The sequence below is a fragment of the Bos javanicus genome, chromosome 11 (assembly GCF_032452875.1).
Source record: "Bos javanicus breed banteng chromosome 11, ARS-OSU_banteng_1.0, whole genome shotgun sequence".
In the NCBI taxonomy this organism is placed as follows: Eukaryota; Metazoa; Chordata; class Mammalia; order Artiodactyla; family Bovidae; genus Bos; species Bos javanicus.
The window spans coordinates 105427264-105496407 of record NC_083878.1 but is presented as its reverse complement, the minus strand read 5'-3'; the positions used below and the strand labels follow the sequence as shown (position 1 = coordinate 105496407).

Genomic DNA, 69144 nt, shown 5'->3' with positions numbered 1-69144 from the left:
GGGGCCAGCAACCCAGGGGCCTCGCTCCCCCCAACCTGACCTCCCTGCCCCACGCCCTCTGAGTGTCCCACGGGCAGGCACCTCCTCCCAGCACCCCCACGGCAGAGAGGCGTCCAGGAGGCACAGCAGCCCCAGATCGGGTCTGTCCGCCTCTCCCTAGCTTGTCCCGCTCCAGCCAAGCCCAGTGTCTGCACCTCAAATCATCCTTTTCTTACTGGCTTCTAGACCCTGTCTGACGTTAGCATCACCTGGTTTACCGGCACGGTCCTGACTAGGAGAGGTGGGTCTGCCCGAGGTGTGAGTGGGGGCAGGGCCAGGGCATGGACGCAGGACCACTCTGCCACTTCCTACCCCCAACTCCGGACCCTCAGCTCCTGTCCCAGCTACAGCAGCAGCGGTGCTGACCCTGAGGGGCTCTCGCCAGGCCTCAGGCCACAGAGTAAAGCCATCAGCAGGATGATGCTGGCAAGGCAGGCGGCACACGGGCCGTCAACCCGGGCTCTGGTGCCAGGGACACGGCCGAGTCCCGCAGCCTCTCCTGATGGAGCCTGCAGCACAGGCTGCCTGGGTGTCTGTCCCTCCCCGGATCAGCTTTCGAGGAGCCTGTCGGTGTCTACCGGGTCTCTCTGCGCCATCTTGATGGCTTCTGGGCTGGAGAGAGACCACCCTTCATCACCAGGATGTGAGGATGAGCTCCTTGCAGACATCTGGACGCCCAAAGGACATCTGGAGGAAGTCACCATGGGCCTGGACCCTTCCGCAGTCCTCGCCGTCTCTTTTTAATGTGCTGGGTCTTAGTTGCAGCATGTGGGACCTAGTTCCCTGACCAGGGATTGAACCCAGGCCCCCTGCATTGTGAGAGCGGAGTCTTGGCCACTGGACCATCACGGAAGTCCCTCCCGAGTCCCCTTGCAGGCCCAAGGCCCAGAGCTCTCGGAGGAGCTCTGTCTGAGGATGGGACACAACCAGCATCCTGGGCTGAATGAACAGCAGGAACTGGTGTTCCCAGAGCTCGAGAGGCTCCACCCCTCCTCACACCTGCTTCCTACACAGCTCTGTGCACACGCGGCCTGGGGAGGGACGACACGGCTGTGTGCACACGGGCCTGGGGCCGGAGGGCACAGCTCTGTGCATACGTGGCCTGGGGCTGGAGGGCACGGCTGTGTGCACATGCGGCCTGGTGCCGAGGGGCCGCTTAGCCTCCAGTTTCCTCACTTCCGTCCCCTGCTTCCATACAGGCAGGTCTCAGACCTCCAGCGCATCGCCCGTCTCAGGGACAGCCTCCTCCTGGAGGGGGACCATTTCCCCATTCCACAGGTCAGCCTGGGTTTCAGAGTCAGAAGCGATGGCCACACCCCTCCCCCGCAGGCTTGGCAGGTGGCTCTCAGATGGCCTCGGCAGCCAGCAAAGAAGCTGTCTCATGCTGTGGCCCCAGGCGACCTCTTTCGCCCCACCAGCCTGCCCTGCGCGTCAAGCTGTGCTCCAGATGCACCAGAACACTGTTGGGAGAATCACATTTCTAGTTAAGTTGTGAGGTGTGTGTGTGTGTGTGTGTGTGTGTGTATGAAAGAGCCTGGTTGGTTTGGGGTTTGTTTTTTTTTTTTTTTTTGGCATTTTCCGATTACCACCTTGGAAAACAAAGCAGAAACTGCTATGAGCCTATTATAGCAAGACAGGTATGATTTCAGACTGTACCGGCTGAGTTCTGTGTTTGCCTCCTGGCCCTGCTGCCCATCGACTCTGCAGCCTGGAGCTGGGGCTTATGCTTCCTGAGCCTCAGCCTTCTGGTCTGTGAAATGGGGATGTGATAACAGTGACTTCAGGGCAGTTGTGACAACCACACGGGATGAAGCACAGAGGCGTTCAGCACGGCCCTTGCCTGGGTTTGTGCTTCTGAAGCAGCTGTTACTTGTGTTATTTTCATGAGGCATCTTGTTAGACAAGAGAGAAAGAGGGAAGGGAGGGAAGGAGGGTGGTGGGAGGGAAGGGGGGCTGGTGGGAGGGAGCTAACATATCTCTAACTTGGTGGCGCAGTGGTAAAGAACCCACCTGCCAATGCAGGAGATGCAGGAGACTCAGGTTCCATCCCTGGGTCGGGGAAGTCCCCTGCAGGAGGAAATGGCTATCCGCTCCAATATTCTTGCCTGCAGAATCCCACGGACAGAGGAGCCTGGTGGGCTACAGTCCAAGGGGTCTCAAAGAGTCAGACATGACTGAGCATGCATGGGAGGAAGAGCCAAACCCCCACTCTCTGTCTCAAATCCTAGAATGGGCTTTAAGCAGGATCCGAGCTCTAATCCTCTCAAAGAGTCATGTCTTGAAGGTTGCATCCCTGAAGGTAGGAGCTGAGATGGGACGCCACAGGAGCTTCTAGCACTTGCTCCGAGAGGCCTCAGGTGACTCTTTGTGCCGCTGCTGCCCCAGGAGGCAAATTCCGGGCTGTGTCCAGGGTCTGGGGGCTGTGGGAGCCACCCCAGTGACGGCCAGGCTGCCAGAGGGAGTCGGGGAGGCAGGCGGGGCGGGGAAGATGCTGGATCCTCCAACGCGCCCCAGAACCTGAGGTGGACACACCCCACTGTTCTTAGGGCTCTTGCCCGACTTTTTAAAAGCCAGCTCCCCCTCCTCCCAGGCGGCTGCTGGCACTTGGTAATTTTCAAGGAATGAAGAGACTGATACTTTCCCAGACAGGCAGGGAAAGCCCCATCCGGGGAGGGGGTGGGAGGCGCATGGGGTCTTGTGGGGACTCGGCCAACAGGTAAAGAAGCACGGGCTGTGATGTGGGCAGGATGATGCAGCCACAGCCCTCCAGGGCTGCTGGCAGGCTCTGCACCCGGAGACCTGCATGCAGGACCCCGCCCCTGAGGGCCTGTCCGGAGACCACTAGGACCTCCCACCACAGCCAACAAGGGAAGGAGCTGCCCAGAGTCGGGGTTCCTTAACAACTCAACAGTGCATGCTCCGTGCCCCGAACCACTTCGCCAGGGTTAGGCGCCTCCCCGCCAGCCCTCCTGGCTCGTGTCCAGTTCTGTCTTGTGAGGATGGAGCCAGCCTGCAGCTTGCCTCCTCAGCACCCTCCTTCCCTCCCTCCTTAGAAACCGTTTGTTTGGCACAACGGCATGCTTAGCTGTAGATATTCCCAGCCACACATCCCAGAGGCCAGGGTGGCCCTTGAGACCTGCTACATATGTAAACTCAAGTATGGCAGGTGGGGCACCTGGAAAACTCACTGTTTTCTTGATCGTAGGAGGCTGGTTCAGACACATCTCTTTTGCCCTTCACCTGTCTCCTTCCCTCCAGCCTGAAATGTGAATGAGGTCGGGGCTGCGGCAGTCATTTTGTGAGCAAGAGGCTGAGTGGGTCCCTGACGTCACTGTGGGGTACAGACAGCAGACCTCAGGTGGTGCTAGTGGGAAAGAACCTTCCTGCAATGCAGGAGACACAGGAGATGGGGGTTTGATCCCTGGGTCGGGAAGATTCCCTGGAGGAGGAAACGGCACCCACTCCAACACCACTCCAGCATTCTTGCCTGGAAAATCCCATGCACATAAGAGCCTGGCGGGTTGCAGTCTATGGGGCTGCAAAAACTCGGACACGACTGAGCGACTGAACACACACACGTGTGGGAGAGACAAAGAATCTGAATTTGGATAAGTTGCTGCAGTCAGGCTTCTGCGATGTCGCTCAATGTCAACTCCGCCTGGTCCCCACCTCACTAAACCTTTAATGAAGGAATCTATTGAAGCAAACTTTCTTGGTCTGTGTGTGATGAAGCCTTGGGAAATGAGTTAAGACTGAACTGTTCCTCCTGCCAGTTACTTGGGCCGGTTCTTCTTGTAGATGGAAGGATGGGACCGTCACTTTAGCTCTGGGCCATGGAGTTCAGTATAGCCTGCAATGGAACCCAGACCCCTTCATGGAAACAGCAGATTCGATGTTTGGCCTGGAAACTGAAGAGAAATCTCCGTATGTTCAGCTGGGAGCTGCCTGCATCAGGATCGCCTGGGGAGGCTGTTGGGGTCCTGGGCCCCCCAGACTCTCCTAGTAGGGACCCCTGGGGGCTGCAGGAGGGGGAGGAGGCACCGCTTTTAGAACGAGCCCCTCCCCTGCCCAGCTGAGCCCTCGCCCCTCCGCAGAGTTAGAGTCCTTGAGCTGGTCCCACCTCTTCACTCATTTGGGAAACACTGCTCTGGGGTCCCTCTGAGCCTCCCCTCTGTGGGCAGGACCCCTCCCAACCCAAGGCATCTCCTGTCTCGAGATTTCTCCAACCATCAAGGAAAGTGCAAGCTCAGCCTGGAAAAAGCTGTCATTAATGACACTGAAGTGTGGCCACTGCAGTCCCGCAACTCGCAGCCATCCACCTTCCATCCCCCGGCCAGCTGCCGGTCCACACAGCTGTCCACCGCCGCCGGGCCCCGGACCTCACTCGAAGCCCTGCTCCCCGTACCCTCCGCTCTGTGCGTGCACGTCTGTGTGAGCCAGCACGCTGGCCCCTCCCCGGGCCCTCCTCATGGGCATGTGCACACATGTGTGTGTGTGTGTGAACACACATACGTATACGAGACCCCCCCCAGCGCAGCCCTCCCCGGGCCCTCCTCATGGGCATGTGCACACGTGTGTGTGTGTGTGTGTGCACACGTATACGAGACCCCCCCAGCCCAGCCTTCCCCGGGCCCTCCTCATGGGCATGTGCACGTGTGATACCACTAGATACCATTAGATACCACTCTAATGCACACACACACACACGTGTACGAGAGTCCCCCACCCCGGCCTTCCCCGGCCCCCACACCTAAGCGGCGTGCTAGATGTGAAGTCGATTCAGGACACAATTCCTGGGCAGTTAGCAGAGTCGCCCCGGGAACAATCACTGCTTCTCTTCCAGGTGTTTACCCGGGAGCCGAAAACGTCACATCCCTCATGTCTCAGGAGCCGCTCAACAGCGCTGGGAGTCAGGGCCTCGCTGTCCCGCCTTCAGAGGCTGAGAAGAGGCTCGGGCTGGGCGGGGGGCGGGCCTGCCTGCCTCCCAGCTGGTGGGCGGAGGGGCTGGGATTGAGTCGGGGGTCTCCTGACATCCCCCCCACACCCCGGGGGCACTCTCATCGGCCCCTTGCTCAGCTGAGCTGCCCAGGGCTCACGGCCGGGCGCTGAGGAGCCCGGGGGGGCCTGGGTTTCTCGGGCTGCATTTTACACAGATGCTGCCCCCACCCCAGACAGATACCCGGCGCACCCCAGCCTGAGCCTGGATTCGCACTCGGGCTGTGCCTGGGCTGCCGTGTTACCCTGCCCCCAAGGCCATTTCTCGAGGCCACCGAGAGGAGCGGGGGACCGGGGACAGGAGAGCGTGAGCAGCAGGGCTGGAGATACCTCCCCACGGCCGCCCAGCCCTGTCCTGGAGGAAGGAGAGGAACTGGGGACACCAGGAAGGCGTGGAGGCTGGTGGGGGCCCACCCCCTACTCCCCCAGGGACGGGTGGGAATCATCCAGAAGTGGGACCTGCCCCGAGGGGAACCGCAGCCCGAGCGTGGAGGTGCTGGCGGCTGTGTTGTCCGAGGGGGTGTGACCACACCTCAGGGGCTGCCCCCACACAACGGGCGGAGCTTCCCTGGGGCTGGGCCTTGCAGAGGGATTAGCTAAGTGAACAAACACTGAGCCCCCGGCCTGGTGCTCAGAGGGGAGGGGTCCCTGCCCTCGGGGTCCCGGCTCTGGGGCTGCAGGCCTGGGGAGGCACAGGCGGTCGTGGGGTCGTTTCTGCTGGCCACCATGGTGTCATCACCGCGGGTCCCACGTGTCTCCACTCCTCTGGCTCCTCGGTTGGCACTTCCTGGGTCTCTGTGGGTGGTGGGGCCACGGGACAGCTTCTGACCAGTGAGCTCAGAGCAGGACGGGGTGTGGCACTTCCAGGCTGAGCATTCAGTTTCTGGAGCAGGACGCTCTGGGGCCAGCCTGTTCCCATGGGGCGGCTTGGCCAGCCTGCCTGTGTGTGGCCAGAGCCTGGGGCTGACCTCATGGCCACGCAAGCACGCGGGCCCTGCACCTTCCTTTATTCAGCGACAGAGACTCTGTCCAGCTCTCCTGGCTAATCCAGGTGCCAGAGGCCCGACCCGTGGTCCCTCATGACGCTGTGGGTTGCAGAAGTTTTGTAGGATGGGTTTGGGAACCCCAAACCTGCCACCTGAGGGAGAGGGTGTTGAAGGCGGGGGTCTGGGGGTTCCCCACCTTCTTTGCCCACCCATGGGCATGTGCTGATGCCGGGTGACTTCTGAGATGTGGGTTCTCTGCGACCCCACCCCCTTCTGTGTGCCCCTCCCAGACCTGCCCCGGATGCCGGCCCCCCTGCCCCTGCTGGCAGAGCTGCTCAGCGCCCGGTCAGGGGCCAGGTGGCCGGCGCACACGGGAGACGCGAGGCTGGCCCAGCCAGTCCAGGCGGCTGTCACGTGGCCAGAGGACCCGCTGGCATGGGGCCCGGGAAGCGGGGGGAGTTCACAGCGCTGATTCATGACCCCGTCCGTCCCAGGCCCTGGCAGGTCTCAGGCCTGGAGGCACAGCTGGCCTGGAGGGCGGTGTGGACGGGCTCCTCTCACCCGCAGAGCCAGCTTCTCCTTCTCCCCGACGGAGGTGGAGGTGAAGGTGTCTGCTCCCCATGAATCTTCGTGAGAGAGCGCCCTGGGCTGATGTAATTAAGCCCGTGCATCTGGTTGCCATAGCGCTTCTGCCAGCGCTGTGCCCATCAGCCGCAGAAGTGGGTCACACGTTCACCTCCTCCTCATTTGTGAACTTCTGTAAAATAAAGATAAATCTGATCCAAGCGTGCGCCCCGCTCACAGCTGTGAACTCGCCCCCCGGCTGCTTCCCCCGGTCCCTGCCTGCCCGTGTCTCCTCTGGGTGCCGGGTCGTCTCTGCTCTGAGGCCTGTGGGCAATCTCCACAGCGGAGGCCCAGGCAGCAGCTGCAGGCTGTCCTGGAGGGTCCAGGGAGATAGCGCCCGGCCGCCCAAGTGGTCTGCGGGGCTGCCTTGAGATGAGTGGGCGCTGCAGTGGGGAGGCGCGTCCCGCCTGTAAACATCTACGCTGGATTTTCGCCAGCCTGGGGCGGGGGGCCCAGAAGGGTCCCCTGCTCTGTCGTCACACCCCGCCTGGGGTGGCCCGGAGCACAGAGCCACTGTTTACAGAATTCCTGCCTGAGCCAGACCCAGAGGACGCAGAACGACCGGGCAGGGCGCGGGGCCTGGCGGAGGCGCTAAAAATGGGGAGGGAAAGCACACTGTGGTGGGGTCTGCAGCCCCGAAGCTGTGCCCTCCCCGCCCGGGTCCCTGCATGTGCCTTACTCGTAGGGTCTGCAGCTGTCATGGAGTGAAGGGCCTCCAGCTGAGGTCCTGCCATCAGATGGGAACAAACTCCGTGACAGACACCCTGGGAAGAGGAGGCCCGGGGACAGGAGGCCGTGTGAGGAGGGAGCTTCCAGCCAGGGGACCCGGGGCGCTCGCAGCTGGAAGGATCCTTCTGGGGAGCCCCCAGGGAAGCGCAGCCCTGCCACACCTTGGTCCTGGACTCGTGGGGCCCGGGCCGGAGAGAACACAGCGCTGTGGTCTTCAACCACCCACTGTGGGGACGGGTCGGGGCAGCCCAGGATAGTCACCCGCCCCCGACACACATCGGGTGTGCCTCCCAAAGGCTGGCCTGATGGCTGGGGCATCTCAGTGGGTCAGGAAGGGGCTGCACAGAGCTGGGGGCCAGGGTCTGGGAGGCACGCCGTTAAACTTCTCTCTTTTTGTGCGTTTCTAGCATCTCTGACCCCTGTGGGAGGACAGTGCCAGCCTGGGAGTCACGAGACAGACGCAGAGTGTGAATCCAGGGAGCAGGCGATGGCACGGCCTGCCTGCCGGGGGCCCTGGGGTGTGCGGAATCTGCAGCAGGAGGCCCCAGGGGAAGCCCAGGCTCGGCCCTCTCCCAGGGGTCCCGGGCGACACTCAGTGATGACACGGGGTGGCTGGGGGCCTGGCGGGGAGGCAGTGAGCGAGACCCCACCCCATGCTCCTCTGTAAAGCTTCCCATCCGATGCGTGGGGTTGGGGGTGAATAAACAGATGAAGAATCGGGAAAGAACACGGTAGGAGCCGCTGGTAGAGAAGCAGATGGTCAGAGTGTATTGGGGGGCGGGTGGGAGGCATGCGGCCTCCAAGGAGGGGACGTCAGGCTGGGATCTGATGACAGGAGACGGCCCCTCTGAATCCGGGGATGGAGATCCACCAGGGGAAGGGGGGTCGTTCCAGGAGGAGTCCCCCTCCAGCGCCCCCAGGAGGGCGCTCTGATGGACAAAGTTGGCGGGCAGGAGGGTGCCAGGCAGGGCCGAGGGGCACTGGGGTGTGCAAGGCAGGTGGGGGCGGGTGCAGCCTGGTGTCCTGGGTGGAGGGCAGGGAGCAGAGGGAGGCAGTGGGGGACCCCCATCCGCGTCGGCTCAGGTCCAGGAGTGAAGGTGGAATGGGGGGACCCGCATGGGTTTGGAGACCGCTTGAGGGCCGAGTGGACACCACGTCACGTTGGCTGGAATCAACGACGGGGAGGGGTCTCCACCCAGCACATCCCGGGACGGTGGTCCGAGCAGTGGGGCGAGTGCGGTGGCCGGGCGTCTTTGGGGATGGAGACCCTGCGAAGCGCAGACATCAGCGGGCAGCTGAGGTGAGGGCCTGCAGTGAGGGGAAAGCTGGGCTGGACGCGGTGAGTGGGCCCCGGCCGGCTCATGGTGGGCGCCCAGCAGACCCCAGCCAGTCTGCCTCCAGACTCTCCCCAGCTGGAGGGGATGTGGCAGGAGGGGAGGTAGGCAGGGGGTAATGCTCAGCTTGGAACCGGGGAGGTTCCAGAGAAGGCAGAGGCCTCTGGACCAGCCTGTGGCTCAGGGACATGCTGGCTGGTCACGGGGGGCCAGCGGGAGGCAGAGGCCCCCACCTGGCATCTCTGGGACTGCCCTCTGGGCCCCGTTTGGAGCCTGGGGACCTGACGTGGATGAGCCACACTGCCAGCCCTCCGGGGCCTTGGCAACTGCCCTTCCCCCGGGACAGGAAGTTGCATCAGCCTGGGGTCCAGCTCACATCTGCCCTTGCTCCCTGAGGCCCCAGCACGCTGCCTCCTAAAGGCATGTTTTTGCCACTGGCTGCCTCCCAGCTCAGTAGCAGGAAGGTCAGATTCCCCGTGAGTGACCTTGGGGAGCCACGGGGCTGATGTGGCAATGTGGGCTGGAGAGCCTTCTGGAAACACGAGTGAGTTTGTTTCTAGGGGGACACCCAGCACACGTCATCTCGGGGCTCTCTGTGTGGGCACGGCTGGGGGCTCCTGAGAGGCCCAGTCAAGGGTGTGCTGTCCGCTGTCAGCACGCCTCCAGGCCGGCTCGCTGGGCCTACCTGGCAGTGGGAGACAGAGGCAACCAACCCCCACCTCGAGCTGTGGGCCTCCCTGAATTCCTTGATCACCAGACAGGGTCTTCCCCTTGGCTGGACTAAAGAGGCTTTTGTAGGAGCTCAGGCTGGATCTGGTGGAGTGAAAAACGCCCCTGCACATGTCAGTCCATTCATGAGCTTCATCTGATGCCCTCTGGGTGCCCAAGGCTGTGCCAGACCAGGGGTGGGTGCTGAGGGGCGAGATGGACCCTGAGCACCTTCGTGGGAGGCCAGGGAGTGTCCACAGGGTAGCTGGAGGGTGGTTTGGGATGGACGGAGCAGGAGGCATGAGTGTGATGTGGGAGCCAGGACAGGAGGCAGCTTGGCCGGGGTTGGGTCAAGTCCCCCAACTCCCTATGTGGCGTCCTCACCGGGGACCAGAACGTGACCTCATCTGGAAACGGTCTTTGCAGCTGTAACCGCCTGTGGCATCCCCTTCGTCCCCTTCCGGATTCCGGGCTCTGGGTGTGGGGCCTTGGCCGAGGCCGGGTGCCAGTCCCAGCGGAGCTCAGCTTAACAGGCTCAGAGAGGGCATCTGCAGGATAGCACAGTCCTCAGAGCTCCTGGTGATGAGACGCTGTGCTCCAGACCTGGGACCTAAACTCGACATCGCCAAGGACCAGCGGAGGGACAGCAAGCAAAACCCTGGCTCTCTGGTCCTCCGTTTCCTCTTAAAACTCAGCTACAAAATGAGGTGTGTGTGTGTGTGTGTGTGTGTGTGTGTGTGTGTGCGTGTATTCAATTGTGTCCAACTCTTTACAACCCATGGACTGTAGCCCGCCAGGTTCCTCTGTCCATGGGATTCTCCAAGCAAGAATAATGGAAAGGGTGGCCAGACCCTCCTCCAGGGGATCTTCCCAACCCAGGGATCAAACCCGCATCTCTTGTGTCTCCTGCATTGGAAGGCAGATTCTTTACCAACTGTGCCACCTGGGGAGCTCAAAATGAGATGCTACACTTACATACAAAATTCATGGTATGGCCATTGTTAAGAGAATCTAGGAAGACACACACACACACACACACGCACGCACACACACGTGCACGTGCACACACGCGTACACACATGCAGCACACATACACACAGGCGTGTGCACACACGCACACACATGCACACACACGCACATACATGCATGCACACACATGCGCGCACACACATACTCGCACACACATACACACACACACACGAGCATGCACGCACGCACGAGCATGCACACGCGCGCACACAGGCACACACGCACACACTGCATTTCGTCCTTGCTGCCCCACCATTCAGTCCCCTCATTGCCTCAGAGCCAGAGGGGCCCTTGCCAGTGGCCCAGGCTGCACTCGTCAGACTGGGGCCTGGTCCCACGCTGCTGGGCTGTGTGAGCCGGTGAGCACTGTTTATCATCCCACAAAGTCCATTTCACTCGGGGATCTGCAGGGAAGGGGTGGGAACATTGCTTTACTAACACAACAGACACAGATCTATTACGGAACAGAATTTACAGTACCCTGTCATCTTGAGATAATGAGACTTCAAAGCGCTACTGGACAGGGTCTGGCCACTTCAGGCCACGTCCCTACAGGCTGCATCCTCCTCTGCCTGCAGGAGCCTTGACGGCAAAGCCTGGCAGACCAAGCACCCCAGTCTTCAGTGGAGAAAACACTTCCCGGCTCCCTCACGTGACAGATAGTCCTGTGACTAAGTAACCAGCCCTGGGACAAACGAACGTGTCCTATGTCACCTCTAGAAACAGCTCCCAAGGGGCAGTTTGCTAAGTACCCTGTGACTCCTTTCTTTGTGACGCCTTTGTCCCATCCTCCATCCTGTTGACTGGAATAGAGATGTGATGGCTTGAGCTCAGGCTGTCATCTTGGGCCATGAAGACAAAGGCCACACCCTAGGGAAGGCAGACTGCACGCTGGAAAGGTCTGGGTCCTTGTAGCCAAGCTGCCAAACCATCCCTGGGTTGCCCAAGCATAGTCCTAATGGAGAGACTTTCCCTGTAGTTGCCAGAACAAAGACCCAGCAGTCAGAGCATGACATCAGGGGTGAGAATGGCTGGAGCGTGGGGAGGAGAGTGTGAGGGGCTGAGGCTGGGAGGTGGTCAGGGGCAGGCAGCAGGGGCTGGGGGTCCCTCCTGCCTCCTTTCTGCAAATGCACCAGTCCTCAGGAGGGGATTCCATGCTGGTCATCTGCACCTGTCTGTGAAGTCAGCAGAAGTCCTGTGATGATCCCCCCAAGCCAAAGGAGAGGGTCTTTGAGCTGGGGGTGTCTTTCTGCCTGAGCCCCATCGCTGGCAGGACCAGGGGAGCCCCAAGCGCAAGGTCTGGGCAGAATCCTGGGGTCCAGGCTCCAGTGTACCCCTCAGGGATCATATGAAGTGCACCCCTCCTGATATCCGTCCCTGCTAGCCGGGCTGTGCGGGTACCACTTTCCAGGCACAGAGGGGTTCTCAGGTCCCCTGATGCTGGGGCTTGTCAGGCCCTCCCCCTGGGAGGTAGTAGAGGGCATCTCCTCTCATCCTGAGGAGGCCTGGTAGACAGGACCCGAGGGATCTGGGCTGGAGGCGGGGCTCTGGATGGATCGAGGGAGCAGAGACCCAGCGTCACTGTCTCATCCCATCTGCCGCGCGTCTGCTCCAGGTACCCCACAGGACGGGGCTCTGGGAGGAGGGGCCCCACCCGGCGTCACCGTCTCACCCCGTCTGCCACATGTCTGTTCCAGGCAGAGGGGCTCGGCTCCTTCTGGGCTCAGGTCCCTAGCAGTCTGTCCCAGACGAGTGCCTGCAAGAATTTGCTGAGGGAGCCACTCAAAGTCGCCCCCGTCTCCTTTGCTCAGATCTGGGCTCTAACCATCCCTGCCTCCTCCTGCCACCTGGCCTACCCGTGAATTCCCTTCCTGCGCTGAACACCAGTGTCTGCCAACGCACCACCATGGTGTGGCTCAGCTGGCTGCCCCCTGCCCGCCAGACCATGTCTAGGCCAGACTGAAAGCTCTGAGGGTCAGACTTGTCCAAGCGTGCCCCCTGAAGGGAGCAGATTCCTGGCTCAGACACGCTCCCTACATTGGCTGTAGACGAAGGAGGGCGGGGAGGCTGCAGGAGGAGGGACGGTGCTGGAAATCCTAGTTCTGTCCCCCCCTGGGTCCCCCAGGACTCGCCAGGCCCTCTGAGTTTTCTCCTCCTTCTTCCTCTTCCCCTGGGGGGGGGGGTCGGGCTCTTCCCTGCCCGGGGGCTTCACAGTCTGTATTTCGAGGGGCTGCCCTGTGATCCCAGCCCCCTTCAGAGAGCTCGGCCAGGCCTGGGGTGGGGTGGGGCGGGCCGTGGGGGTCACACTGCCCGGGCTGATTCATGGTCCTCAGGGAGCCGCTCGATGCCGGTTATGGCGGGTTTTTTCCACTCCTCTGCAGGGCCTCTTCCTCCCTGGCAGTAACTTAATTAGCTCTCTCTGTTTTCCAAACAGGCAAGCGTGACTCAGCACTTTCGCACGCGGTCTAAATTTGTCGCTAACCCCCAGGTGTCTTTTAGCCCAGTCCTGCGGGAAATTAGACCACAGGGTCAGAACAGGGATTAGTGGGTGATTTCCAGGGTTTCTGGCTTCCTGGTCCCGCACGGGTGGGTCCGACCTGTCTGCTGGCCGGCTCTGAGCTGGGGTGGGGCCCGCAGATGCCCAAGGCTCCTTCCCCCTCAGGAGCTCAAGCCCCAGCAGTTGCTGGAGTTCAAGAACAAGGCCGTCAGCTCTGCCGATCTGTCCTCGAAGTCTCAGGACTGAAAGGCCGTTGGAGCTTTCCTGGGGCTCCTTGGGGGCCGGTGGGGCGTCAAGGGCCAGCTTCTATGCAGCCGCGTGGGCTGGGGGGCCAGCGCGCTGTCCCTCCCCCAACCTCTTTCGCTTTCCGTTGTCTCTTCTTCCCTCAACCCTGCCCCCATCTCCACCCCCACAAACACCCGTTTCTCTGTCTGTGCCAGGCCTGTCCTGGGGTCGGGGGACACCGCCGTGGAGGGGTGGCCATGGCTCCAGCCCTTGCGGACGTTAGCAGGGGGGCATGGAGGAAACCAGCTGCCCGCTGGGGTGCTGGGACCCAGTGGGGAGGGGCTCTGGGGCCCGTGGGGAGGGGTCCTCGCATGGCGCTCCTCAGTTTGGCGTCCCGGGGCGACGCAGCACAGGGTCTTCTAGGAGGACAGGGGCCCCCAGCACCCAGACCCCCAGGGGCCCCTCCTTGCCTGCCTCCCTCGCCCTCCCCAGGGCTCACCCTTTCTCTCTGGAAGCGCCTGCTCCCCACCAGGTGTGGGAGCAGCTGCGGCTCTGGCAGGCACAGCCTGGGCGTCCCTTCCTGGGGAGCAGTCAGAGGCAGTGTCCGAGCCGGGGGTTTCTGTGTCTCTGGACAGAGCCCCCCTTCCCTCCTCCACCCCTCACAATCCATCTCTCTCTGCAACAGCCCCTGGACCTGCGTGGGCAGCGAGAACGGGCCGAAGGGGGCTGCACGAGCTTGCCGGAGTTGCCATAACAATCCGTGCAAACTCAGCGCTTCAGTCACAGGACGCATGAGCCCTAAATCCAGGAGGCTCTCAGGGACAGTCCACTGCTCAAGCCCCCAGCTCTGGAGGTGCCTGCGGTCCTCGGCTCCGGCCCTTTCTCCATCTCTGGGCTGGTAGCATGTTCCTTCCTCGATCTTGGCCTCTGACCTCACGCCTTCTCTCCACCCTGACCTCCTCCCCACTTCAGCAGGAACCCTGACGATGGCACTGGGCCCACGAGCGTCATCCAGTATCACCTCCGTCATCTCAAAACCCTCCCCTCGGCCCTGTCTGCAGAGTCTTTTTCATATGTGGATTCCCTAGTCACAGGCCCTGGGTGTCAGCACATGGGTCTCTGTGGGGAGAGGGCTGTCATTCTGTCCCCCAGAGAGTCACCACCTGATCCCCGTCACCCCAGCTCCAGCTCGGCCTGGGAAAGCGCCCCTGGGCCTGAACAACCCCCTGGCAGAGGCTCGGTGGGGCCTGATCCTCATTAGGGCCTAATGAGGCCGACCACCAGCACCGATAAGCTGGAGGCGCGGGGCTCCTTCATTACCGGCTGCAGAACCTAATTATGGATGTGGAATAAATTACGTGTTAACATGGAGATGAGTCCCCGCTTCTCCTGCCATCGTTAAGCAGCCAGATAATAAGGCCAGCTGCTTGGAGATGGGGGACAGGCTGCCGACGGCGGCGTCAGCACCGCCAGGCGGAGGTGAGCGAGGCAGGGGGTGCTTTTCCCCCTGGAGCGGGACCTGGGCCCATCGCCCCACCAGGCCTCTCCGCTTGGCTTTCGGCTCTTCCTGGGGGCTGCGGCCTCCCAGCAGGGCCCGGCTTCCTGCTCCTTCCAGGCCTGGGCTCTGGGCCCTCTCCAGCTGCTTCCTCCTTTCCCTGGTCTGGGTTCCTGGAGAAACAGCTGGAGTCCGCTGGCCTGTGGTCCTGCTACGGGGCCCTGGGGAGAGACCCTCCCCAGCTTGTCCTCCAGGCAGGTGGGGGCACCCCCAGTCGTGGCTCCCGCTGGACCTCCTTTTGTTGGGATTTCAGGAGCCTCTGACCTTCCATTCTCTGCGGTGGAAACCAGGGCGGTGGTCTGAGGCTGCCTGCTTCACAGCCTCGCCCCGTGGGCCCTGGACCCGCCTTCTTGAGGACCCAGTGTGGCCCAGTCCCTGCCCGCTGGAGGTCCAGCCCTTGGTGGGGGACACCCTCGGATGGGATCCTGGAGTGTGTCAGTGCGCTCGCCTGCACCCGGAGGGGCATGGAGGCACCTGGCTCGGGGTGGAGGGTGCTGGCCGAGGGAGGCCCACAGCCAGGGTCCGAGGACGTTGCACTCTGCCTGCCGATGCTCTGCCCCAGGCCAGCTGCCTGGTGTCCTTAAGAAAGCCCGAGTCCTCTCTGGAGGGGTCACCTTTGACCGCTTACCCTGCGTGTGAGTGCTGTGTTGGAGCCAGTCACTCTCGGCCCTTCCTTTAGGGATGAAGGGTGGAGGTGGGTGGTCTGCTAAAGCCATCCGTGGGGGTTTGTCATGTGCATGAGATGGACTTCCCTAGCACACACACACGCATGCACACGGTGGCCGAGCTTGGCTCTGGCCTGGGTTGGGGTCTGACCCTCACGGCCCTGCCAGCCCGGGTGGGCCTCTCCACCGTGGTGGTGCAGACAGAGGCTCAGAGGCTTTCTGAAGCCAGAGCAGTATCTCCCAAGTGTGGTCCCAGATCCAATTTTATTTCAGCAGCTGTGGCCAGGACTGGTCCCCATCACCCCTGTTTCCTGCTTCTCCCAGCATCCCCCGCACCGGGGCTGGGGCCTCGGACTGAGCAAGGGTAGGGTCAGCCACAGGGCGTGGGCGCGCCTTCCCCTCCTGAGAAGACCCTGAGGCTCGGGAAGGGAGGGACGGTGATCCTGGCTCCCTGTGGCGAGGAAGGGAGAGAAGGCGGGGAAACCTGGGCCCGTAGGCCACTGCCCTTCCTCGAAAGTGTCAGAAAGATCAATACAGTCCATAGAAGGGGAAGATGCTCTGGAGGAGGAAAGGGAATCCCATGGACAGAGGAGCCGGGTGGGCTACAGTCCACGGGGTCGCGCAGAGTCAGACCCTGAGCACAAACACACATTGGTCTGTCCTCGGATCGGAGGCTCAGCTGCTTCACACGAGGGGTCCCTTTCCTGGAAATAATCGTCCAGGAGGTGGGTGGCTTCCTCGAAGCTTGAAACGCCAGTGTTTACCGGTCCCTGGGGCTCAGCCACAGGGTGCTGTCTCCTCTGTCTTTTAAAGATCCCACGTAGGCAGGTGCCCTTTGGAAAACCCACCTCCCCTCCCCAGGCTCTGCCCTCTGGCAGCCTCAGGGAAGTCTGGCCGGATTTCCCTCCCCATTTAGAGCTCAACCATTTACATCCCGAAAGGAGACCAGGCCCCAGGGCAGCTCATCTCCCTGATTTATAAAGTCAGTGGTTCGCGGAGCTCGCAGTGGCCAGCGTTTTATGTCACCCTTTATACTCGCAATCCATTTTATGACTGAAGGAGAGACAGCAAAGTGCGTACTTCTTCCCGCGTCCAAAATCGACAAGCCCAGCACCTCAGTCGATAGGATCCGATTCCGCTGACTTTGAGACCAGGCTGAAAGGTCATCTCGGGGGTGTGCGCTCTGGCCGCCGGAAGCCGGCGGGGGTGGGGGGGGCCTCGGGGAGCCGTGCTGCTGATGTTGTGGAAAAACGGTCTGGCCCTGTACACAGCAGATGGTCCCAGGGTGCGGCCGTGCCTCTCGGAGGAGGCCCAGTGCCGAGGAGCCAGCGCCACCCAGACGGGCACCGCAGCCTGCAGGTTTCCCCTTAACAAACCGAGCGGTGAGGCTGCCGGAGACTCAGATTAACACCCTCGGGGGCTGGGAGGGAGGCCGAGGTCACTGCCTTTACCCGCGTCTCCCTGACACCCCACCTCTGCTTGCCGCCAGTGCCGGGAAGCCCAGCCCTGGGAAAGCTCCTCTGACACCAGCTGACACCCACACCCTGAATCCCTCGCTGAGCCGCACCCCCCCGCCCCGCCCCCCGCCCCCGTGGCTCCACCTCTGAAGGCTGAAGCCTTAAGAGTCCTTCTACACTCAGAAGGGAGGAGGGTCCTGAGACCGGAGGCAGCCAGCCCGGCCCCTGCCTGAGTCCCCGGACCTGTCAGAGCCGTGTTTCTCAGCTGCGTCCTTCAGGTCCACACCCCTCTCTCCTCTCCCCGTCCTAGTTCTGGGCCTCGGTTCCCTTCCGCACACCTGATGCGACCCTTTCCCCCACTGGAACCCTCCCTGGTCTCCACGATCCTGCAGTGAAGGCTTGAACCAGGGCCGGCTGGCCACAGCCCTGGGTGCACAAAGCCGGTGCCCACGGATGGAGCCCCGGATGTCAGATCGGAAGGGCCTGCCATCTTGGAGCTCAGAAAGGGAGTGAGGCTGAGAGAGCCATGGCCTGGACTGGGCCCAGCAAGCCTGCCCGGGCTGGGGTGACCCGACCCTCCGCTCTGGGTCCCAGGCATAGCTGTGCCTCCACCTGCCCGGGGCTTCAATGCCTGCCCCACAGCTCTGCTGTCGGTTCCCACAGGCGGTGCCCGTCTCGGGGCAAACAGGAACCATAGCAGCTGAGCTGGAACGAGTGGTGGGTCGGGGTGGCTGTGCAGTGACGGGGATCACGTGTTCCAAGGCCTCTGTCCCGCTGCCGGGGTGATTTGTCCAGAGGCAGGCGGGTGAGGTCAGGACTGGGCCGCATGGGTGTGTGGGGGAGGGGTCGGAGACACAGTCTGGGGTCAGGGTGGGTACGTGTGTGGGGGGCTCAGGAGAGCAAACCAGAAATCCAACTGGATCCATTCCAAGCTGATCTGGGCACCTGTGACATGCTGGCCCTGAAGCGAGGCTCGGAGATCGGGTGGTGTGAGTGTCCGAAGGGCCTTTGTCCTCCTGGAGTGTGTGGCCAAACGGGGGCCTGAGAGGTGGGCGCCAGCCCGCAGAGCAGGGTGGGCTGGACCTGAGGAAACAGCTTAGGAGACTTGTTTTCCAGACAACCGGTTGCTTCTAATCAGATAGTGCTCCCCTAGCTCACCGCTAGGGCTTCCCTGGTGGCTCAGCAGTAGAGAATCTGCTGCCAATGCAGGAGACGTGGGTTTGACCCCTGGGTCGGGAAGATCCCCTGGAGAAGGAAATGGCGACCCACTCCAGTATTCTTGCCTGGAGAATCCCATGGACAGAGGAGCCTGGCCGACTACAAACCATGGGGTCAAAAGAGAGTTGGACACGACTGAGCGACTAAACGACAAGTTACCGTTAACTTGGTCTCAGGATCAACCTTCAGAATCCTTCCAAATCAGGGTCTATTTTCTGCTTCTCTATCTGTACATGTCGCCTCGGTTGGTTCTTTGTTTCATTCCGTGGCTCCGAATAATTCACACCCTCCAAACTGCTTCTGGCCCTGACTGCGGGACGGCTGCAGCGGGTGGAGGGTGAGGGGAGGTGGAGGGTGGGATGGAGCCCCCGCCTCCTCTCGAGGTCCCTGGGGCTCTGAGCGTTTATTGACTGAGCAGGACTGGAGGGGACGTGACACGCCTCCGCAGCCCCTGGAGGAACTCAGGGCGTCCTGGGTCCATCTCTTCCTTCTCGTGGGGGCGTCCTGGGTCCGTCTATATCTCTCCGTGTTGGAGCCCAGCTTGGAGATCTGAGAAGCAGAAAGTGGATGTGCAGAGACCCCTGTCTGAGAGTCTTGAAGAATCATCACCGGATGGACATCCCCTGGTCCGCGATCCCCTGCTCAACCGGATGGGCATGACCCGAGAGGGGTGCACCCTTCTCCTTCCCAGGAGTTCAGCACTCAGGGCACACCCCCTGGAGGTCTGGAAGGACTGGCTCTGTTGGAGTGGAGGAACGACTCCGCCCAGATCTTGACTTGGTTTGGGAAGCCTGTTGCTGAGGTGAGCAACACTGTCCTCTCCCAGACACTCACATGTACTCAGAGCACACAGATCAATCACTCAGCATCTACTGTGTGCAGCCCCAGAGCTCGGCCCTGAGGACGCATGCAGGGGGATATCCCCACGCTCTCATCTGTGGAGGCAGGACAGACAGACACCACAGCTGGTGTCTGACATACACTCCAGCAGCGGCTGGTCTGCAGGTGGAGAAGCCCTTGGCTGGGCGAACATCAGGGCCAGTGTCCAGGTGGAGGGGACAGTCAGCGGGAGGGCGTGAGGCTTCAGCCGCGTGCCCGGGAGACGGCCGCCTGCAGACCGCCGCAGGCAGTGTCTGCTGGAACCTGTGCTCGGTCCATCGTCTGCGGTCCGGACGGCTGAGCCATGAGCACAGAGCGGGGTCTGCACACCACTCCACCTGCAGGAGCTGCCCTGGCTGCTCCCGCCTGAGCCGCCCAACCTGGGCCAAGGGGACTGCGGTGATGCCCAGCTCAGGTCACGAACTCAAGGGCCGGCCCGGAGCCCTGCACCTTGGGCTCCGAGGAGGGGTGGCCGGGCCAGCTGCCCCAGTGCCCTGCCCCCTGGTCTCAGCACCCCCACTGCGTGGTCCCAGCCCCAGCCCCAGCCTCCACGTCCGGGGCCCTGCCTGCCTCCCCAGGCCTGGCAGCTCAGAGGTCCCTCCGGGTGACCCAAGGGTGGGTCCTGTGGGGCCAGGGGTGTGGCCACCCCTGCGCTGGAGCAGGGATTTGAGTGGACCGCACGACCTCCAGCATCTACCGCCTGTTCGCTGTCCCCGGCTTCACCCTCGGTGTGGTTTCCGTGACCGTTTGGTTCCTCTGTGCAGATGGCTCCTGCGAGAGCCTGTGCCGGTGGAAGCGCGGGGGCAGCTGGGCTAAGAGTGGGACGGTTCTCACCCAGCAAGCCCCCTTTCAGGTGACTCCAGTCCTGCATTTGTAGAACCACCGAGGGCTGGAAGAGTCTACTTGAGCCTGCCTGTTATTACATTGCCATGGGCCCAGTGTCCAAGATTCAGAGCCTCCTGACACCTTCTGGAGCTGTCTCCGTCTCACCTCTGCTGGACACAGAATGCCCTGAAGGCTGGGCATTTGCATGGAGCTCCGGTGGCAACTGAATTAAGGGATCATCACCCACGGTGCTCACGGCAGCCTTCCGGGACTAGCTGGTGCCGACGGACAGACGGCCTCCTGGGAGCTAGCACCCAAGCAGCTTCTCCTCTGGGCATCACGTCTGAAGTTCCTTGATTTGCAGGCCCGGCCTGGAGCCGCTGAGCTGCAGAAGGCTTGAAAGGAACACCTCCTTTCTCGGCTCTTCCTGAGGCCGTCAGCTCCTCTGAGTGTCCCAACATCTTCTCTATCAGGGCCTGCCGCTGCCACCACAGTGGCAACCCGGCGCCCCTGTAGGCGAGATGAGCCCCGAGAGGAGGGCCTGTCTGGCTGTTTGCAGGAGGCAGTGGTGCGACCCGGGAGCCGGACTGGGTGGTGACGCAGCGGGAGGGTGGGCACCTTCCCGGTCCCTGGTCCTGGGGCAGCCAGGTGGTGGGCTGGGGCTGCTGCTGGCAAAGGCCGTGCTGCTCAGGAGGTCCTCGAGGGCCGCTGATGGGAGAAGGTGCTGGGGATGGGGGAGGCTGGGGGGGCAGGGAGGTCCTCCAGGGATAGCCTGAGGCTCCGTAAGCAAAAATGAAACAGAGAGGAACGCGCCTGATGACATCATCTCGGCGACCTTATTTTCCAGCCCCCACCAGGAAGGAAAAGGCAGGTAAGGAAGTCACTGTTTTTTTCGGAGTTGCTGCTGAAGCCAACTCTGCTGTCACAGCCCTCTCTCCCCGGGGCTGGACTGGGGAAATAAGAACCAGCTCGGGGAAAGGGGGCAGCTTACATCCCCCCAGCAATCCTGGGGACTCGGGTCCGTTAGCAGAGAATGCGTGCGATCCCACTGACCTCACCAGATATGGCTCTCTGTTCGGCAGGAGCCCGGGGCCCGATGCCCTCGCAGGTCAGCCACTGAGCCGCGCTCACCTGTCCAGGTGTTCACGGGTCTGAGTTCACTGAGCTCGATGCCTTCCAGGAGGAGCAAAGGGCTGAGGGGCCATCTGATGAGGATGTAGTTTTCCTGCAGAGGGGGGCAGGGTTGAGATGGTTGCAGGCTCTTTGCCTCATGGCGGGAGCCCCTGGTCTTCTCATGTGAAGCCCAGTGCTCCCGCCAGCCTCAGCAGAGCGTCACAGACACGGGGCCGCCGGCTGGGGAGTCGGGAGGTGCTCCCTCCACACCCCACTCCCCCTCCCCGGACTGCAGCCCGGGTCCTGTGACGTCACCGCCCAGCTGTGCCCTCCCTCTGGGCTGGGAGGCCTGGGCCAGGGCGGGTGGGGTGCTGTCTCCCGTGGAAGCAGTAACAGGAAAGCAGCAGTGAAAGTGAAGTCGCTCAGTCGTGTCTGAGTCTTTGCGACCCCAGACTGTCACCCTCCAGGCTCCTCTGTCCAGGGGATTCTCCAGGCAAGAATACTGGAGTGGGTTGCCATGCCCTTCTCTAGGGGGTTTTCCCAACCCAGGGATTGAACTTGGGTCTCCTGCGTTGCAGGCAGATTCTTTACCATCTGAGTCACCAAAATGGAGATGAAACCTTGAAGGAACCACCAAGGGGGCTCGCAGGCTGGCCTGCTGACCTGCAGCTGCTCTGAGACTGCTTGGAATTAGCCAGTGCGTGCAGGTGCATTCAGGTGCGTGCAGGTGGGAGGCAGCGGGATGCAGGGCACACCGAGGAAAGGTCCCGCAGCCCGCTCCAGCCTACCCTAGCGAGGAAGAGCAGAGATGATGCCAGCCTCCGCCTTCCTTGGCCGGGGCCCCGCCTCCCTCCGCTGCCTTGCTGGGTGCCCGCTGCACTGACTCACTGGCCCCCGGGGCTGGGCTGTGGGGCAAGCCCGGATCCTTGCGGGCGCACTGTTCTGGCACCTTCCGCTGCCTGCTGTGTGATGAATAAGTGTCTAGTGACTCACCAGCTGGAGGACAGGCCGTGTGTGCTGATGGCCAGCGAGGGCAGGGAGAGAAGAAGGCGGGATCTGGCGCCCCAGTTTCCACCTCTGATCAGCCCCCCGGGGTGGGCAGCCAGACGGCTGAGCAGAGGCGCCACATGGGGCAAGGGTTCCCCAGGGACCCTCCGCAGGGCTGGGCCTCACCTTGTGTCCAAGGCCCGGCAGCGTCTCCAGATAGAGATGTGCTGTTTAGAACAACAAAGAAGAGCTTCACAGAGACGCAGCCTCCCCGAACCGCTTTAATCTTTGCTGATCTGACAAAATCAGTGAAGGCAAAAAATCCCGCTCAGATTGGATGATGGTCCCTGGGGCGAGCCTTCGCAAACGTGGAGATTAGACGTCCTTGTACACAAACCTTTGGAAAAGCGCTATAAAAGGCAAGGGAATGAGTGTCCACGGCATCGAGTCCATGAATATTCACCTATAGGCAAATTTATGGAAATTTATGTAAATAGTCGAATTTTCAGTGACAGGATCAAACACAGAAAGAGAAAAGCCAAGAAATGGGGCCTAAGGACACAGGGCCCTCAGCCTAGGGTTCAGCTGGGGGTGGGGGGATTGTTGGGCCATTTAATAACTTGTGTTGGGACAGCTGGGAAGGCTTTTGGAAGATGGTAAAAGTACGGATGTGAGAGTTGGATCATAAAGAAAGGAGCGCTGAAGAATTGATGCTTTTGAACTGTGGTGCTGGGGAAGACTCTTGAGAGTCGCTTTGACTGCAAGCAAATCAAAGCAGTCCATGCTAAAGGAAATAAACCCTGAATATTCATCGGAAGGACTGATGCTGAAGCTCCAATACTTGAGCCACCTGATGCAAAGAGCCCACTCATTGGAAAAGACCCTGATGCTGGGAAAGATTGAAGGCGGGAGGAGAAGGGGTGGCAAAGGATGAGGTGGTTGCATGGCATCACTGATTCAATGGACATGAATTTGAGCAAGCTGACCTGGTGGAGGACAGAGCAGCGTGGCGTGCTGCTGTCCACTCGAAAAGAGTGGGACACGACTTAGTGACTGAACAACGACAAACCATGGAGCCACCGGGTCTTCCCTGGTGGCTCAGATGCTAAAGAATTTGCCTGCAATGCAAGAGACCCAGGTGAAATCCCTGGGTTGCGAAGAACTCCTGGAGCAGAGAATGGCTGCCCACTGCAGTGTTCTTGCCTGGAGAATCCCATGGACAGAGAAGCCCGGTGGGTTACGGTCTGTGGGGTGGCAAAGAGTCAGACACACCTGAGTGATTGAACACTTTGACTTCATTTTTGCAAAACTGGACCTGCCTTCACATAAACCCTGAAGGTTCCCGCAGCAGAGGAAGGTGAGTCCATTCGTTACAATGGCCTTACTGTGACTCAGAGACAAAGGCTTCAGAAGGAAAAGTGATAATTCCAACTCCATTTACAAAAAGCCCACCAGAACCCAAATCAAGGCTGGCAGACCACACGGCATTTGCAACCCCTTGAGACACAGAGGCCGGCTTCCCGCACAGATAGGAGTGCCCAAGATTCGTGTAGGAGAAAACTCTCAGCAGCTGAGCAGAAAAACGTGGGCAAAAGACATGAACTGAGAGTTCCCAGACACATTGAAAAAAAATATTTATTTATTCGGCCGTGCCGGGTCTTAGTTGCGGCATGTGGGATCTAGCTCCCCGACCAGGGATGGAGCCCGGCCCCCTGCACTGAGCGCATGCAGTCTTGGCCCCTGGACCCCCAGGTCAATGTTGCCAGTGGCCTTGAGACAAGTGAAAGATGCCACCCTGACTCTTCATAAGAGAAGCGAAAGTTCAAAGTGCTCGGAGACACCACGTCTTACCTCCCAGGCTGAAAGTCTCCGGAAGGTTTCCCAAGCACCCCGCGGGGGAACCTGCACTCTCGTGCTTTGCTAGGAGGAAGGCAAAGGGCGCGGCCTCCGGGGAAGGGGACTCACCAACATCGGGCAGAATAACAGAAGCGTCTGCCCTCAGATCCTTTATTCCAAAGACACAGCATGATACGGGATGTGATTTTACACAAGGTCATTTGCAGTGGATGGTTCTTAAGAACAGACTCTGAGAAACAACCCACACACCCACCGTGAGCTGCTGAGACACACACCTCACGGCGTGTGCATGATGGGATACCCGCGGCAGTGACGACAAAGAGTCCACGTCCCTAACGTCACCTCCAGGCAGAAGTGTGTGACGACAGCGAGATGAGAGTCGTACACAAGCGGGCTTGCGCACCAGCACTGGCCTCTATTCGCTGGTGGGCTCAAAGGACTCTATATCTCGTTCTTACAGCCTGTGAACATAATCTCTAACGGTAGATTTATTGAAGCCAAGCCCTGCTTACAGGAGACCCTTTTAGAAACAATACACCCAGAGGAAATCAAACGGTGATGGTTCCCATGAGAGCCACTCCTCAGTACCGCAGACCTGGGCCACCGAGGAAGGGACAGCTCACCTGCCGGTGAGCGGACCACCTCCTTAACACCTGGAAGGTGCTGCTCGGCCTGGGCCTGCTGACACAGGGCCTCAGACGAATCATGCCCATTCGAGCTCCTGGGCCGGGGACTTGGCCTCGTTCCTCCCGGGCCGGCAGCCCCCGGATCATGCTTCTCTCAGGGAAAGGTGTCGTGTGGCCTCAGGCCACACCCGCACAGGTTTTGGATGAGGACTGGACCCCAGCCCCCTCCCTCCCATTCCAGCCTCTTGGGCCTGCCATGGGGTGGGTGGGGGGACGGCGTGGTCCATTTCCCTCGAGCCCAGAGAAACCGCTCGCTGCCCACCGGCCCGGCCCAGCGGTGACCCAACCACCGCCCACCTTCTCCAGGGACCCCCAGGTCTTCTGACGTGTCCCATGTTGGCCTGGGCTGTGCTGTGGCTGCAGGTGCCCTTCGTGGGTCAGAAGCTCAGTCCTGAGTGACTTTGTATCTGAGGATGTACCTGGCATCTCTCCTATACCTGGCATGAGGTGTCCACCGTACACTGGCCCTTGCCGGGAGCATCGTGAGCGACTGGACGACGGGGCCTTTGCCATCTGCCTGCGCCGCTGCGGCCGCTGACCTTCGGCACCTGCCTGAAGGGAGTTCAGGGCGGCGGGGGCGCTCTGTGCCCCAGGGACACTGGCGGAACAGCTCTGGAGATGGCTGGATGTTTTCAGGAACTGATTTCGTGACACCAGTCCTCGCATCTACTCATATCTAGAGAAGGACTAAATCCCTTCCTGGTGACACCAGCTCCTCGTGACGAACAGAAAAGCTTTTGTAAAATAAGCGCTCGACTGTGTGTTGAACTCCCCTCGGCACCCAAGCCTCATCCGTTGGCCTCCCCCCACGGCCTCTGCAGAGCCGTCTCCGAGCTCTCCGAGCGCCTGCTCCCTGGTCTGCAGCCCCCACGTTGCCCCCAGTAAACCTGAGCTTGCCACGCCCACATTGTGCGTCTTTTTAGTGGACAGAGGTCAAGAGGTGCGGGGAAGCCAGCGTCAAAATCCGCTTCTGAGCGGTGTCGGGGCCCGACCTTTACCACTTACAATCCGGAAACAGGATTAGGTTAGATGTTCCAATGAAAGACAATCACCACCCGCTAACCCCGGCATGTTCAGCTACCTGAAGCATCTGCACCTTCTCTTCCCTTCTCCCGGGTGGAGCTTGGCCTCTGTCTGGAGACCCCGAGCTTCCCCCACCAAAACCATGAGATGCCTCCTTCCTGGTCTCTTGTGAGAGCTCGGCCACCCTCATCGCTCGCCTCCCAGAAACTGCACGGGCATCGTAACTCTGGGAGCCAGAGGTGAATTCCACGGGCAGCTGTGTGGGGTCAGCCATCACAGGCCTCCTTCAGGAAGGACTCTGCGGAGACCAGGAATGTTCCAGGCCCCTCCAGCCACACCCAGGCCTGGGCGTCTCACGCTCTGGCCTCCGGTCCCTCCTGCGGAACTGCGGGGTTTTGATTCCGGGCCAAACTTTTAATAAAGAAAATTCATCTACAGATGTTCTGCCGTTGGCCAATATATTCAGTTATTGGAACCCGGGAGATTTAGTGGCAAGCCGGTTGTTTTATTTGCTCTCTGGATGAAACCATTTTTCTTGTGTATTTAATATCCTGGAGGAGTATTTTTCCCGGCAAATACTCAGAGGGAGACAGCAAATCCATTCTGAAGCCATCAGGTCGTCAGTGTCTCCTGGTGACTCAGAGCACGCATTTGTAGATTCGTTGTCTCCTGCGTCATTAGGAGAAATTAGGATGAGATCGGCCCGTAATTGCAGCTGTAATCACCTAACAATCCTGGTCTGATTGTCCCCGCGCAGACTCCCACCGAGGAATAAAGTCGGTGGCCTCTTAGGCTGTCTCACTGAAGCTGGGATTTTTCTACGACGAGCCAGCCCCAGGCTCTCTGGCAGAGGACTCTGCACGGCTCCCCCAGAGGTGACTTTGGAGCATGAATGGAGAAGGGCCTCCCACTTCTAAACGATTTAATTGCAGCTCGTCCTGCGGTGGCGGAGGACGTCCAGCTAATGAGGCTATAATTCAGCTTAGGCATCTCCTACCCGCCCCACCTCGTCAGGGGTCAGGGCATCTGACGAAGGAAACCCAGTCACAGCAACAAGAAAGCAAGAAAGGATTTTTTGGATTATTTTGTCTTGGGCTTGATGAATAAAAACGCCCAAATCTCACAAACATCAGATTTCATTTTCTTGGGCTCCAAAATCAATGCAGACAGACTGCAGCCGCAAAATTAAAAGACGCTTGCTCCTTGGAAGAAAAGATATGACAAAACTAGACAGCATATTAAAAAAGGCAGAGACATTACTTTGCCAGCAAAGGTCTGTGTAGTCAAAGCTATGGTTTCTCCAGTATCATGTACGAATGTGAGAGTTGGACCATAAAGAAGGCTGTGCGCTCAAGAATTGATGCTTTCGAACTGTGGTGCTGGAGAAGACTCTTGAGAGTCCCTTGGACTGCAAGGAGATCCAACCAGTCCATCCTAAAGGAGATCAGTCCTGAATATTCATTGGAAGGACTGATGCTGAAGCTGAAGCTCCAATACTTTGGCCACCGGATGCGAAGAGCTGACTCACTGGAAAAGACCCTGATGCTGGGAAAGATTGAAGGCGGGAGGAGAAGGGGACGACAGATAATGGGATGGTTCGATGGCATCACCAACTCAATGGACATGAGTTTGAGTAAGCTCCAGGAGATCGTGACAGACAGGGAGACCGGGCGTGCTGCAGTCCCTGGGGCTGTGCGGAGTCAGATGCGACTTCACAACTGAACAACGGCAAACCTCACAGAATGTGTTGGGCGTAAGGGACTCAGATGCCGGAAGGAAGCGCAGCCCGGAGTACGGGACGAAGGAAGGACTTAAAGGAACACAGGAGAAGCAATACCCCGTCTGGGGATGGGGAGTGAGAAGCTTCTGGAAGGCGGAACCCCGAGCTGGGGAGGCGAGGACGGATGTGGGGGCACAGGCGAGGGTGTTGAGGTTAGCCTGGAGGTGGCCTGCTGCGTGGGCCTCACGGGTGGCAGAGCGGGAGGCTGGGGGTGCTGGGGTCAGAGGGGGCCTGAGCCAGGAGGAGGAGGCCTGTCCACCCACAGTGCAGTGTGTGGTCGGGAGCTGAGGGCCCGGTGTGCGCGGAGACCTGGTGCCGGGGCGGGGAGGGTGAAGCGGCCCTGGACCGTTCGAGGCTCCACCCCTCCCCCAGGCTGCCCTGCTGGCCAGCACCCCCACCCTGCACTTTTCCTGGGTCCTCTGACTCTGTCTCTCCCCTCCCCATGGTCCAGGGCCCACCCGATTTCTCACCGGGGTGCTGACCGTGATCCAGGGAAATGCCCAGGAGACCCCGCCAGCAGGTGAGCCCTGGCCAGGGGTCATGCCTGTCCTCCTCGGCGTGTCCCTCACCAGCGGGCTCAGGGGTCGAGCAGTGTGCCTCTGCCCTCCGTCTCATCCCACATTCTCCCGACCACGGACCAGAGCCCAAGGGCATTGCTGTGACCGGCAGGAACTGGCCCCACATCCCTGTGGCCTCCTCGCCCAACCGGCTCCCCGGCTCATCTTGGCGGCTCCAGACTCTGAGGGGCCTCGCAGACAGAGCTGGCCATTCTTGGACACCCTTGTGCCAACTCCGAGGGCACGTCAGCTCCTCCGCTCTCTGGCTCGGGTGCGGTGCCAGCTGGGCCCAGCTTGCGGGGGGCACTGGCTCTTCCCCAGGCCCACACCACTGGCCTGCCGTCCACCCTGCCAAGGAGGCCACGGCTTCGAGCAGAGCAGAGGGCGGGGGCCGGGATGGAAGGCCACCCCTGCCTTGACCTCTAGTGCGAAGGCCGCCCTGAACTCCGTCTTGTGAAAGGGAGTTCCTTTGACCCGTGTCTTCTGTGGACCGTTCAGGTGGCCTGCCAGTGCAGGAGATGTAAGAGACCTGGGTACCATCCCTGGGTCGGAAGATCCCCTGGAGGAGAGCATGGCAACCCCCTCCAGTGTTTTTGCCTGGAGCATCCCAGGGATGGAGGAGCTACAGTCTGTGGGGCTGCAGAGTCAGACATGCCTGAAGCGGCTCGGCACGCAGGCAGCACACGCCTCCTCTCGCCACGCGAATCCCCAGGGCACTGCTGAACGCCCCTGTCCTGTGCAGACCTCAGGGTCCCCTCAGAAACGGGGCCCGACCTGGCAGCTACAGGCCTGGCCACGTGACCTGGGCTCCCCCGAGGCGTGAGGGTCTCTGTCTCAGGGGAGTGCAGGTGGGGCTGGCCACTCGTCTCCTGGACCCCCCATCCTCCTAGCAAGCTAACTGGCCAGAGAGGGCCTGGCTTCACCTTTGCCCACTTCTCGGCAGGGTCTTTGCAGACGCCCCCCGCCACATTGGAAGTGGGTGCCTGTCCCAAGTTCCTTCTAGTGGCGGCTTGGAAGAGCCTGTCTGGATGGAGTGGGTGGGACTCCCAGTGGGGCTGTCCTTGGACTGAGACAGGGGTCAGGGGCAGGGACCTCCAGGGCGATTCTTGAATTCCGACCTCTAGCGGGGGCCAGACGCCGAGAGACCCCGTGGGCCTTGTGTCCCAGCCACGCCCTGACCTCCTCCCCCGAGAGGGACACTTGTACTGGAACCCGGCCTCAAAACCCTTCCGAAATGACAAATGAAGCAAACACATCTCCTAATATTTTTATTGTTCCTTAATCGGATAGTACAAAGTTTCCCTCTTTTTTACTTAAAAAATGTACTTTCCGCACACTGCTGCCCACAGGAGCATTTCTTTCCCTTTGGAAACCAGAGTTTCCCGAGAGGAGCCCTTCTCTGTGGTTACACTATTTAAGATAATTTAACGAGAAGAGGGTATTTCCTTTAATGATTATCAACCTCGATCATCTCTACTAGGGAGAACACTGATGTGTGTTTTTTTTTTCTTTTGAGAAACAAAAAACCATCCACTTATTAATCCAAACTACGGCACTGCATTTACAACATTCATGGCATCAGCTAAAGAGATACGTCACCACCTCAAGGGAGCAACAGACAGACACTGCACGATGGGGCTACGGGGTTCGGGGTCCGGACAGCGGGGGTCCACGCGCGCCGGCCGCCGCTCTGGGGCACTAGGCGTGGGTCCACGGGCTTCTCGGAGTCTCAGCACGGTTCATCTAAGACACGACACACGGCTGAGGACGGCGGTGGTGATGAGATGCAGCTACACGAGTCTACGTTGCCCCGCTGTCGCCGAGCACAGCCCGGACGGGGGTGGGGGGCGCTTCAATGAGACACGACACTCACGTCCATCAGGCTGACCACAATCTACGGACAAGTCCATGCTATCCTAACAGTAGGTTGTTCTCGGTGAGAGCTGGCCAACAGTCATCGCCTTATGTCTTGAGTATATTGACCAGAAAGGGGGACCGGGTGGGGCAACCGGGGAGCCCTGGGGCTGTGGTTCCAGCCGTCAATATGGGGGCTTCTTCCCACATCGGGCGCCCTCCGGCTGGAGCTGGAGAAACGTGGGGGCAACGCCTCCCCAGCCCCTCCCCACCCCCGAGACGCAGAGTCCACGCTGCTGATGAGTTTGCAAAACGAGCCTTGTTCATCTCACCCACGTTACCCTGGCAGCTGTTCCACAGGATTTTCCAGGGGGGTGAGGATGCGGAGCCTCGGCCCCCCGGGGGCCGGGGCGGGCACTACAGCTCGTCAGACCGGATGACGTGGAAGAGGGTGACGTTGTAGAGGATCTGGTGGCCGTTGTTCCAGGCGTACAGCGCGCGGTCCTTGGGGTTGTAGTCCAGCATGGAGATGTGCGAGTACTTGTTCTGGAAGGGGATGTCAATGTACTCGTAGGTGGAGGCGTTGGTCTGGTAGGCGTAGTGAACCTTGGTGCCACCCGAGTAGCCGTTGGTGACGTAGAGCGTCCCGCAGATGATGAAGGCCTCACCGGCACTGCGCTTTGGGTAGCTGGTGTTCCAGGTCTGCAGGACCTGCAGGGACACCGGGTCCAGCCTGCTGATGACGATGTTGCCGGCGTTCTGGTTGGTGGCGTAGACGGCCCACAGCCCGTTCTCGTCCACCATGAGGTCGATGTCCGAGTGGCCGCCCCAGGCGTAGTGGTACATGTTGTTGTAGCCGGCGTAGTCCAGGCTGCGCGTCTTGAGGATGGTCTCCGTCTTCAGGTCGAACCGGATGACGATGTGACTCTGGAACTTGTTGAAGTAGATGGAGCCGTTGTACACCACCTGCCCTGTGCCGGACCAGGGGTGTGGGAGGCGGTGGGACGTGAAGTTGTCCGTGGTCATGAAGTCCAGCATGGACTTGTACTCGCGGACGAAGCGGTTGTTGTGGTAGCCATCCATGTACCAGACCTGCGGGGACAGCGGACCCGTCAGTGGTGCTGAAGGAGGGGGACCCCCACCCCGGGAAGGCACCGCCTCCCAGACTGGGGCTCTGGCGACTTGGCGCCCAGGGCGGGAGTTGGAAGAGAGAGAGCAGACTAAACGAGGTCACGTCCCTCCTCCACACCCATGGGGTCCTTTTGCAGGGGCCACCTCCCCATAGGGAAGGAGCGTCCAGTCTGGGGAAGGACACTGCGAGTATGGATGTGGGACCCACAGCCTGGCTGTGTGCATGGCCGGCAGGCATCCTCTGCTGTTCCTGCTAGGCGGGTGGTGGCAGAACCCACTACAGGCCCCCGAGAGCGTCCGTCTGGGTGCCCCCAGGCTGTGGGTTAGCGGGCCATCTGCCTGCTCCCTGCTCTCTCGGGCGAGGGTGCACAGCAGGTGGTCTGCCTCCTCTGGGAAGGCTGGCCCCCATCAGCGCAGGACATCGCCCTCCACAGGATGCTGGGCCGAGGGCACAGCCGCCTGGGCCCGCACGAGGACGCGTGCCCGCAGCACCGGCCAGTCGGTGAGGCTGACCACTCTCAAGGTCACCAGGAAGGGCGACGCTGGGCACCCTGGGGGCACGTGCGTCAGGCCTCTCCTTCCGTGCCGGCCCTCACAGCGGGCCGGACAGACTCACCGGCCCGGTGGGGGGACGTCATTAATTTGGCAGAAGGGATGCTGTGCGTATAGTCACGCCCAGTCCCAGGCAAGTGCCTCTCCCTGAGGAATCCGGGCTTCCCTGGGCTCTGAACGCAATCCAACCACGACAGCACCCCAACGAGGCCCAAGTTAGGGGTTACAGAGGAAGAGCTCTCCCATGATTGCTTAAACGCCAGCTGACTCGAAAAATGTCTAGACTTTGTACAAAACGCTTTAGTCATTTTCAACCAATCTGGGAGCAAATTAGAAAGCAATGCAGTTAGTCAGAGGAAAATCTGCCAGGCTAATGCCATTCCCGGTGCATCTGTCTGGCAATAAGACAGCTGCTTTATCCGTCAAGGGCTCTGCTGGCTGCAGCAGAGATTAAGGATGGGGGAGCTTTCAGACGTGGTTTTACACATGCGTTAAAAATTTAAAAAAACAACAAAAAAACACACCCTTGCTCCTGAGACACCCATTCAATGCTTAGAGACAGATGTGCTTTCTGTTTTTATCAAGATTCAAATACACACAGAGCTGGGTCTCATCTGAGGCTGTTCATTGTCTTTGGTCTGTAGGAGCAGCCCTCAGTGCTGTGGGTTAGAGGGCACGCGGGGCTGGGTGGGGGTCCGAGAGGGCGCCAGAATTGCACAGATGACAGGTGGGTGCTCCTCTCACACCGCACCTCCTCTTGGTTGCCTCTCAGACGGGGAGCTCACTGCTTCTCTCAAGACTGAGCTCCAGTGACAGCCCCCTCTGCACCTTCTCCTAGCCCCCCTTCACAGCTCTTTGAAGATGCTCCCTTCTCTGCTGCCCCCATGAGTGGTGTGGGACCTGATTGGGTTCATGCGTCCCTGGACCTCTGTCCTGTGGGCAGAGCTGGGTGAAGTCAGCATCCAAGTTTTAAGGACTTTTAAACTATAAAGAAAGCTGAGTGCCAAAGAATTGATGCTTTTGAACTGTGGTGTTGGAGAAGACTCTTGAGAGTCCCTTGGACTGCAAGGAGATCCAACTGGTCCATCTTAAAGGAGATCAGTCCTGAATATTCATTGGAAGGACTGATGCTGAAGCTGAAACTCCAGTACTTTGGCCACCTGATGTGAAGAACTGACTCGTTTGAAAAGACCCTAATGCTGGGAAAGACTGAGGGCAGGAGGAGAAGGGGACGACAGAGGATGAGATGGTTGGATGGCATCACCGACTCAATGGATACGAGTCTGAGTAAACTCTGGGAGTTGGTGGTGGACAGGGAGGCCTGGCGTGTTGCAGTCCACGGGGTCACAAAGAGTCAGACATGACTGAGGACTGAACTGACTGAAAGGCCCTTTCCTCCAATCAGCTGGCCCTCTGGACACAGGGCCCAGGACTGGGCAGATGCAGCTGAGGGCGGGAGGGAGAGTTAGCACAGGCGCCAGATGCTTGCCAGCCAGCTCTCGGCCTGACGGCCTGAAGCCCCTGTGAGCCCCTCTGTGCGGAAAGAGAAGCTCATCACGGCCCCCAAAGGCCCTGATGGCAGCAGGTGCCCCTCTCCAGTCCTCTGCATTCACTGCGGTCTCACCTCAGATGCCTTGTCCTCCTCTGCCCGTCCTGCGTCCCCCCGCCTGTCCCGCGTCCCCCGGCCTGTCCTGCATCCCCGCCCGTCCTGCATCCCTGCCTATCCTGCGTCCCCCTGCCCGTCCCGCATCCCCTCCTGTCCTGCATCCCCGCCTGTCCCGCGTCCCCCCGCCCGTCCCGCATCCCCGCCCGTCCTGCATCCCCGCCTGTCCTGCGTCCCCGCCCATCCCGCATCCCCGCCTGTCCTGCATCCCTGCCTGTCCTGCGTCCCCCCGCCCGTCCCGCATCCCTGCCTGTCCTGCGTCCCCCCGCCCGTCCCGCATCCCCGCCTGTCCCGTCCCCTCCGGGATGCTGCCCAGAACCGCTGAGGCCTGGAACCAGTGTCCTGCACCTGGCTGTGGCCCCTGGGAGCTTTCACACCTGGAACAACCACACAGACCTTGTGGGTGGAGCCGGGTGTGGGCTGGTTACAGCCTCCAGGGGATTCTAACATTTGCAGGGTCCCCGAGACCACCCCTTCCAAACGCCCAGTTTGGAGAGGCCCAGAGGGAAGGGTCTCACCCAGGGTCAGAGGTCAGTCCACCGCACTCGCTGCCCGCCTTCGCTGGGCCACCTCCTCCCAGACCCCCGAGGCCGCCCTCTGAAATGCCCACGTGACCCCACAAATCAGGTTCCGTTTGCAGGCTCCGGTGGGGGGAGACAGCGACCTTCCAGCAGCTCGCTCCTGGGTGTGACCACAGCGCCCGCAGGGTGAACCACCACCACCCAGCAGGATGGCTCGGGCGGACCTGGGGGCTGAGAGCCTCTGGTTCTCCGGGCGCTGGTGACCTCAGGGCCACGCTCCACACAGGCGGAAGCCCCCTGTGCGTGTTGTCCTGCAGGAAGGATGGCGGGGCCCGGGCGAGGAGGCGAGAGCTGAGGGCACACGAGGGTGAGCAGCCAGGGCGACCCCAGGCAAGGGGCACCCAGGGCGGCACTGCAGACAGAAGGGAGGTCCCGGGCGAGTGGGAGGAGGAGCCCCCTCACTGAGGAGTAAGGGGCCCCCTCACTGAGTCTGAGGCCAGCGTGCCCCTCCAGAAGCGCCCCCATCCACGAGGGTCTTCTCTCCAGAAAAAACAAAGCAACCTGCGGATTCTTCCTCGGTAAACACCACGCCTAGAGCAGAGATGCCACACCTAGAGTGGAGGTGGCAACCAGGCCACTTAAAAGATGCTTACTCCTCGGAAGGAAAGCTATGACCAATCTAGACAGCACGTTAAAAAGCAGAGACATCACTTTGTCTAGGAAGGTCCATCTAATCAAAGCTATGGCTTTTCTAGTAGTCATGTATGGACATGAGAGTTGGGCCATAAAGAAAGCTGAATGTTGAAGAATTGATGCTTTTGAACTGTAGTGCTAGAGAAGACTTTTGAGAGTCCCTTGGTTCTGCAAGGAGATCCAAGCAGTCAATCCTAAAGGAGATCAACATTGAATATCCATTGGGAGGACTGATGCTGAAAGAGAAGCTCCAATACTCTGGCCACCTGATGCGAAGAGCGGACTCTGATGCTGGGAAAGACTGAGGGCGGGAGAAGGGGGTGACAGAGGATGAGATGGTTGGATGGCATCACCAATTCAATGGACATGAATTTGAGCAAACTCCAGAAGATAGTGAAGGACAGGGAAGCCCGGCATGCTGTAGTCCATGGGGTCACAAAGAGTCGGACATGACTTAGTGACTGAACAACAACAACTCTTTTAGTTTTGATACTTAATTCCCATCAGACTGGTTGGTGTATAATTGTTTTGGTAATTAGTGATAAGCACAATATCTTTTGACATTTTAAACTGTTTTGAATTATTTCTATAACATTAACTATTCAAGTAATTGTTTTGTTTCCATATCTTAATTTTAAATATTTTGAGATCAAGAATGATGTCTGTTTTCTTTCAGTTTCACTGACTGTGATTAATAAATTGACTAATTGATAACTTAAATATATTCTTAAAATGTATAAAGGTAGTATTCAGATGGAAGGCAAGAGATCACATGAAAAGTTTATAGGACGATACTAACCCGTTTGCATTTTTCTTTACATTTAGAACCACAAAAAATAAAAGGTCATGAAACTTACTGGCTGTGACCATAGTTGAAAAAATAAAAAGAAGTATATGGGCCGGTCACTGCTGAGAAAATGGCTGCTTCTGGGCTGGGTGAGGACCACGGGAGCCCAGCACCCGACTGGCGCTTAGTAAATGAGCTAACGTGCTTCTAACAGCTCAGCACAAAGGCAGGGGGCAGGAAAGCCCCCTCGAGGGCCCCTGGACAGGGGTCCCAAGGCAATTCCCCACCCCACTGTTAGCCACAGTCTCTCTTATCTCACCCCTGTGGCCTCCTGCACTGAAGCTGACACTGATTTATTTTTTTGGAGTGAGTTATTGGTCTCCTGTGTGTGTGTTTGTGTGTGTGTATGTGTGTGATCAAAATCAGACAGAGAAGGAAAAGATCAAAACACAACGGTGTCCTCCGGATCAATGGCCAGACCCCGGGATGTGTCGCTGTGCGCTGGCGGCTGTGCTGAGCTTACAGCTTGAGGCAGGGCTGCCAACTGCCCAGCGTCATGGAGGGCCCCAGGGCGCCCTGCCAGGAGCTGATCCCCTCCCTAAGGAGCCGGCTCCCACCAAGGCCTCTTCCCACCTTCCTGCTTGCCCTCCGTCCATCACCAGGGCCCCCCTTCCTGGAGGGTAATCAAACTCATCAAGCAGAAAAGAGATATCTAATTTCCAAAAGCCTCCCTCACCACGTTGATGCCTTTGAGAACTGATGTCTTCACGATAAGGGGGCTTCTAGGAGCCTGCGTACTCGCTACCTGAGACAAGATAATTTGACAAGTGCTCACTACAAAAAGAGCCCACTCATGGAAAAAGATCTTGATTGCAGGGAAAGATTGAAGGCAGGAGGAAAAGGGGACGACAGAGGATGAGATGGTTGGATGGCATCACTGACTCAATGGACATGAATGTGAACAAACTCCGGGAGACACTGGAGGACAGAGGAGCCTGGCATGCTGTGGTCCATGGGGTCGAAAGAGTCGGACACAACTGAGCGACTGAACACCACCACAAGAAATAAAACTGACATTGACCTGGGGACCAAGAGGCACATCTGTGGTGTCAGTTGGGGTGGAATCCTCCAGCCTGGGGTTCATCGTCCTCTGCAGCACCAAGGTCATTGGTTCTGGCTCGCGGATCCCAACAAGTCTGCTGGGTCACAGGGTGTGTGTGACCCAGCAGGAGGTGGGGACAGGGCATTGGAGAGGAGGGTGAGTTGGGAGACAGCCTGAACCTCAGAGATTAATAAATGGTTGATAAAACCACTAACCAGCCTTTTCTGAGACCTTGGGCAACTCATGTGAGGCTTCTGGCCCTGGTTTTGCCATCAGCAAAGGGGAGACAGATGATATCTGGCTGGAGGGCAGCTGCGGGACTCAGCAAGGCCAGGCACGGGAGCGCAGCTGAGGGCTGGGCACAGCTGTCGCTCCGTCCGGGAAGCACTGCTTCCTCTCGCTATTCCAACATGTGCACACGACGTGCTCTGCCGGCCCCTGGCACACGGGACCTGCTCCCGGGGTCTGCCGCCATCACCTGTTTTCATGTCGGCATTACTGATATTTCCACGCACATCTGTGACAAGAGCACACTCCTAACCGAATTCAGAACCAAAGTGGCATTTTCGGGGAGGCGGGGGAGGGGAAGAGGATGAAATTGAAGAATAGGGTAACATTCGGCCAATTAAATCGTTTCCTGGTAATTAACTGGTAATTCATTGGCCAATTAAGCTGTTAGAAAACATCCAAGCACCAGCTCCCTGTCACGACTCAGAAAATAAAATGAAAACGAACATCACCCCCAGAATCCCCGACTCGGTCGTTTCCCAGGTTTGCAGCCTGTAGACGGCCCCACCCCCCAGAGCCCCGCGCCTTTGCCCCCAAGGATGAGGTGTGGGAAGGGGCTGCTGGGGAGGTGGTGGGGAAGGTAGAGGTTGTTGAATAAAGAAGATGCACAGGCCGCTAGGAAGCGGGAAACGGTCCCTCAGGCGTCTCCCCCAGAAGGAGGACTGTGCCAGAGGCACCGTGCAGATTCTTGACTGAAACAGAAGCCATCACGCCCTCTAAAGGGGGCGGGGTTGTACAGAATCGAAAGGGGCGGGGCCGGGGAGGTAGAGCGTCTAAAGGGGCGGGGCCGGGGAGGTAGAGCGAGTGAAGGGGGCGGGGCCGGGGAGGTAGAGCGAGTAAAGGGGGCGGGGCCGGGGAGGTAGAGCGTCTAAAGGGGCGGGGCCGGGGAGGTAGAGCGAGTAAAGGGGGCGGGGCCGGGGAGGTAGAGCGTCTAAAGGGGCGGGGCCGGGGAGGTAGAGCGTCTAAAGGGGCGGGGCCGGGGAGGTAGAGCGAGTGAAGGGGGCGGGGCCGGGGAGGTAGAGCGTCTAAAGGAGGAGGGGCCGGGGAGGTAGAGCGTCCAAAGGGGGCGGGGCCGGGGAGGTACAAAGACCAAGTCTCAAGATTCCTTCCCTTTAAAAATCCTCCAGACCAGGCTCAGGAGCTCACATTTCTAACCTCCTTTCTCAGTCTGCCTGCGGAGACTTGAGGTTTTTTTTAAGTGCTTCTTTTCTAAACGTCTTTTAGGCAAGGGGCTAGATAAGAAAGGCCCCGGGCTGATGGCCGGTTCACTCTGGGTGTCAGCGGTCAGGCTGGTGGACCACCGAAGGACAGGGAAGCCACAGCGCCTCCCCTGCCCTGAGAACCAGAGCCCTGGGCGTGCGGGAGCTCCCTTCGGTGGAAGGCTCCCACACGCTGCGGTTAGGGTCGCCATCCGGGCTGAGCCGGCTGGCGCCACCCTCCCAGCCACCCTTCTGCTCCCCACACCCCGAAGGGACGCCAACCACAGAACTCGGCTGCCCTCCCCCCCGCCCCCCACACCCCCGCATCCCCATCAAGACAGATGTGGCGCTTGCTCGCCTCTTTCCTTTTATGAGGTTTTTACCCAGGGGGACGAGTCTAGGAAAAAAAGAGCACGGCTTTTTTCCTAAATCAAAGGAGAACATGAGTTTCTATCAGCCATGAAAGGAATGGCAAATGAAACACAAATGAGGAGTCATTAAAACAAGAAGGCCTGACCACTCTCTTCTCAAGGAGCGTGGGGGCAGGGCTGGGAGTGTGGGAGGTTTCAGCCCAGAGGGCCCCCTTGGCTCCCAGGGGCAGAGCCGCGCCTGCGGAGGGGGTCGCAGGCCTCCCCGCCCCACGCCGTCCCGGCCACGGTCATCCTCACATAGGACCCGCCCTGCAGTCTTTGACTCGGGGTTAGCACTGGGACCTTAGCAAGGGACCCGGGCGGCTCCCTCAAGCCCCCGGAACCCCTGCCCCCTTCCTAAGGGGGCTCATCCACAGATTCCACAGACCCAGGCCCGATGGAGGAGTCACTTACCCTGTTATCACCTTCTGGGGCCAGGGGGTCAGTCATCCAGGAACCAAACCTGGAGCCGGAGGTCTTGATGGTCACAGGGTCACTTATGCCGGTCAGCTTGCCACACGCTGGAAGAGAGGGCCCAGTGCGGGACGGTGAGTGCCTCGCCTAACGCCCATGCCACCCCGCCCTCGGCTGCGACCAGGTTTGCCTGCCCTGCTCTTCCCAGGACAACCTCAGCCCCAAAGGGCAAAGAGGCCGTCCCCTCCCTAAGGCAGAGAGCACCCGAGGCCAGGGCGGGTGGGGAGAGGCAGGTGCAGCCCTCCAGGCCTCAGGCAGGCCTGGGATGCCAGAACTACATCTCTGGGGTGGGGGTGGGGGTTGGCCTTGCTCAGGCGCCGTCTTCTCCTCCGGGAAGTGGGGGCAGCAGCACCCGCACCTCCTAAGGCTGTTGGAGAAAGTCTACCCAAGCCTGGGTGCCAAGTGAAAGGGCCGGACAGTCAGAACCAGAACAGGAGAAGGCTGCTCCTTCCCGCTGGAGGGCCTGTGAGCTTCCCCGCAGGGCTACGGCTCCTTACTGCCTGGAGGAGGCGTCCGGGGCCAGGGGGCTGGAGTGTGAAGGCATTGCCATGACACACGGGGGAGACAGCGCCCTGGGTGTGCCCTGGGCGCCCTCCCGTCACACAGGTGGAGGCTGGAGGCTGACCGACCAGCTGGGATGTCCTTGGGGTCACCCTGAAGCTCGGGCAAGGCTGAGCTGAAAGCCCGCACTCCCAGGTGTCCAGCAGAAATACCCCTCCTGCCACCTGGATGCCAACCTGTGCACATGGCCCTGAAGTCTTCAGGAAAAAGTGAACTCAGCTGGCCTCACAAGGACAGAAGGCTCCTGAGCCACCAAAGCCCAGTGGCCCCTGGGCGCAGGCAGCGGCAGGCGCTGCCTGTGGGGTCGTTGCCATTTGCAATGGCCTCCCTTTCCTCCAGGCCCGGCCTGCGTGTGTCCCTGGCTCTGCCCACTCTGCTACACTGCCGCCGTATTAGCAGACGCAAAGGTTGGTCTGCCAAGCTCAGAGAACACCCGTGCGTTTTCCGATCGCCTGTGACTTAACCAGGGGGACTGTGGTTTAGCTGGGGGTTGTCCCACCAGGCGAGGTGGGCCCAGCTTCGGGAGCTGGTCCCAGGGAGAGGCCCACGCCCACTGCTGCAGTGTCTGGGGCGCCTCCCACTTTCTCCCTAAAATAAAGCTGGGTGGGTACATCCATAAACATCACTGAGCAAGACTGGAGAGGTGGGCCCCCCGCCCCCGCCACCAACACCCCGTCTTGGTGTTGTCCTGACAGCTTGCATCCGGGCGCTGCAGAGGCTGTGGGCAGGGATCAGGGGCCGACTGCAAGCAGAAGAAACGCGGCTTTACCCCCAAATTCCGTCAAGTCACGCGGCCCCACTCCCCGGGCTGCTGCCTCTGGCCCAGATTTGAGAAAGGAACTCAACTATTTTTACTTGTCCATCCCTTCCCAGGATCTATTTTGCCTGTTCCCCTTTCAGGAGTAATTCCGAATTTGCCTTTTTAAATACTGTCCTCTCAGGGCCCCGGCCCTCACTGGTGCGGCAGGGAGGCGAGTCTGCAGACAGGCTGGGGTCACTGCAGAGAGCAAGTCGGCCCAGCCCTGTCCACACCCTCATCAGCGGAGTACAGATGGATGTTACATCCAGGTAGCCCGCGTCTACGGCGCCCAGAAGTGAGGAGAAAGTAAGTGGGTCCTTGGAAGTCTCGAGAGAGAGCGTGGTCTTCCCTGAGAGCCCCAAAGGTCTGGAGTCCTCCCCACTGCTGAGCTGGGACGGTGGTCCCATCGGCCCCTGGAAGGAGTCTCAAGGCACCATGACCGACCCCAGGGCACCACGGTTCTGCCCCGGGGGGATGCCCGCTGGCACTCATTACAGCACGCCTCCCAGCGAGATGTCCCTATCACCAATGCTCTGCCCCACCTTCACCGGCCACACCCGGCCTGGGACGCGCTCCCCGGAAGGGGACAGACTCCCCCGAAGGGGACGGACAGCCATCCTCTACCACACACTCGGAGGGCGAGCACGGCGGGTGGACACCCAGCACGACTCGTTGCTGGCCCAGGTCTCCGCTCCCCCGCGACTATGCCTGGGCTGAGCCCCCAGCAGGACAGCCAGACCACCCCCTCTTCTTCTGTGGTCACCTACACTGATGCTGCTGCAGGGCCCGCCTCCTTCTGGACCGTACCCACCCTGCCTCCCGACCCAGGTGGGGCCTGCACACCCTGGGGCGTAGACCTGGATGTCTGGGTCTCACCAGCCCGACAGGACACCCCGGGATGCCCGTCCCCCGCAAGGCTCAGCCTGGAGCTGTCCAAAATGAATGAATGAATGAATGAATGACTCGCCTCTCAGGAGCTGAGAGGGATAACTGTGCGCCTGCCAGAGCCCCCCACCTCCCCTGCTTTGCCACTGACCCGGCAGAGGGACGGGTGGACGGGCATAAAGGTGGGCCGCTTCCGAGTGCACCCTCCTTATCTGTCAGGAGGACACCCTCCTCAGAGGCAGGCGTGGGATGAGCCCAGGAACCAGCGGGAGCTCCTAGGAGGATGCCCGTCATGAGTCACGTGCCAGGGACTGCCGTGGCCACAGGCTCACACTGAGACGGCGGCTGAGTCCAGGAGGGGCTGCCCTGGGCGGTCCCGCCGGTCCGGCCCCCGGGGCTGCGGAGAGGGGGAGCTGGCGGTGAGGGCGTCCGCGGCAGCGCAAGCCCCGCCCCGCCCTGGGCAAGGTCTCCCCCGGCCCCTGTGAGGGAGCCTTATAGTCAAGGAGGTGGACGGGCGGAGCAGGGCCCCACCGCCTAGGGGGCCCCGCTCGCCCAGCTCCTGGTTATAGGCTGGCTCTGCTCTCCTCCGGGGCTGCAGGCCGCCGGCCCTGCTTGAGTCACAGAGTTATTTTTGGTTCTCTGTCCAGACTGGTTCTGCCAAGACCTGGGGAACTGACAGGATCTAAAAAAGCCCCACGGCAGAGCCGTGAGGCCGAGCCTTGGCACATTCAGTTCACAGAAGTGTCCCTCACCTGTCAGGAGCGCTCGGGCTTTGGGCAGGGGGTGGGGGGTTGGGAAGGGGACAGGCCTGGGAAGCCAGGGAGGGGCAGCAGGTGCATCTCAGAGGAGGCTAGTGCAGGGGGCACAGCACCCCCAGCTGGGGCCCCTGAGAGCCAGGATGGTCTGGGGGAGGGGGGTGCCTGTCCCCAGCAGCCCCTCTGCTGAAACCCTCGGGCGCCTGCTCTTCCTAGAAGGAGGTCACTTCTGAACATGCGCGCGGTCTCTGATGGGCGCCTGAACAGGCCCAGGGCGCCGTGCCCACCCAGGAGTCGGGCCAGAGGCGAGACTGAGGGGCTGATGGCCGAGAGGCAGGCGGACAGGTCCCCAGACTGCCCACTGGGTCTGTCTCCCCCGGTCCCAGCTTTTATCCCGTCCAGACTGGGAAGAGTGGAGCTGGCCATGCTGGGCCCTCAGACAGACAGGTCCCTGCAGACAGACCACCTGGGCGGGGCCGCCTCCCTGCACAGTGAGACACCCTGAAGTCCCCTCTCAAAGCTGAATGTAAATCCTCGTGTGCTCATTTATCCACTGTCCGTGGCTCCGTCCAGGCCCCTGGGGAGGAGGTAAGGGCCCCCTTCTCTGCCTCCTTGACCTTTGACTCAGAGGCCTTGAGCACTGGAGGTCCAGGACGGATGGTCTGACTTGGGGGAGCCCTAAAACTAGCTAGTTCCTGTCTTATTTTGGGATTCCCAGGTGGTGCTGGTGGTGAAGAGCCCGCCTGCCAATGCAGGAGATGTAAGAAACTCAGGTTCCATCTCTGGGTCAGGAAGATCCCCTGGAGAAGGGCATGGCACCCCACTCCAGTACTCTTGCCTGGAGAATCCCCATGGACAGAGGAGCCTGGCGGGCTACAGTCTAAGGGGTCACAAACAGTTGTACATGACTGAGTGCACATACACGCACCTCTTATCTTACAGACAGGAAAATTCTGGTGCTAACGGGACATGTGGACGAGTGGCTCTGCGATGGATCTCTGCAGCTGGTTTAGCCCCTGAGGCTGCTGACTGCAGGGGCCGGGGTGGTGGGAGGGGGCATGCAGTGAAAGCTCGGGGGCGGGGCTGCCGGGCAGTCCTGCCTCCCCTGCCTGGGAGCCAAAGGACTCCTGAGAGACGCCGAGCCCAGGGTCCAGCTCCTGAAATCAGAGTTTCAGATTCAAGTTCTGGCTGGGCCATTAGGAAAAACACACAATCCCACTGAGAGAACGATTTAAAAATGGAAACAGAAACCGATGGAACCAGCAGCCCTGGTTTGTTTTTTTTCCTCCCCTGTGCATGTTCTGGGCTCAGGAATTGTCAGCAACGTGGATGTGAAAAGGAGACACCTAATTAAGAGGACTTTGGGGAAATCGAAGGGGGACCCTCGTCCCCAGTCTCACAGCAGGAGGGTCACCGAGATGCTCTTCACTAGAGCAAGGGGCCTGCAGGCAGAATGAGACCCGGGACAAAGGGCGAGGTGGAGGGGGGCGGGGCGTGGGGTGGGCAGGGGCCGGGGAAGAACTGCTGGCCCCTGAGACGCTGTGTCTCCAGGAGTCCTGCCTGCCCAAGACGGCACTGGTGGGCGGCTGGCTTCCTTGTGCTATGCTCCTAGGCCGGCTCCCAGCAAGGCAGACAGCCTGCTAAGAGGGTACCTACTTGTACCTAAAACAAAGACTAAATGAAGCAGCCACGGGTAGTAGCTGGGCTTTAAGTTGCCGAGCTTGAGTGAAAGCCTAGGGTGTGGCCGAGGTGGCAGCAGAACCTGTGGCCTGTGGTCTGCCCTCCGCCTGCCTCGCTGCCTGTCATCTGTCTCGTTGTCTGTCCCTTGCGACCTCCTCACCTGCCTGTGAGTGCTCCCGCCACCTCCTCCGTGCCGGGCTCGTGGCACAACCTGTGACGTGAACTGACACAGCGACCCCAGGGCACAGGGACTCCCCTGCTTTTGTTGTACAGATGGAGAGGAGGTTGAAACCAGAAGTGGTCAGTGCCTGGTTGAGCCTCGCAGCCACTGAGTGGCACTTCCTGCCTCAGGACGCCAACAGGCGGGGTCCTCGGTTGCTGCTTCCCTGAATCGCCTGCCAAGCGCTGGTTAGAGGCAGATCCCCACCCCCGCCCCCACTGCCACTGGCTCAGCAGGTCCATCTCCGGGTCAAGGTCTTTCTGAAGAAGGAATTAAGCACAGAAGCGGCCGCACTCCGTGGTGGAGAGCAGGGCTCCCGGGGCCTCTTCGTCCTCTCTCCTCACTCCCAAGAGGGCCATTTCAGCGGCCCGAGGGCAGCCACGTGAAAGCCCCAAGATCGCTAGCCTGAAAAATGAATTCAGCCGGCTTCTAAAAATAGGCCGAGTTTGGAGGGGAAGGCCGCCCGCCTGGGACAGGCAGCCTTCTCCTGGAAAGGCTCCTAGAGTCTCATCAGCGCTCACTTCTCTCTCTGAATTTCCACCTTACTGCTTGATCCGTTCATCAGAAAATGTGGAGGTTTAATCTTGGTTTCTCCCTGGTCTACATGGTCTGTCTACCAGGGAATAAAAACAGTGCTGTGCAGAAATGAGTAACAAGAGAGCCCTCGGGGGAGCGTTTGGAGGGTCTGGAGAGCGGGATGGGAGCGGAGTGCCTTTATAGGTAGGAACCAAAGACACTGTCCACCAGAAGTCATCACACAGCCCTTAACCACTGATAAGCCCGACACCCAGCAACACTTCAAACATTCCTGCTGACTCCTGGACGCTGATATGGGAAGGGCAGGTGCAGACTGTCCAGCCCAGACCCATCCTGAAACTGTCCCAGGCCACCCAGCCCCGGACACACCAGGACTTGGGCATCAGGCACCACATGTGAAAAACGGTAGCACACAATCCCTCACATGACGCAGACGAGTGTACACACCACAACAGATTCCTCCTAAGGCTCCAGCATCGCTCACCGCCCTCGCTGGGCCTGGGGGACTTTACGAGGGCACCTAGAACAGTCTTAAAAATAACCCAGACGTGGGAACCTGTTCAAACAAAAGGTTGACTCTGTCTCCTTGCCCTTTGAACGTTTTCTGTCTCCGACCTAATAGCACTGGGGTTTGTTTTTTAAAGTACTTGTTCTTTCGGGATGTTTTAAGCTTAAAATAAGGCATTTGCAGTGTGTAGGGGGTAGGGGATGAAAAGAGAATCAAGTGAAAACACCAGATAAAACCTAAAGGAAACTTGTGCATAAAGCAGAATCACGCTGCTGCTGCTGCTAAGTCGCTTCAGTCGTGTCCGACTCTCTGCGACCCCATAGACGGCAGCCCACCAGGCTCCCCTGTCCCTGGGATGCTCCAGGCAGGAACACTGGAGTGGGTTGCCATTGCCTTCTCCAAGAATTATGCTAAATTACTCTGAAAAGTAAACAATAAGAAAATGAACAACCTTTGCGTTAGGAAACAGTGAGTGAGAAGGGCCAGCCGATCTTTCCTAAGAAAACCTAAAAATAGAACTGGGATTTAAAATGTGCTATTTCAGAATGGACTCCGATGTGGACATGTTAAGATTTGCTAAATTAACCAGAAAGTTGATAAGGTGATGGGTTATCCACCACAAACAAGACTCGGAAGGAGCCCAGGGGCCACCAGCTCCCAGCCCCGCCCCCTCCAGTTGCTAGAGGGGCTCCCTTGCTTGTTATGAATGGCAAGCCTTCCGCCTTGACGTGATGGAATTTTCCACATGGTTTGGTTTCTCAGGGAGCTTTGTCAGCCCTCTCCTGAAAGCTGGAGGGGATGAGATGTGCTTCCAGCTCTATGAAACTCGTGTCTTAAAAAGCCACCCAACACACAGGGGCACAAGCGCACACGCACGCGTGCACACACACACACACACTCACTCTTCAGATGCTATGTAACATCTAATACCAATTTTCCAGATGTGCAACTCAGTGGGGTCTGTGAGGTGGCCTCTGCACGGGATTGGACAAGGCCCTAGGGCGGGCGCGGCCTACACTCCTCAGCTACCTGTCCAGGCAACCCTACCCAGGAGCCCTAGTCCAGCCGTCGCTCAGGAAGCCAGGCGGGCGCTGTGTAGTTCAGCACCACTGCTTGAGCCTGAGTGCGCCAGCGGCAGGTGGGCGGTGCGGCAACCCTACCCAGGAGCCCTAGTCCAGCCGTCGCTCGGGAAAGCCGGGCGGGCGCTGTCCAGTTCAGCACCACTGCCTGAGCCTGAGTGCGCCAGCGGCAGGTGGGCGGTGCAGCGCCCGCCCGCAGGGTTCTGGGCCTACCTAGTTTTTGCATGCACGCACGGAGCCTTTCTTCAAGATTGGACACTCTGCTCTGCAGTTCATCGTAGTCATAGGCGCCAATTTCCTCTTGCAGCTCGTTAAGCACTGCCGTCAGATTCTGGACCTCCTCCTTAAACTGCAATACCAATTTGGCATCGGCCTTGTACTCCTCCAACACAGGTATCAAAGGCCTAAGTTCATCCATTTTCGCTTTTATCGCCTGCAAGGTTAAAATAAGCTGGGTTCAGTGCGATGCGTGCAAAAACTTCTAACACCCTGCCTTGGCCTGGCTTCTCCCTAGGTGAGGGAAAATGTCCACACTCCCGCTTTCTTTATAGTTTGATTTATTCTGGTCCACAGGAGTTAGAAGAGTATATTAAACAGTCTTCAGAACACCAACATATTTGGGAAAGGTCTTTATTGTCAGTTTAGAATGCAACATCTTAAGGTTACATGCTTTAAGTCACATACACAAAGTATCTCTTTTTTTGTTTGTTTTTGTTTTTTCAAAAAATGCATTGACAAGGGTTCAAACTATTCATGAAATGCATCTACAGTCACATGCAAAAGAGATCCTGGTTGTGTTCAAGGTTCCTTAGGGGCATGGTGCTAAGTAACGGGAAATAATAGTAAAAATGCAGGGTGCAAAAAAGCTCTCTGGCCCTCTGTCATGGTTACATGGGAGTGGACTGCTTCTTCAGTCTGCAGCATTGAAAAAACTCTTTTAAGTTAGCCCTGCAAGCAAGAAAATGAAAACTGTTGAAGAACTAGCTTACTAGCCTGCCTGAAACAGATAGCCATTAACAGACAAATATTTTCACCCTCACTTAAAAAAAAATCACGCTTCAAGGCTAGAGTCAGTCCAGACAAACTGCTTTCACAGTCATGTAAGGACCCTCACAGCAATTGCTGCTGCAAGTGTTCAAGGCAATTAAAGTGTGGTCAGAAGCAAGGGCAGCCTGTCTTCCCCGCCAGAGCCATAGGATTCAATATCTGGGAACCAGGAGAGCATGCTTGCAAAGAGGAGCCAGCCCATGGATGCTGAAGACATCCCTAGAGGAATCTGAGTCTACCCCCGGGAAGAGAGTGCTGGCCTTATGAGGAGAGACACAAGCTCTTTTGGGTCAGGCAGGTCAAAATTTCTTTCTGAGATAATTCATGGTGACATGTCAGAAGCAAGGACAGGTCCACCTGAGTCCAGCAAGACAGACTGGCTCATTTCGCCTCAACAGGATAAAGCTGCTATTATTTTATTTATCATATAGATTTATAACTTCATTAGCTTGCCATTTCGTCTATATAATGTATGGCTTTTACAAGAGAATTAGTTCTTGCTGCACACAGGGAGAGCATCAAAGGAAAACATTAGCATAAAAAGGCCGGAAGACCCAGAGCATCAGCAGTTTGCAGTCCAGCGGGGCTGTGTAATTTGACCCGTTCATTTACATCTGGGCTTGGTTTCTAATTAACATGCATGTATGCCTTAATTAAGGTGCATATCATTTGTCAATTTAATGATTTTGAAGCTGAGTAAACTCTAGGTGTATATATACATATTTGTACATATGTATATATAATTTTAGGTCAAACCAACTCTGGCTTTAACAGTGGAGTTATGTGGAGAAAACAAAGACTAACCGGGAGGTGAGAAAGATGCTGGTGTCTCTGCCTTCCTGCACATCTACAGTGAGCCTTGTTGCCGCTAAATTAGGTCAGATGTGAAGAACTGCCCTGAGCAATCCCTGCTCAGAAATGGCTCTAATCAATTAAGCTAATCCTTGGCTAATGTGATTCACCTGCAGCAGCTGTGGGCCGGGAAGGACCAATCACGTCCCTTCCCAGCTAATCTGTGACTTGGCTGGAGAAGCTGGGGCCTGGGGTCCTGGCCTGGGAAGCTAATAGGTGTGAAAACCACATCTCAACTCTGCCCCTTTCAAGGTGAATTTCCGCCAAACCAGGGCAAGGGCAGGTGGCCTCTCTACTTCCAAGGAAGGCTGCCATTGGCAAGAAAAAGAGCAATCCTTGCTGGGCTCCTCCCTGGCTTCAAACTGCTATTCTGGAGGGAAAGTGGGAGCAGGAGCGGGAATCACAGTCTCAGAGGAGGGGAGTGGGGGAAGGAGAAGGGGAGGGGAGAAAAGGCGGGAGGGTAGAGATGGGGGAGGGGAGAGATGGAGGGAGGGGAGAGATGGAGGGAGGGGAGAGATGGGGGAGGGAGAGATGGAAGGGGGAGGGGAGAGATGGAAGGGGGAGAGAAGGGGGGAGGGGAGGAATGGGGGAGGGGAGAGATGGAAGGGGGAGAAGGGGGAGGGGAGAGATGGAAGGGGGAGGGGAGAGATGGAAGGGGGAGGGGAGAGATGGAAGGAGGAGAGAAGGGGGGAGGGGAGGAATGGGGGAGGGGAGAGATGGAGGGGGAGAAGGGGGAGGGGAGAGATGGGGGAGGGGAGGAATGGGGAGGGGGAGGGGTGGAAGAGGGAGGAGGAGGGGGGAGGGGAAGGAGGGGGGAGGGGAGGCGCAGGAGCCACACACGTACCTTGAACTGCCTGGCCAGGTGCTGCTTGTGGCTCTCCTCCACCTGTCTGAACTTGGACTCCAGCCCTTTCATCTGGTTCTCCATCTTCTCCACGTACTGCAAGTCCCTCTGGGTCCGCCGGTCCAGGACCTCTATGGACTGCGACATGTTCTGCACCTGTCAAAAAGGCAACAAGCAGGTTCAGGGAAGGAGCGAGCGGCAGGTGCCCGGAGATTGTGTTTGCCTCCTAACAGAGACAGCACCGGGAGCCAGAGGCGGCCTGTGCGTGACTTACTAGTTTATCACCAGTGTCGGGCTGTTATGAGCAAGAACCCTTGAACAGAGCAAACAGTCTGGTCAACGTTTCCTCTGCCATCTTCCAGGATGTGTTCTTACAACCAGGCTGCAGGGACCTCTGGCTCCCTGTTGGTCAAAGCTCCAGGCTTATGGCTTTGGGTGGCCTTTTCCTTCGGGAGGGACAGGCGATTCCATCTATTCTGAGGGATGAATTGCATCACGCACAAACGCCAAGAAACATGAACGGCGTGGCGGGGCTCCTCTACCTCCGGGCACAGCTCCCTCCCCTAAACCTCGCCGGGTGTCTCGCCGAGAGGGCTGAGGGCACAGCGTGGTGCTCGGGGAGCAGGGGACGGGCTCCCTGCTTCCGCATCTCACACGCCGTCCATCACACCCCACAGTGTCACAGGCAGATGACTGCTCTGCAAATGTGCACGTTCAGAACAGAGTCAGGAATCAATCACTCAGCAAATGAAGAATCCGCTGTTCTACATCTTTACAGGCAGATCTGAATTGAGTCGAGTCTCAAGATGAAACTTTAATATTCAACAGGGTTCCAGAGAGCTCAAAAGAAAAACAGTTTTAGAGCAGCTACCTGCCAGTGCCTTCTATTTTCAGGAAACGGGCTTGCCCTTCTGTGCCCAGGCATTCAGGGTGCTGGGGAGGAGGAAAGAGGAGCACAGTGGCTGTCTGGGTCACCTCCTCAGAATTGAATCCAATCACTAGCGGGAAGATAACTCCATAATCGCAAATCTTTATTTCTGATTTTCTTTTTTTTCCTGAATTTGCAGATACCCTCCCTTTTTGGAACAAAATTGTTTTGGGTGTGAGGCTCAGCTTTGCCTGGTCAGTAAAAGAAGAGATGATACTGCAGTCCCCCCACCAAATAAAAGACCAAGAGGCTTCTCAGTAGGAAAAACTGATGCTGCTTAACTTGGTGCTGAAGAATGCCCGGGTTCTATGGTTTGTTACTAGACAGTAATACACATGAATTTGGTTTAAAATTTCAGGTTTATAATATACAGCATGTAGGTGACTATGACTCCCTCTGACCCTTTCTCTTTGGATGCTTCAGGGGAAACTCAAATATATTTGCTCTATTACCTCAGGTCTTCCTGTCCCCCATCTCCCCCTGCTCCAATGGTTTGTTCTGTCTCTTTAGGTAACTGTGGACTTCTGAGAAAATTTGTATTTCCTTTATCCTTCCAGGCCCAGCCCAAATGCCGCCTCCTCCAGGGAGGCTTCCTTGATGTGCCAAGCCAGAAGTGGCCACACACCACTTGGAAACACCGTCGCCTTGCTGGCACCAGGCCTGCACAGCAGCCACCCACGTCCCTGTCTCAACCACCAGGAGGGAGGTGGAAGGGCCTCGTTCACACCTGTTACCCACACAGGGTCTGGCCCCTAAGGCACAGCCATAGTGGGAGGAAGGAACAGAAACGGCAGCTGCAGTCAAGACCCCTTTTCCCCCTCCCTCTCCTGGGTGGACTCCTGAAGCCACAGCAGAACCCACAAGGCTGCTGACTAGACTCTGCTGCACAGAAACGGCTGGGCCCTCGCTGGCTTCAGCCTGGTCTTCTCAGGGGTCCACATGCAGCCCTCCCGGCTGTTCAAATGCCAGAGAAGGATGCTGTTAATGAATTTTTGTGTGTGTTAGTCGGTCAGTCATGTCTGACTCTTTGCGACCCCACGGACTGTAGCCTTCCAGGCTCCTCTGTCCATGGAATTCCCCAGGCAAGAATACTGGAGTGGATTGACATTCCCTTCTCCAGAGGAACTTCCCAACCCAGGGATCGAACCTGGGTCTCCTGCATCACAGGCAGATTCTTTACCATTTGCGCTACAGGGAAGTCCTGTTTTAATGAATTTAAATGGTTTAAAATCAAATTTTAAATTTAGGAAACACATTTTAAAGATGCCAAGCTACTCATCTGCCCTATAGAGCCCCCCCACCCTCCGCCAGTCCTTCCCAGGCTGGGCGAGCGCCTCCCTTTCCCTCCAATCAGAGCAGATAATCAAGCCCCAGATGGCAGTCAGGCCCCTGGGTCTCAGACCTGCAGCCTGGAGGCCCTCCGCCGAGCACAAGCATCCTCCTCCTTGTAGGATGTGCCCCCAGAAGCCAGCTGAGGAGCTCAAGTTCGCACAGCTGCCAACGGCACAGGGCACCCCTTCCCCGCCCTGCCTAAGGTGGCCACAGGTGCTGAGACGGGCAGGGCGGCAGCAACTGAGGGGCAGACACCCCGGGCCTGGAGGGGACCCCGCCCACTAGTGTTAATGGGACGTTTCTTGGTTTCAGGCACTGGGCTATGGATCTCATCTGATCTTTACAAAACCCTGGGAGGCAGGCTCTACTTCAAGTCTCATTACAGAGGAGAGCAAGGCTCAGAGAAGTTAAGTGACTTGGCAACTGTCGCACAGCAGACAGCCAGCAGGCAAGGCCTGGACTGGCTGCAGAGCCCACGCTTTCAAATTCTGGGCCTTGAGCGTCTTCACAGACAACAGAGCCCAAGGCTCTAATGCGGGGGGCGGGGGGCTGCGATCAGGGGACACTGGGGCCAGGCTCCTCTGAGACTGTAGGCCTCAGCAAAGCAGCAGCGAGGCTCCCCTTTTGGAAGCTCCTGGGGTGGGTTTTAACAGGACCCCAGCCCCAGGGAGAGAACAGATGCTCAGAAAGAAAGAGGAGGAGGGTGGGAGGCCCCCCCACACCGAGGATGGCTTCTGCTTCAGAGCACAGTGCCCGCCAGGGTGTAAAATCGGGCTCTAAATTTTTCAGCAGTTGTGCTGGGCGGATGCGGGCAGGAAGGTGCCTCCGAGGCCAGGGTTCCTAGGAGGGCTCGAGGGGCCGCCCGCCAGCCCCCGAGGCCCCTCCGAGCTCCACTCCCTCCTCCACAATCATGAATAATTAAAGGCCCAATTAGGCTCTGGTCTAGTTTGCTGGTAATAAATGTGTGTGAAACCTGTTACACGCATTTTTCTTTAATTCTTTTACAGTGATTTCCTGGCGTGGCTGAAGATGGTGGACCAAAGTGCATGGGGTCCTCGAGGGCCATCCTCCTGCCCTGGGTGGGGCGCCGAGGCCCCTCCCCAGCCCCTTCCAGAGGGCACAGCTCCAGGAAGCCCCCACCCTGCCCTCCTGATTTCCAGAGAGGGCCTGCTTTGCCGGAACCTGTGTGAGGGGCTGCAGATGTGCTGGGCCTGCGCTGAACTGGACAGACTGGGTGGGCTGCCGGGCCTCCAGTCCCCCCAAGGAGGGCCCGCCCCCAGGGCAGGCCCAGCGCCCCCCAGGGCAGGCCCCCGCGCCCCCCAGGGCAGGCCGCCACGCCCCTCCGACGCCCCCCGGGGCAGGCCCCCGTGCCCCTCCTCCACAGCCTGTGCTGCTCGGCTGATGGAGGAGTCACGGCTTTCCTGGGGCATGTGGCGTATGTGTGTATAAGTGAGCACTCGTATGTGATGTGTGTATGACGTATGTATACGTGTGTGTCTGTGCGGTGCATGTGCGTGTGATGTGTGTAAGGTGTGTGTCCTTGTGAGGTGTGCATGTGACCGTGTGTATGTGTGTTTGTGTGTATGTGTGTGGGGTGTGTGTATATGAGTGCGTTTATGAGTGTGTGCATTTCCATGTGGTGTCTATGTGTATTTGTGTGCAGTTGTACACATATGTATGTGTGTGCTGTGTGTGTGTGGTGAGCGAGGAGTCCTGGGGTGCCGCATGCCGTCTCCCTGGGGAGGGTGGAGATGGAGCAGAAGGGCTGCCCTCTGCCCCCGCTCCCAGGAGCTCCCGGGAAACCTGGCGCTCAGGTTCTGAGACCCCAGGCTCCCGTGTGGACTGTCCCGGGAGGCGGGATGGCCGTGATCTGGGGCACCGGCCTCCGTGGGGGGCAGGGGGTGCTGGCTGCGCTCAGACCTGGTGCCCCTGCCCGCCGGCTGCCAACCTTGGGATAGTCAGCCCGCCACCCTGGACCCAGATTCCACACCTTGAAATGGGGTGAAACCCTCAGCAGCTTCACCGGCTCTTGTGAGGCGCAACTGAAAGAGCAGATTAAACCCACACGTGCTGCTCCCCGGGGGGTCACGAAGGTGATGACTTAATCCACTTTTGCAGCAGGAAGGCATCCACAGGAGCGATCACCTCCTGGCCATCACTCAGTCCAACCACCCAGAAGCAGGGAAAAGCCCCCACCGCGGCCCTGCTCCCGGAGGCACGGGAGCACTCCAGGTGTGGCTCGGGGAAAGCTCTGGCCCTCTGGACCCCAGGCTGTGGTCGTGAGCCCGAGACAGTGGTGTGGGAGAGAGGCCCGCACGCCCCCTCGCTCCGCACACGTGGTTCCGGGCAGAGATGCTCCCCCCACTCCAGGCAGCCTGGGGGAGTCTCCTCCGTCCCTCCCTCCCTCCATTTCACCATTCACCAATATTCCCAGTGGGCCATGCGGGGGGAGAGCCAGGCCTCGGAGCTGGGAGGCACTCTGCAGGCTTGCCACGCCTTGCTGCCAGCTTGGGGGCACACACACACAGACACACACAGAGCCATGCGCCCCCAAGACTCACCTTCTCCAGTAGCTGCCTCAGCTGTTTCGTGCGGGCATCCCGTGAACACATGGTCTGCTGGGGGGCGACCACTGTGCAGATACACCTGCCCTCACTGTCCTGGGCAGAGCTGTACACCTGCCAGCTCTCCTCAGGGTTGGTGGGCAGCACCTGGGGGCAGGGGGCGAGGGAGAGGGAGGGAGAGAAAGTGAGACCATGGAACATCGCACCGGGCATGACCATCCACGCCCAGCCCCCAGGAAAGGGCAGAAAAAAAGCAGTCCAAAGACAGCTGCTGACCGCGGGGTGGGGGGCACATGGGGGAGGAACCCAGACGGTCTCCCATCAGGATCCCAGGGCTGGAAGGGAGTCTAATAGGCATGGCTCTTTCAAACATATTTTTTAATTCAAGGGATTTTTAAACTTAGGGGATGGTTAGAGTTTTGGCGTCTGACCCAGCTGACAGGTTCGGTGGAAGGGAGGGGTGAGCAGAGGCTGTGAGCTGGGTGAGGAGCGAGGCAGGGAAGCAAGCGGCTGGTTGAGTCACAGCCGCACATAATTCAGAAATAAGATCTCCTCCCGTAAGGCCAGCAGGGGCGGCTGGTGCAGTCGCGCTCCGCTGCTCCCCGAAGCTGGGGAGGAACAGCCAGGATCCAGCTGCCTGTTAGCCCGGAGCTGGGATGACCCCAGGCCCCGGCCGTGTCCACCGCCTGCCTAGTGAAGGCCCCTGAGGGGACGCTGGGCTTCCACCCAACACAGGCTGCCGCCCACGAGCCATTTGGCAGATGTCGCCAAGTTGCTGGTGACACGCTGTGCAGGGGTCACACCCAGCCTCAGCCCTGAGGTGTGCCCAGCACCCTCACCACACCTGAGCTGCACACGGCTGCTGACACGCAGACATGGCTGGTGTCACCTTGCAGCCCAGCTCAGGTGGTCCCGACCGCCAGGTACCCGGGGTGGACACTACCGTCTGAAAACTCCCCCTGAGCACAGATCTTGCAGCCTGCCGGGTGGCCGCAGGTCACCTCCCTTCTATTTTTAGCGTGGGGATGGGAAGAAGTTGGGTGGACAGAGTCCAGGGTACAAACATTGCATTTCATTCATTTCCAGCCCCAGGGGCACAGGACCCCGGGGCAGGAACGAAGTCATCAGCAAGGAGGCGGCTGCACGCAGTCCTCAGAAGGGCAGGTGAGGTGAACGGGTGCCGGTGGCAGAAGCGGTCACCGGGAGACCCCTTACAGCCCGGCGCCCTTCACAGCCGAGGGATCGAGCGCGAGAGGGGCGCGTGTCCTTCAGCTCTCCTTTCCGGAGGGGGAGCCGGCCTGGGGCGCGCCCCGTCCTCCGCCCGCCCGCTCCCGCCACCGCCTGAGTCTGCCGAGCCCAGGGGCGGCCCGCCGCTCGTCCCCTCCCCCAGGGCACCGAGAAGGGACGAGAAGCGCCTGGGGAGGCAGGGCGGGAGGGGGCGCGGAGGGCGAGGCGCGAGTCCCGCGGCTGCGCACCCCCCACCCCCGGGCCCCGACCGGCCCCTTTGCACCCTCCGCCGAGGGGACCCGGGGACCTCTGCCTGCGCTGGGGAGAAAGGCGCCTCGGGACTCCGAGGGCTGGAGCTCCTAGCCCGCCCGCCCGGCCGCCCGGCCGCCCGGGCCCCACTCCGCCGGTCCAGTCCGGCTTTTGCCAAGTGGGGCGGGCTCAACTCCGAGCCCAGACTGGACCCGGCCGGACGGGGGCCACCGCGTCTCCCACTGACTTGCTGAGTGACCTTGGACAAGTCCTCAAGACCCCTGCCTCAGTTTCCAAACCTTGTCAACAAGGGCATATTAGTTGAGTGTGGACTCCCAGCCTTTCGAGTCCCCGGCAGGTTCCCGGGAGGCCCCCGCGAGGGGACCGGACCGAGGCGGGAAGCGCCACACAAGAAGGGCCCGCGACCGGCGGAGTGGCCGAGGCTGCGGGCGCGGGGAGCAGGGTCGCCACCGCGGCGCGCAGGAGCCGCGCGGGCCCCGCGCGTGCCCTTGCCCCTGCGCCCTGCTCCCCGCGCGGCGCCCGCTCGCCCGGGGCTCGGGAGCGGGAGGGAGCTGGGAGGAGGCCCGGCAGGGCGGGCGGCGGGCGCACTTACGCCGGTGCTGCGATCGAGCGTCCCGCCGCTGGCCGCCGAGAGCTTGGTGGTGTTGAGGCCCACCAGCGAGGGCAGCGTCTGGGACATCCAGTTGGTGATCATGGCCATGGTGCTGAGCACAACCCCGATCTTGAGCAGCGGCACCGACATCGCGCCGGGAACGCCTCCTGCGCCCGCGCCGCGCTGGCGCCGGCTCCGCGCCCCGGGCAGCCTTCAGGCGGCGGGCACCGCGGCGGGCAGGGGCGCCCGGCCGTGTCCCCGCGCCCCCTCCGCCCGCCGCCGCCCGCCCGCCGCCGCCGCCGTCACCCCGCGCGCCCCGGCCATAGCCGCGCCGCTCCGGGCGCCCGGGAGAGTGGCCGCCTCGCCGCTGCCCGCCGTCCGCTGCCGCCCGCCCGCCCGCCGCCGGGAAGGGCCGCCGGCTCCGGCTCCGGCTCCGGCTCTGAGTGCCGCGCGAGCTGCGCGCGGGGGCCGCGGCCAGGAGGCGGGGACACGGCCGGGCGGCGGCCGACGCAATCTGCCCAGGAAATGGGTGGATTTTTCCTCTCCACTCCGGCTCCCCGCCGCCCCCTGGCTGCTGGCAGCGAGGTCTGCAGAGCCCCGTCGACCGCGAGGAAAGACAGACCACCGCCCCGCAAGTCATCAAAATCCGTCCTCAAACACGGCGGCCTCGGCGCACGGGCTGGGCGGGCCTCCGCTTTTCCATCCTCAAGGCCGCCGGCCAGCTAGGCCCGGGCACCGCTCTGAGACCCCACCCGCCGACCCACCCAGCCAGGTCTCTCTTAGCCCGGCTGCTGGGGACCTGCTAGGTGGTGGCTCCAGGCCCCCTCCAGCCCCGCAGCCCCCCGAAGCCCAGCAGAAACCCAGACAGCCGAACTCTTGGCTCCAAACGCAGCTCCTGGTGGGGGTCTCCAGCCCCGGTGCTGGCGGAGAGGGCCAAGGGGAGCAGAGAGGCCCCTCTGGGAGTCCAGGGCAGCTGGCACCCCGCAGGCCTTTGCCGGCAGCCCTGGCACTGCCCAGTGCGGGCTCCCGGGTCAGCCTGTGAGGGGTGTGGGCATGCGGCGGCAGGGCAGGAGCTGGGCGTGGGTTGGGGGCTCAGGCCTCCGAGCGGGGTTGCCTACGCGGCCCCACCCCGGGGTGAGTGTGGTCCAGGTGGTGGGCCAGGGGCGCGTTTCCTCACTGGCTCCTCCTTGGGGTTGTGGGGTGGGGGCAGCTGGTGCCCAGGCAGAGAGGCAGAGGGACACGGCAGGCTGGCACAACTCCCCAGCCCTTGGCAACATCCATGCCAGGACATGTGAAGTCCCCTCTGAAGCACAAGCGTGACTGGGTCATACATCTTAACAGAGCTTTAGAGTTTGCAGGCAGCTTCTGACGGAGAAGAAAGGTGCCCCTCCGGGCCCCCAGCTAAGCCTCCCTGCCGTGTGGGGAGGACAGCGCCCCACACCACTGTCTGCGTGGAAATCGATCTCCCTTCCGGGCAGGCCAGAAGGGCGGACAGGGGCGGGAAGGGGCTGGCTTCCCGGGCCACCGAGGAGGGACACTGCCTTCCCGGGCTCCACTCTCTGCTCCCAGGGACAGAGGACTCTAACAGCCAGGACGGCCCTGGCCTGAGCGCGGGTGCGAGACCCATGAGCCAAAAGGGCGCCTTGGGCTTGTTTTTCTGCTTAAAGCCAGGATCTGAGGCAGCCTTCGGGTGGCAGGCAGAGAATTTCAAGAGTTGGGGAAGGGCGCCATCTCCCAGTGGCGGCGGGTACTGCAGGCTCTGCGGGCGTCCAGGCCGCCAGCGCAGCGGCCAGGTGAGGGGGCGCCGTCCCCCACACCCGCCTCCTTTCTCATTCAGTGAACGTTCAACACCGATTTAGGGCCACGAGCTGTGTCGACCCAAATCATTCACACCCCTCTTCCCGCTGCAGAAGGACACGCACCCCCGCTTTGTTGGGACCCTGCAGATCCCACCCGAGGCTGGTGTCTGCAAAACCCTGACACGAGCTGTCGGGAAGCAGCAGGCTCTTATCACCTCCTGTGTGCATGACCCCGGATCAGAGCCGGGACGCGCGGTGCAGCCGCTGTAACCCCCAGCTCAGAAACACCACCAGCGCGGCGGAGCAGACTCCCAGCACCGTGCAGGAACAAAAACCTCCCAACCGGCCAACCGACCAAGACAGGCAGCTCAGAGGGTTGCTCCGTGTTCAGATTCTGCAGCCAGACACCCTAGGTGTGGGCAGCCTGGGTTCTCTGCCCCTGACTGGTTGTGTGACCTCAGCCAAGGTAATTAGCCCTCCCATAACTCAGTTTCCCCATCTGTAAAGGGCATATTAGCAGGGTGTATGAGGCTTCAGTGAGTCAGCGCAAGAGCAGACGTGGCAGCCAGGAGGGTGCCCACCCTCGTCACGCCCGCTTTGCAGAAGACCCAGCGCTCAGAGGGGACCCTCAGTGGGGCAACTGACACATGGGCGTGGGATGAGCTGGGATTTGACGCCCCCAGACACCCCGCCGCCTCTCCTAAGAGCTGCTTTTAGCTAAAGACCACCCACAAGAGATGCCGTTGGTACAGACACACGAATACGGAGGAAGTGCTGCTGGATGTGGAAACAACTCCCAACACCCAGAGCTGTTCTAGGAAGGTGAGCGCCAAACGTGCAGACATAGAAAATGAAAAAGAAAAAAAAACCCTCTTCTGATCTTGAAGAACTTCTGATCTGATTTTGTGGCAGTAATGTCCCAGGGGATTTACAATGGGTACTCTAAATTAGAAGAGAGCCAGCCTGGCTGGGCTGTTCAGTGGAGGAAATGAAATCCAGGTCATTTGCTCCAATGGAGCCAAGTCCTGCTGGTATTAGACCCCCCCAGGGTTGAGGGGCCAGCCCGCCCCGCTCCCCCGGCCCGGGGCTCTCCCAGATGCACCAGAGGGCAGGCAATTAGGGCCAGCCGGGAGACCCGAAACCCCCTTATCATGTTTCTCCTGAGCCTGCAGTCCTGAAGGGGAGCCTGAGGCGTCCATGGCATCCCCATAAGCATGGCTGACAAGAGTCCTTTAAAAAGCGCTGGGTCACTCACACCTGCTGTCAAATGGGGCCGCACCCTGGAATTCCTACAGCTCCCTGGGAACTCAGCGGACCCCCCGGAGCTCAGAGCACTGAGAGGGACGGGAGGAAAGCTGACTCACACCCACTGGACGCCCTTAAGTCCTGGCCACCATCTCATCACCGGTCAGCTCGCTATACAGAATCGGACAGACGCACTGCTCCCACCTCCCCTCCCAGAGGCTGTGGACGCAGCTGGCTCCCCCGAGGGGACCCTGTACTGCTGCTTGGAGCCGCACCTGTGCTTCTGTAACCGACACCATGTGGCTCTCACCACTGGGAGGGTCAGGGCAGGTCACTCCCTTCTAATCCCCCACCCAGCTCCTCTCCAGTGTCCGGGATCTGTGATTCAGGAGGAGAGACGACCGCTTTTAATGCATTTGGAAAGGGTCACGTGAGAAGCCTCGGCAAGTGTAATTTGATTTAGAAGCTACACAGCACTTCCAAAAGCACACTGAGGCTTGTTGAAGGATGGAGGCATACGGATTAAAGGCTCCGTGGCACTGGCCAACGCCGAGTGTTCTTCCTACACGGCTCTCCTTGGAGCCAGGGCTCACTTACATTTGCAGCCCTGAATAGCCGTCTTTGGACTAAGGAGCGGGTACCGCGCCCCAGACACCCTTACACGAAGCAAGTGACTCACAGAATCCTTACAGTTGCCCTCGGGATGGTGCCAAGGCAGCTCAGCTTTACAGAGGAGGCGTTTGGGGCGTAGAAAGATGACAAGACCTGCCCAAGGTCACATGAGGAGCCCCTCTCCCAGGGTCAGGCTCAAAGACACGGTCCGCCTCCGCCCCTCAGATGTCACGGTGTTTGGGGCCGTCTGAGACCACCAGCTGGGTGGCTGATGAACAGCAGACATTTCCTGCTTACAGTTCTGGAGCCGGATGTCCGAAATCAAAGCGCCACGTGGTCACGGTCCAGTGCGGGCCGCCTCCCCGCGTCCTCACGTGGCGGGAGGGGTGAGGGGCTCTCGAGCTTTGTCAGGAGGGGCCGATCCCATTCAGGAGGGCAGAGCAACTCCTGAAGTCCCCATCTCCTTGTGCCATCACTTCTGGGGGTGAGTATCTCAACATATGCGATTTGGTGGGTGGTGGGGGGCGGGGGACACAGCATTCAGACCGTGGCCCGAGCCACGTGACACCCCTCGAGGTGCAGGAGCACCGTGTCTTCGTGGCCACAGATACCTGCCAAGTGTGCCATTCCACGGGCACGACGCCCCGCTGTTCCTGCCAGAGCCCGGCTGGGCTCCGGGCAGCTAAGCCCGAGGGAGTGCGGGGAGCTCTGCCCGCTCCCCGGCCCCTGCGGGGCCTGCGGGCTGGGTCATCTGTCCTCACGCCAGCCCGTCCCAGCCTTGACCTTGGTGGGCTCCGTGCAAAGGCACCGGCAGATGGGAAACAAGGATCCCTGGGCCTCCCGGCTCTGCAGGTGGGGACCGGCGTTACATAACACTGAATGCGCCCTCCCGCCTCCAAGCCTGTCCTCCTTATAAGGGGCATTCGGCAGGCAGGGTCCGGGTTGCAAACAGAGTCCCCCCAATGGCCGCGGGGTGAGGGAGCGTGTCGGGCAGGCGCCTCTGATCACCTCCCTTCCACGGACAGGAAACAGGCCCATGGGGCTCACGAGGACTTACAGGGCCCGGGGCCAGCCTCCCGTGCTCCAAGGCAGACCCCAGAGGACAGTGTGGAGGCCTTTCTGCTATTTAAGAACATCCGTATTTCCGTCAGCTATTTGCTTGTGGCTGGGGGTGGGGGCGCAGAGAAGGAGGGGGAGAGAGAGAGAGAAGGGGAGGGGAGGCAGGGGACAGCAGGGGCGCGGAGCCTCTCTGCTCTGTCCACCCTGCCTTCCTCCTGCTCTCCTGGGAGCTCTGGGGGCGGCAGGACCTGGCCTTCCGCTGCTGGAGGAGGCCACCCTCCCAGCAGCCGCGAGGGACCACCGTGGGGGACCACCTGGACTGTCCTTCCTCTGCTGCCTGCTCAAGCCCGCGCTCCCGCTCTACCGTCAGGACACACAGCTTTTAGACCCCAAGCGGGGGCCACCTCCGCGAGGGCGAGCAGGGCTGTCAGCTGCCCTGGCTGCCCGCAGAGCCAGCCGCCCCAGGCCCACCCTGGGCTGCCCACAACCTCTGCTCCCGCTCAGGAAAGTCCCACGCTCCTTACAGACCCATCGCCTCAGGCCGTCGGCCCAGACGGGGATGGAAGCCACGGCCCCACCTTGTCTGAGGCCCCCCAGCAGAAGTGGGGCCAGGTCCCGGGAGAGGCCTGTGAGAGACGGGGGGCTCAGAGGGCGCCAGGGTCGGGGCTAGGCTCCGGGGCCGCAGACAACTCCGGGTCCCCCTTCCCAGGCAGGGCCCTGTCACACCTAGCTGAGGGCAGCCTGGCTTCTTCTGAGTAAGTAACTGACCCTGGCGTGAATTAGAGTGATGTCGTTGTGAGGACGTCTAAGAGGCAACTCTGGGGTCCGCCTGGGAACGCAGGAAACACCCCAGGATGTAACACTCGCTCGGAGCAGAGGACTCCCTGCAGGTGAATTCCAGAGGCTTCCGCGCACGGCCTCTCCCGGGAGCACACGCCCCGCTCTGCACCCCTCACCAGCGTCTCAGCCCAACCACAGCCCCTGCCTGTGGAGCCTGGACTTGGCTTCAGAAACCGTAGCCCCTCTGCTGACGGGTGGAGTTGGCCTGAGAAATCCCTCGAGCTGATTACAGGGGGACTCAGCCAGTGCCCTCTCCCCAGGGGCCACGCGCCACTGGCTCCGGCTGTGCAGAGTCGCCTGGCAAGGTTCAGGGGCTGCCCAGGGCGGGGCGGGGCGGGGCGCACGCCCACCCATCACCAAGCAGAAGTGTTCACAACCCTTTCTCAGGGTCCCACTGTGCTGTCAGATTTATAACCGGCTCACGGAGGGAAGAGTAAAGTTGTCTATAATATTTATGGACACACCTCTGTTCTTTCTTTGACCTTCAGTCCCTCAAAGCATCATGTGAAGCCAGTAGGGGTGACCTTCTCTCCAGAGCCCCCGTGAGGGCTGGGTGCGCCTGGGGACACCGGGGCTGGGGGGTTTAAGCTTCCGGAGGGTGTGCTCACTATGCTGCGTGGACTGAACACCCTAGACGAGCATCTCCAAGGTGAGCGTGCCCCCGAGACAGAGCCTGGGGCTTCGGCACCTTCCCTCCTCTGCCCTGGACTCCTTGGTGGAGATGCTTCTTACTCACCCCCTCTTACTGACGGTCTGCTTTTAAATGCCGTGGCCTGAACGTCAGGAACACGCAGGCCAAGCCCCCACTGCTGAGACCTGGGCAAGGAGACGGGGAGCCCACGTCTTCTAAACGTCTCCATTGCACACTGCCAGCTGGCGTTTGTCCTGGGGTTTAACTGGGTGCAGGAGAAGGGAGGACCTGTAGGCAAGGAGGAGCCCCCTTCCTGCGGCTGTGCTGTGAAAGTGAAAAGTGAAGGTCGCTCAGTCGCATCTGACTCTGCAATCCCATGGACCACACAGTCCATGGAATTCTCCAGGCCAGAATACTGGAGTGGGTAGCTTTTCCCTTCTCAAGGGGATCTTCCCAACCGAGGGATCGAACCCAGGTCTCCCGCATTGCAGGCGGATTCTTCACCAGCTGAGCCCTCAGGGAAGTGTTGTCTTCCCCCCAAATTACAAATCACACCAAATGTAACAAACAGTGTGACCGGGTGTCGGGGCCGGTTCGGAGGTTCAGAGGGGACACACACTAAGAAGGGCCGTATCCTGTTTCTTACTCCCTGGAGCTCAGTCCCTGCGCAGACGCTCACAGAGTCAGGCAGTGCACGGCTCCCTGCGTGAAGCCTCCCTTTAGGCGGGAGAGAGCTGAGGTGATGACCAGTGCTCCCTCGAAGGCGCCCTCCCCTCCCGGGATGAAGGGCTTGCCGGCTCTCTCCAGCTCAGGGGCGGGAAGCAGCTGACCCCCGCGGGCCCTGGTTCACAAAGCTCCAGGTTCAGAGCGGGCTGAGCGCTGGGCCACACAGTTAGAGACCCGGCTTTCAAACCCTCTCCAAAGGCCACGGAAGCTGGCCTGACAGTGCCCCTCCTTGCTGGTTCTCAGCGATGCCATTTCCCTGCTCTTGTGTTTCTCTCTCTGTCGTAACAAGAACATGAACTCGGGTGTCCGGCAGACTTGGGCCGCATCCAGGGTCTGTCACCTACGCGCTGGGCCACTGGGCAGGTGACTCACCGCCCGCGACCCGCCCCTCGGCCTCCTCATCTGGAGACTGCGGACAGTAGCCCAGGGCGCTGAGGCTTAGGCCCCGCGGTGGGGAGGGGCCGGCGCTCAGCGACACGCAGGGACATTAACCCTCACAATTGGTTCCCCCCTAGTGCCTTCAGCTCCCGGCCAAGTTTCTGACATGTAATCATCTGAAAAAATGAAGACGGTGCATCTCTCTGGTGCAGTTTCTATTCCCTTATCTGAGCCGCCCTGGGAGGGACCTCAGGCTGCTGCCCTGGGGGTGAAGCATCTGCGGGGCGCCCCCAGAGCCGAGAACAGCTTCTGTCCCCACTGCCCCGCCCTCAGCGGCCTGCATCTAATTCGGTTTAGCCAGTAATTAGTTTTGTATGACTTTACACCCAGTGTTAATACTGATTACAGGGCCCGATAACTCTGGTGATAAATACAACCCAAGGCAGAACATCACCTTTCTTTCCACTGGGGAAGGCTGGAGTCGGTGGGACGAGGGACACACTGCTTTCAGAGAGGAAGCAGCTGCCTCACGACGGGGATTTACAGCCCCGCCCCCGGGTGTCACAGAGGGTGTCCCAGGGCCTTTCTGCCCAGAGAGGAGGGCATCTCCTGGGCAGCCTCTGGGCAGCCCCCGAGGCAGTTGCCAAGCTCGCTGCAGAGACGGAGTCAACTGCATGCATCCTGAGCCCAGCCGTCCTGAACCCCCTACCCCCTGGACCACTAACCCCAGCACAAGTGGACCAAAGAGCTGGGGAGTGAGGGCCTGGGGCAGGTGGACAGGACGTCAGTGGGATTGCTGAGCCCCGGCTCTGACTCAAGCAGGTGACAGAAATCATGCTTCTGTCTGAACCGACTGCTTTATTCTTGTTCGGTTTTTTCAGGGCGGTGGGTTGGGGTCTTCAGTCTGGCTGGATATGAGGAGGCGAGAACAGGTTTGAAGAGAGAGGGCCCTCAGTGGTCAGCTCCACGTCGGCCCCGCTGAGACGCCTGCCTGCTGGCTCACAGGACCCATCCATCCCCCACCCCGCCCCGGGGACCACTCACGCCTCTTTTTGGATGCTGAGACCTGCACGCAGCTCCCCGGGCTCCGGACAAGCGTCACCAGTCACTCTGTAAAGCCTGGGGGCCACCGAGAGCCCGGGGACGGCTGGCACTCCGAGGTGCCCGTGCGCCTTTCACAGCTGGAACCCCCACCCCAAGGGGTCAGGGCCTGTCATTCCGAAAGGCCACGCCCGGCCTGGGGACTAATGAAAAGGGATCCACTTCACCCCAGAGATAAAGCTAATCCTTCAACGCTCCTTTGCTGAGCGCCGAGGCTCTGGGCCCGTCTGCGTGCTGTGGCCTCTGTGTGCAGCGCCCCTCGCCCACCTGTGCCTCCCCATCTCCCTGCCCGGGCTCAGCAGGTGCAAATGGTATCCCTTCTCCAAAGCACGCTCAGCTCCCTCCACTCCGACCCCAGCGTCCTCGGGCCTCTCGAACAAGCCGGCTTGGCAGTGTCTCAGTCCCCCCACTAAGCACCGTGGCCCGTGTGCCAGACGGCCAGGCCTGGACTCAGCATCGCCCGCCCAGGCGTGCCGGTGTCAAGCCTGACCAGCTGGTATCAGAGAGCTGCACAAGCAGGAAAGGAGGACAGGACCGGAGAGGGGTTAGCAAGGGAGGCATCTTCGAGCCTCACCAGGCTTCATGCTCTTCTTTTAAAAGGGTGGACGTTCAGGCTGAAGCTCAGAGCCCTTCTCAAGATCACCAGAGAGTGGCTGGTGGGGCTGGGAGGGGAGGGGCAGCTCGGCCCAGGGTCACTGTCAAGAGCTGCCCTCCTCTTCTGGGCCATGTCACACGGGGGGGCCACGTGCTTCTTGCAAGGGAAGGTGAGCTGGGCTGGGGTGGGCAGGGTGCCTCCGCCAAGATGCAGATCCAGTTCTGCATTCTGCTGGGAAGCTCTGGTGGTGCTTCTCAAGGAGCTGCAAACGCCAGCCTCGTCCTAAAAACTACAGCACGAGACCCAGTCAAGCGTCTTTCCGTCTGGGGACAGAGTTCATCTGGGCCCACGAGCCTGGCGCGTAGTAGGCCATCGATCACTAGCTGGCGTTCGACTGAGTGGCTCATCGTAAGCGCGCTGTTGGGAGAACAGATGGCCCGGCCATGTGCGCTCCACCCGCCCCCGCCCGTCTGCCTGAATCCTTCAAGCAGCGTCCGTGAAGTGCAGGTGACACCCACGTGGTTCCGACTTGTTCCCATTCGGACAGGCCCTAATCCATAAACACAGCGGCCCTGGAACCTCGTGTCCACATTCTTCGAAAGGCCCCTGAGACGGAGGGTGCGGCCATGGGGGCAGCTTACTTGAAGCGGGAGAGGAAGAGGGCGGGGGGAGACGGAGCCCACCCAGGCGGGTCACCACTGCCCTGCCCTCCTTGTCCCGAAGCCCAGAGGTGATCACCCATCACACGTGCAGGGACCATCGTTCCTGACGCCAGGCAGTGTGGCTTCCCAGAGTCGGATCCCTTTGGGATCAAGAAGCAAGGGTCTTGGGTAGGGGTGTCTCCGAGGAGCTCTCAGACTCACAGCAGCCGTGTACCACACCTACCCCCAAACCCAGTCCCTGCCTTAGAGGTCTGACGAAGGAGAGAGGCGCCTGGCCTGACCCCAAAGAAGCCCACCTGGGTGGGACCAGGGCAGCCGGGGTCTCTGGAGCGGGTGGCCAAGCCAGCCACCGTCTGACAGCTTCACAGACGTGGACCAGTTAGAGTGATCTCTGCCAGCTGGGCCTCGGCTCTAAAATCCCATTACCATTAGGGATACTAGGCTTCTGACGGAAGATTCTCACAGCACAGACTCAGAGGCAGCCCGGAGGGTAGGGCCCTGCCCGTCTCGGCTGTGCTGAGGGAGGCATTCCCTTGAGGGATCCTACAGCTCTGCTTCGCAAACAGGAAGCTTCCAAAGAAAACAACATCATTTCCCTTCCTGGCCTGGAGGCCTCAGGGAGCTGACCAGGGTCCTGAAGGGATGGTGTGGCTGCAGGAGTGTGTGCAGGGGCTGGCCACACTCGGATGTCCATTACTGACAGCGTGGACGGGTGAGGGCTCTCGCCACCCAGACAAAGCTTCCAACCCAAGCTAGACCAAAAGTTTCTTCCAAGAACAGGGGATCTTTAAAAAGACTGATAAGTGAACCTTCGGAGGAGGGCTGGGAATGGAGACTCAGGGAGCCTGGAGGTGAGGAGGCCAGTAGGGCTTGAAGGGCCCGAGGGTGGTCACTTCCAGGGCACCCAGACCAGCCGTCTCCTCCCCGAGATGTCTAAATTAGGCACATGCTTCCTGGCTCCTTTCTGCCGTGTGTGCTCGTGTGTGTGGAGTGGGAGCGTGTGTGAGCGTGGGCACGTGCACTCATACAGTGTCCACCCACAGAGCCCGAGTCTGCCCCTCGGCCAGGCCATCCCTGCAGCCAAGAAAACTCACCCGGAGACCGGGTGGACCCTCTCCAGGGGGCACGGCTGATTGCCTGCGGGGCACCAGCAGGGTCTCCCGTGGCTGGGGCTGGGGCTGGGGCCGCATGCACTTCCCACAGAGCCAGGGAGCCGGCAAGCGCTTCCCGGCGAAAACAAGGGCCGCTTATTCCAGAGCCTTCTCTCCTGTGATCCACCTCTCACCCTCTCTTCTCTCTTTTGTTTCCTCTTTTATTCTGGGAGGGAGGGAGGTGCAGAGGCAGGAGGGAAGAGAGGAGGGTTGGGGGCAGCTGGCGCCTGGGGCCAAGCTCCTGGCAGCACCCCCCCAACCTCCCAGACTCGCAGCTGCAAAGGGCATCTCCCGGCTCAGACCGTGGCACAGTGGCACGGTGGAAAGGGCATTTTAATGTCACTCTAAGCGGCCTGGCTCCTGAAGCTGGCAGCCTTTTGCCAACACCCCGGTGCCAAAGTGACACCCAGCCCGGCACCCCAGACCCGCCAGCTGCCAAAGTGACACCCTGCCCGGCGCCCCAGACCCGCCAGCTCTCAGATGCATTTGAAAATGGAGAATGCCAGCCAGAGACAGGCTCTCTATTCATACATTGTTCAGGGATGGTCAGTCCACTTAAAATGCCCAGCGGTCCTCACACACGCTTGCCACTCACTTCATGCCGCGCATGTGGCCACAACCTCCCCCACTCAAACCTCCACATGGAGCCCACAATGCACCCCAGCCTCAGACACGGCGGCTTGCCCTCCCTGGTCTGGTCTCCCCGGCACCATGCCCACCGCCAGCTCAGGAGCCCCAAGGGCAGCAACTGTAGCCAGAGGCAGGGATGCAGGGGCGGGAGTGGGGTCACATCCACCTCCGAGCTCGCCGAGCTCAGACCACCTGCTCGGTCTTCCTCCCGGATGACAATAGCTGCCAAACGGCCCCCTCCACTGCCCTTTGAACTTCTCAGCAGGGAGTGGGCAGCCAGGGTGCCCAGGAGGAAGGGGTCAGGGCCGAGGGTCCTGGGGGACACAGCAGCAGTCTGGGGCCAGCCTGCACCCCTTCCTGCACGCCGGGTGCAGCTGGTCCCCTCCCCAATCCCGCGGCCGCGCCCGGGCCAGGGGGGCGCCGGGCTGTGCGGAGCGGCTCCCCGACTTTGCCGGGCCCCGGGCCGGGCGGGCGCCTCGCACGCAGGGAGGAAAATGGCGTTGGATGCACGTACTTGGGTGAGTTCGGTGCCCATCAGGACGAGGAACAGGAGGCTGAGGAGCTTCCGGGCCGGTTGCATGTCTCGAGGCCGCCTCCGACGTCCTGGCGTGCGGGGAGCCCTGGGTGCTCGGCGGCCGGCGGCTGCGTGGACGCGGACGCGTTCCCGGTCTGCGGGCTCCGCGGCGGCGCCCGGCCGTGTCCCCGCGCCTTCAGCACCCGGAGCAGGCGGCGCGCGGGGTCTGCTGCGCGGAGCCTCCGCTCTGCATCTCCGGCGCGTCGAGCGGCTCCGCGGTCGCCGGGCGGGGCGGGCCGCCCCTCCGCCCCTCCTCGGCCCCTCCTCCTGACGGCCCCGCGCCCGCAGAGCTCGGGCGCGCGGCTGGGCGGCCCGGGTGCCAAAAGTTTGCGGGGAAGGGGCGGGGGCGGGGAGGCGCAGGGGGACCCGCGCGCCACGCTCACGCGCGGGGGTGGGGAGGGCGGCGGCGGGGAAGCCGGGACAGGATGTGACATCAAGCAGGCGGGAGAAATTTAACTGGAAGGGAAAACTCCACCCTGGCTGGCCCAGCGGCGTGGCTCTAGGCCCCTGGCCTCTGGGATCCGGGCCCCCCTGGACTCAAAGAGTGGACGCAGAGCAGGAAGGGGCGCAGGCCGAGGATGGAAAGGCTGGCCATCTCCCGGAGGTGTCCTTGGAGGCCACTCCTCGGTGGGATAAACTGAGGCTCTGAGCCGGGAGGGGTAATGGGGGAGAGCTGAAGGGGGATGGACTCAGAGCTCGAGATGGGTCCCGTACTCCTCGCAGGTCTCCTTCCTGTCCTTCCGGGGTGCCTAGCAAGAGATCAAAGAGGGAGTAGTTGGCGCCCGCAGGGGCTTCTGTCCCACGTGGGCCTCTTGGCTGAGGGTCTGTCCTTGTGTTCCTGGATCATATGCATACATGGGGGCGGGCGTGCACAGGCGTGTGCGTGCCCACTGGGTGTGTGCACGTGTGCTCAGATGGAAACAGACCCGACTCTGCCTCCCCAGGATGCCTTCGCTGAACCAGGAGCCTAGGAGAGCTCGGTGGGCCTCCAGACCCCGGAGCAGGCCCGCTGTCCTACCCAGAGGCGTGGACTCACCCTCCAGCTGGGAGGAGATGCGCTTTCTTCCTTGCCCCTCTGTGTCAGCCCCACGCTCTCCTTTCCCATGCACTCCCAGCCCAGACCCAAGTCTTAGACCCCACAGTCTCCATCATATGCCCCATTTGAGGTGAGACGTCCCTAAGCACCACTGTTTTCTGAGAAGCTACACTGGTAATAGGTATTAAGAAACCTCCCTCTTATCTCTTTCTCAGTGTTTAGTCTTTGGAAAGTAAACTCTGTGAAGGAAATATCTAACAGCTGTTAATCATAGAATGCAGAGCGCCAAGGGGTGGAGCAGTGCGGGCCTCTTACATCACAGGTGGGGAAGCTGGAGCCTGGGGGCGTAACTCACACGGGATCCCCAGAGCGGGAGGCCCGGGAGCAAGACTGTTGTTTCTCAGTCGCTCAGTCGTGTCCATCTCCTTGTGACCCCGTGCACTGCAACGCACTAGGCTTCCCTGTCCTTCACTATCTCTTGAGTTGGCTCAAACTCATGCCCATTGAGTCAGTGATGCTATCTAACATCTTATTCTCTGCCACCCCCTTCTCCTCCCACCTTCAATCTTTCCCAGCGTCAGGGTCTTCTCCAATGAGTTGACTCTTCACATCAGGTGGCCAAAGTATTGGAGCTTCAGCTTTAGCATCAGTCCTTCCAATGAGTATTCAGCATTGATTTCCTTTAGGATCGACTGGTTTGATCTTGCAGTCCACAGGACTCTTTAAGAGTCTTCTCCAGCACCACAATTTGAAAGTATCCATTCTTTGGTGCTCAGCCCTCTTTATGGCCCAACTCGCACATCGTCCCTGACTCCTGGAAAAACCATAGCTTTGACTAGACGGACCTTTGTCTGCAAGGTGACGTTGCAGATCAAGGCATCCGTGCACGCAAAGTTGCTTCACTTATGTCTGACTCTTTGTGACTCCATGGACTGTAGCCCACCAGGCTCCTCTGTCCGTGGAATTCTCTAAGCAAGAATACT

At 60.1% G+C, this 69144-nt stretch overlaps 1 protein-coding gene across 2 annotated transcripts; it reads right to left on the bottom strand.

Moving 5' to 3' along the window:
* Positions 1 to 29021: 29021 nt before the first annotated feature.
* On the bottom strand, positions 29022 to 67341 carry OLFM1 (olfactomedin 1). 2 transcript variants are annotated; one of them, XM_061434166.1, is made up of 6 exons: positions 67066 to 67341; positions 53031 to 53180; positions 48210 to 48365; positions 45680 to 45899; positions 38383 to 38489; positions 29022 to 30714 (listed from the first exon to the last, which is right to left on the bottom strand). In XM_061434166.1, the coding sequence occupies exons 1-6, from the start codon at positions 67129 to 67131 to the stop codon at positions 30040 to 30042; spliced, it is 1374 nt and encodes a 457-aa protein (XP_061290150.1). In that variant the 5' UTR covers positions 67132 to 67341; the 3' UTR covers positions 29022 to 30039. The 2 variants fall into 2 exon arrangements, with proteins under 2 accessions (XP_061290150.1, XP_061290149.1); XM_061434165.1 differs by lacking the exon at positions 67066 to 67341 and adding an exon at positions 55123 to 55355.
* Positions 67342 to 69144: the final 1803 nt, after the last annotated feature.

Coding starts and splice junctions, on each gene's coding strand:
- OLFM1 (XM_061434165.1), bottom strand. CDS start 55,272: ATGTCGGTGCCGCTGCTCAAGATCGGGGTTGTGCTCAGCACCATGGCC. Junction 45,900..48,209: donor ACCTGGCCAGGCAGTTCAAG/GTACGTGTGTGG, acceptor TTAACCTTGCAG/GCGATAAAAGCGAAAATGGA. Junction 38,490..45,679: donor TGCGTGCATGCAAAAACTAG/GTAGGCCCAGAA, acceptor CCTCTCTTCCAG/CGTGTGGCAAGCTGACCGGC.